This window comes from Schistocerca cancellata, chromosome 6 (assembly GCF_023864275.1).
Source record: "Schistocerca cancellata isolate TAMUIC-IGC-003103 chromosome 6, iqSchCanc2.1, whole genome shotgun sequence".
Lineage (NCBI taxonomy): Eukaryota > Metazoa > Arthropoda > Insecta > Orthoptera > Acrididae > Schistocerca > Schistocerca cancellata.
This window is the reverse complement of record NC_064631.1, coordinates 372,366,208-372,438,296: the sequence shown is the minus strand read 5'-3', so window position 1 is coordinate 372,438,296 and position 72,089 is coordinate 372,366,208. Positions and strand designations below refer to the sequence as shown.

The 72,089-nt window shown below is 40.1% G+C and overlaps 1 protein-coding gene across 1 annotated transcript; it reads left to right on the top strand.

Moving 5' to 3' along the window:
* Positions 1-16,976: 16,976 nt before the first annotated feature.
* LOC126088570 (ufm1-specific protease 1) lies at positions 16,977-65,259 on the top strand. The gene is made up of 4 exons (XM_049906759.1): positions 16,977-17,284; positions 17,963-18,142; positions 32,956-33,171; positions 64,913-65,259. Exons 1-4 carry the CDS (start codon positions 17,120-17,122, stop codon positions 65,060-65,062), a joined length of 711 nt encoding a protein of 236 aa, XP_049762716.1. The 5' UTR covers positions 16,977-17,119; the 3' UTR covers positions 65,063-65,259.
* The last annotated feature ends 6,830 nt before the right edge of the window (positions 65,260-72,089 follow it).

Genomic DNA, 72,089 nt, shown 5'->3' with positions numbered 1-72,089 from the left:
TATGTACCCATGAAAAGTTACTATCTGTCCTTTCACATGTTTTTCTTTCCATCTGTAGCAACAACAGTAATTCATCACCGCTATTACACTATCAACAAACGGTAAAACACAACAAAAACTCTTGATATTATAAACTTCAAATTCTGCAGAAAGCACACACACACAGCGAAGTCCCGAAAACATGTGACAATCCTGGTTTAATGTTGTCAACATGCGCAGAACGCAATGCTCACTCCAGAGATATTTACTCTATGGCAATACCAAAGAAGTCTCTTTGAATAGTTTTACATGTTCTCCACAAGGCTGCAGCACTCTCGAAGGGAATAAAAGCAAGTGGCTACTTTGCCCGCCCTGGCCACTATAGCCGCCCATACCCTACATATGTTTACTGCTAGAACAGTTTCCACACGTTACACTTTAGTAATTAGTTCTGCAGTGACCTATAAAGTTTAGTTCATTGCTTACAAATATCTTAGTTCTGTGTAACTCGGAGTAATCTGCTTCCTGCTGCTGGTGCTGCTGAAGTCGTCGTCCTGGTCTATTTCATCTCCCAACTGGATCTACTTACATGAATTCCATGAAATAATCCCGGTATCAAGTCGTTTTATAGTGGTTTATTAATGACAAGCTGCAAAACTTGTTCTTGGTGGGAGCCCACTCCACATAACAGGCTACAGAGTCACAAAATCGTAGTACAACAATTATATTATTACACTGATGTGCGACACAGTGGTCGCGTCTATGAACTGTCTCCTACTGACCCTTTTCTGGGCCTTCTGCTCCCCTTCTTTATATGTTCTTAACAGTGAAGTTAACAAAACTACAGTGCAAATTTATAAAATTAACAATTAAAAGTCCAAAGTTATTATAAATAACTATACACGAAACCTTTCATATTTTATGCCCAATCTGGCATATACAATATAACAGATTTGTACATAAGATATACATCACAATATACAAAGTGGTGGAAAACAACAATGCCAACCTAATTTTTCTTAATTATGGCTTAATTAGTGAATCCAAAATAATGCTAGCATATATTGGACGAACATAACATACAAGTAAGCAAATGAAATAATTCTAAGATAAGGAATGAGTATGTTCTCCAAGAATTGGCGAAGAAAAAAAGACATGGAAAACACTGTCAAGGAGAAGGGACAAGATGGTGGGACATCTGTTAAGATATCGGGGAATGACTTCCACGGTAGGAAGCTGAAGAGGTTAAGAACTATAGAGGAAGGCAGATTTTGGAATATCTCAAGCAAATAATTGAGGACGTAGGTTGCAAGTGTTACTCTGAGGTGGAAAGGTTGGCAAAGGAGAGCAATTCGTGGCAGGCCGCATCAAATCATCCAGAAGGCTGATGATTCGAAAAAAATCTTGGTGCAGAGCAAAGTGAATTCGCTAATGAAGAAATTGAAAATTCACGTATTTCAGACCCGATCTAGAATCATGCTCTGAAAGCGATACAGATACTGTAATTGGTGATTATTTATATGAAGTTGAATCAGCCCTTAATGTTTTATGTGAAGTAAATGTTCCAAATGATAATAATCCATGTGAAACGAATAAGCAAATAAATGGTCAGCACACCGATCCGATTATGGAACTGTTACGAAGTTTTCAGACAACTGAAGAAAGCACAAAAATCTTAAAACTGAACAACAATGAATTTTAAAGCCATGGAAAACAACATAGCGGCGCAACTGAAAAAACAGTGCAGTGATTTAACAAAGTTGGCTACTAGTTCTAACAATTTGTCACTGCAGGTTAATGCTGTAGCAGGTCAAGTTACATAACTAAAACGTTCTGTAATGATCTTTCGGAGCCCATATGTTCTGTTCCAAGGAAGAAAAACAATTAAAAGATACTGTACAAAAAGTAGAAAATAAAGTTGACCCTTTTGTGGAAGAGCGGGGACCTAAAGGTCATAGGCAATTTAATTATCAGTGCAAGCACATTGTTAATGACATTTCACAATGGCTTCCCTATAAGGATTTGGAAACTAATGACAAACTAAATTCAGAATCAGAACGTTTTGTATGTGAATCGGTCACAGCCACTACGTCCGAGCGAGACAATTCTGGCGAATCAGCAAACCCCAAATTAGCATAGATAGAAGTCACTTTAAACCAAGATTTGCCGCAATGACATGACCAAGCTAATTACGACAGTGCACAAGGAACTGTTTGCGGTCATATGCATAGTTCAAGGCACCCCGTCATCTGATAAGAAAGTACGTGATAGTTAACAGCAGTCCTGCTGAGTATAACATGACGCACAGTACAAAATGAATTCCCGAGATGTATTGCCAAACCATGTACCATACGATGTAGGAGTAGCGCCTTCACTATCTTTAATACCACGAGGTTTGTCCAGACAGTAATGCACCTCATTTGTTTTGCTTCAACAATTCTGAACATAATGAGAATTACACAAAGGAAAGAAGGGTGTTTTATCCATACACCCTGTTTTTCCACGTAGTCTCCACCCCGTTCTATGGCCTTCCTCCAGCGCTAAACGAGGGAGTGTATGCCCTGTGGGTATCAACGTTGTCCTGGTGGCGGAGCCAGTGCTCCACTTTGTGAATCACGTCCTCATCGTTCTCAAAATGCTGAATTGTAATGTGTCTGTCCTTACGAATGACAACATCAGCTCGCTGCAACATGTCAGGTTTGGCAGCCGTGGGTGGGTCTCCCTGAGCGCTGCAAATCGTGGAGATCCGCGGAACCGCCTTCTGATGACCTCGCCCTCTGTGTCCAGCGACTAACTGTACTTCTTTCGACAGCGTATGCTCCAAGATTTTGCACAAGCGTTTGTGAATATTCCCCACAGTTTCTTTCTCTGCAGTGAGAAATTCAATAATAGCATGTTGCTTGTTACGTACATCACCTACACAGGCCATTTTGAAACTGTCCTGCAGCTACGCTATCTTTCGTAAGTGACGGAAACGTGGCGCGCTCACTCAGAAGACTTCAGATAATAAATACGTAACGTTTCGTATTCTTGGAGTTGTTTTCGGAGAGGGAAAAAAATGCGGTGCATTACTTTCTGGGCAACCTTCGTAATTGAAGAAAGATTAATTAAACATAGACAATTCCAAATCCTTTTGCCAAATAAACTTGTACCACATCCCGCAGTATTCATACAGGTTTTCGAAGATGTGCTACTCTAATACTAAACTGAGCAACAAAAGATGCGCTTCACAACAGGATACATACAGGGTGATGGCACCATTTGGGCCACATAAGTGGCTGATCCCAAACATACAAGCAATTTGAAACAGCATTTCTACCTAAGAACGGTCAAGACGTCTGCAGGATATGCTTAGGAAACAAGTGCTCAATCATTAGCCCTTTCATGCTATGTAGAGTAGTCTAAGTGAATATTTTGAGAAATACTCCAATAAAATTCGTTTTAGGACAAATTGGTTTCTCATAAAAATGTGTTAAGAATTCTCAAAGCGAAGCTGCCTTTCTATTCACGAGAAATTAGTACACATACCAGATGATGACATAGAATATTTTATGTCACTTACTAGGCTCCATAGACTTGACATGAGAAGACATGAAGGTCAATAATAATAACAGTAATGGCTACAATAACACACAACCACCAAATCAGCACCACAGCTCAGCTTGGCCAAATGGCTGCCACACTGTCTACAAGACATCAACCCTGTCATCACCCAGCCATGACACACAGCATAATGATCGCCGCCTGCTGAATGTGAATAATAATAACAGGAGAAAGTACAATAATCGGTATCATCCTGGAAACCAAGGTAGCGGAGGCAGATAGTTTTATGGGAATAATGGTAATAGTCACTGGAATTCACGTAATGTGAATCAGAGTCAAGAAAGTGTGAATAATATTCATCTGTCAATTAATCCACTGTATAATGGTCCACATGATACTGGCAGAATCAGGATCCATTGATAAATATCACTGAAATGACCAATGAACCACAACTAACAACAAAGCTTTGTCAATCTGGTTCCGACCTCATTAACCCTCTGATGATGGTCGTTTCATGGGGTGAGGGCAGCAATCACAGTTACCTGTTAAGATATAAATAAGGTCTCGATATAAGTGATGAATTGAGTATGGATCACCGGCCGGAGTGACCGAGCTATTCTAGGCGCTACAGTCTGGAGCCGCGCGACTGCTACGGTCGCAGGTTCGAATCCTGCCTCCGGCATGGATGTTTGTGATGTCCTTAGGTTAGGTGGGGTTAAGTAGTTCTAAGTTCTAGGCGACTCATGGCCTCAAAAGTTAAGTCCTGTAGTGCTGAGAGCCATTTGAGTATGGATCAACGCACATGTTCTAATAACACACAGAAATTAGTTCAATCTTGAACTGATGCCATAGTTGTAAAAATTCTTACTTAAGTTGTTTTAGACACAGTTGCCTGCATTAAAATTGTTACACAAATTATTCCATAAGATTAAAGAGATAAGTAAAGTGCCAACTTACTCAGTGCAGAACTTTAGGTGGAAAGTCACAACCTGTCAAGTGGCAGACACAACAAGATGTCATAATAGGAAACGAAGTTATGTTATACCCATTCTTATACTTGAAGGTCCTCACAGTTGAATACTTATTTGGAACGACCTTTTTCAAAGTAAAGGATGCAAAAGTTTTCTTTAATAACTATTATTTTTGCACCAAATGCAAAGATATCATAGTTGATTTAATACAAACACCAGTAGTACATGACAAATATTAGTAGGGTATTAAAATAAAATTCCTGGAAACATAGAGCGCCCTTGTAAGTAATTCTTTAAGTTTCTCAGTAAGGATGAGGATTACCAACCTTATATCCAAGAAAAAGTAGTACTTATTTCATTCAAAAGAAATAAAATGACTGCTTTGTTGGAATGTCATTAAGCCACCTCACTCCCATCGCTCCAGTCCATTATTAGCAGTAAATAAACCTAACGACCAAATTCGTTTAGTCCATGATGCACATGTCATTAACAAAATAATTGTGTCAGTTTGCACACAGTTGAAACTTTGGGCAAGCTGTTGCAGATATTCCAGAGAGTGTACTTTTTAAATAGCATATGTCTGAGGCCTTATTACTGGCAGGTCTTGTTGTTCAAATAATCCATAAGGTATATGGCCTTTTTCCATGCTGGCAAAAGCTAACATTTTTGTGTATTATCATTTTCACTCAATGTAAGTTCTGGTGTGTTCTCTGTAACACTAAATACAGTTCTGGGATCGGACCTGATAGATAAAGGGACATTGTATGTAGACAAACACCTTAACTACTAACATTACGTGGGAAGAAAAGCTTGATTTACTTGATAGAACATTATGTAACTTCCAGAATAAGATTTTCACTCTGCAGCGGAGTGTGCGCTGATATGAAACTTCCTGGCAGATTAAAACTGCCAGGAAGTTTCATATCAGCGCACACTCCGCTGCAGAGTGAAAATCTCATTCTGGAAACATCCCCCAGGCTGTGGCTAAGCCATGTCTTCGCAATGTCCATTCTTTCAGGAGTGCTAGTTCTGCAAGGTACGCAGGAGAGCTTCTGTAAAGTTTGGAAGGTAGGAGACGAGGTACTGGCAGAAGTAAAGCTGTGAGGATGGGGCGTGTGTCGTGCTTGGGTAGCTCAGTTGGTAGAGCACTTGCCCGCGAAAGGCAAAGGTCCCGAGTTCGAGTCTCGGTCCGGCACACAGTTTTGATCTGCCAGGAAGTTTCATATCAGCACACACTCCACTGCAGAGTGAAAATCTCATTCTGGAAACATCCCCCAGGCTGTGGCTAAGCCATGTCTTCGCAATATCCTTTCTTTCAGGAGTACTAGTTCTGCAAGGTTCGCAGGAGAGCTTCTGTAAAGTTTGGAAGGTAGGAGACGAGGTACTGGCAGAAGTAAAGCTGTGAGGACGGAGCGTGAGTCGTGCTTGGATAGCTCAGTTGGTAGAGCACTTGCCTGCGAAAGGCAAAGGTCCCGATTTCGAGTCTCGATACGGCACAAAGTTTTAATCTGCCAGGAAGTTTCATATCAGCGCACACTCTGCTGCAGAGTGAAAAACTCATTCTGGAAACATCCTCCAGGCTGTGGCTAAGCCATGTCTTCGCAATGTCCTTTCTTTCAGGAGTGCTAGTTCTACAAGGTACGCAGGAGAGCTTCTGTAAAGTTTGGAAGGTAGGAGACGAGGTACTGGCAGAAGTAAAGCTGTGAGGATGGGGCGTGAGTCGTGCTTGGGTAGAGCAGTTGGTAGAGTACTTGCCTGCGAAAAGCAAAGGTCCCGAGTTCGAGTCTTGGTCCGACACACAGTTTTAATCTGCCAGGACGTTTAATTATGTAACTTTTTCACAGGCTGGAGTGACAGCCAACCTCTAAAAGGCACTAGTATGTTGTGTAACATATGACTGGCATATGTTGCATAGTGCAACCAGAGTTTCGCTGACACAGACGCTTCAAAGAGGTGAAAACTTCGCTTGCCTGTGTTCAGTCCTCTGAGTCACTAGTTTCTTGTGGTTCAGTGTGCAGAAGAAGGATGTCCTTGAGCTAATTCAAGAGGTATCCCATACAAAAACTCACACAATATGGTAGCCATGACACTGTATCGCTAACTTACTGTGAGCTCTAGCCACACATGCAGCGATTCCAGATTGAGTTTTCTAAATTTCCTCAGACAAATTTCCCCCAAAATGATACTATCTGGGCACTTTTCCCCAAAGATCTTAAATAATAGTTAATAGGTGTAGGTGTGTTTATCATCAGTATTGGCAACATGAAGAGGTAGAATTACATGTCCAGAACTATAAAATTACCATACATATAAAAAATATACATCAACTAAAGTTTTTAGTTTATAAATAAAAATAGATAGCCTGAGCAAAAAAATATAAAGCATGATTTATGGGCACCACAGTTGCTTTCTTCATGATTTTGTTGTTGTCTCATTGGTTTACCATTAGATGCTACAGAAACTTTAGAACCAGATAAAAGAACTATTCTGTGGCTTAGAGAGTGAAAAAGTACAAATATGGCTGCATATTTTAAAATTTTTTAATCTCTTATAAACAATGAAAGTTTTCTCTTCCATAAAAATTATCGTACATTGATGTATCATCGTAAAGGTGACATGTTACATGGTACATGCAATGAAATTATGTGACAAGTAGATCTACTATAATTGTTGTACAAATGTAAACACTGTTTATTATCATTTACTTTTTCAATAAAACAACATTAAAGCCAGTATGTTTAATCTTTTTGTGCCAGAGGTGACAAGACATCAACATCATTGTAAGTATTATATACATTCTCTGACTTAAATTTCCTAAGCATTTCATTACATGCCTGGAATTTATTACACCCTTCATTCTTCAAAATATTCATTATCAGCCTGGAACATGTGATTAACATCAGTTGTTGCTTTTAGTGAGTGTTTCAAAACTGTAAGATATAATTTATTGGGTTTTGATAATAGTGTAACATGTAATTGACCAGGAGCATAGCATCTTTCTTTATAATTGGCCAATTTAAAGTGAAGCTCTAAAGCATCCTATTGGTCTAAAAATTTAGTAATGGCTCGTGTGCAAGCCATCCAGTGCCTCCCTGACAACATGTCTATTTTGAATGGTTTCATTCTGGCCAGAGTTTCATGCAGCAGAGAATATTCAATTTGCCACTTGGTACTTCATGAAAAACAGTTGTGAACTTCTCCAACGATGTATTCTAAATTCGAAGGTAATACTTTACAAGCGATTTCTGTGGCTAGGTGCAGTGAGTGTGACACATATTTCACTTTAGTAAGATGGGGCAAAGATTCTTTCAAAATTGAAGACAATGAATGAAGCTCTCCTGCCATTACATCTCTGTCCACATGTATATCTATTAACTTACTTACATCAAGGCAGTCTGTAGATAGTTGGTTTTTAAACACATTAGCTAAAGAGTAAGCTGATCACCACCTTTTGTTTCCAACAGTCTGGAAAACGTTGTTATTTTCTTCAGGTTTTGACTAAAATAATGCACAATTATGCACAACATTTTCTGGGTGTCAATGGACATATTCTCATTTATTATAATAGAATAAGGACTACTGCGATTGCCCTCAAGAAGATCCTCAAGCAAACATGATGAAATTACTTTAGTAATCAGCCCTGCACATTGTAAAATTATGGGATAAGGATTTGGAAATGATAAAGGAAGTATTATTTAAAGGGTTAAATGATTTTTTTTAATTATTCTTGAATATATTATCGGATAATGGACGGGTGATGATTATCCAAGCAGTCACCATAGTTAATGAATAAAACACTGAACAGTAAGATTTCGTTTGAATACACAGATATAAAAATTAGAAATATTCTTATGTCCGTTAGTGAAATTACTTACTGTACCTCTTCAGTGCTGTGGTGACATGTTGGTGTTTCCCTCCATTTTTACTGGTGTCCTTGCAGGTTCACATGATCGTCCTCAAACGACTTTTTAAAACTGTACTGAATATATTTTCACACATAACCTACATGAAATACATTCACAAGGTTAAAATATATCGGTGTGCATACATTTTTATACATCACATGCATCTGGTCTCTTTAGATCTCAGTACAGACAGAGAGCTACTAAATAATTAGTGTATGCTGCATTGCCTATTAATAATCTTTTCTGGCCTCGCTATTTTCTATTGTTGTCACAGGTGTTATTACTAATTATTAGCCACAGAGCTTGTGCCTTGTTGTTGTTGTGGTCTTCAGTCCTGAGACTGGTTTGGTGCAGCTTTCCATGCTACTCTATCCTGTGCAAGCTTCTTCATCTCCCAGTACCTACCACAACCTACATCCTTCTGAATCTGCTTAGTGTATTCATCTCTTGGTCTCCCTCTACGATTTTACCCTCCACGCTGCCCTCCAATACTAAATTGGTGATCCCTTGATGCCTTAGAACATGCCCTACCAACCGATCCCTTCTTCTAGTCAAGTTGTGCCACAAACTCCTCCCCAATCCTATTCATTACCTCCTCATTAGTTATGTGATCTACCCACCTATCTTCAGCATTCTTCTGTAGCACCACATTTCGAAAGCTTCTATTCTCTTCTTGTCCAAACTAGTTATCGTCCATGTTTCACTTCCATACAAAGCTACACTCCATACTTTCAGAAACGACTTCTTGACACTTAAATCTATACTCGATGTTAACAAATTTCTCTTCTTCAGAAACGCTTTCCTTGCCATTGCCAGTCTACATTTTATATCCTCTCTACTTCGACCATCATCAGTTATTTTGCTCCCCAAATAGCAAAACTCCTTTACTACTTTAAGTGTCTCATTTCCTAATCTAACTCCCTCAGCATCACCTGTGTTAATTCGACTACATTCCATTATCCTCGTTTTGCTTTTGTTGATGTCCATCTTATATCCTCCTTTCAAGACACTGTCCATTCCGTTCAGCTGTTCTTCCAAGTCCTTTGCTGTCTCTGACAGAATTACAATGTCATCGGCGAACCTCAAAGTTTTTATTTCTTCTCCATGGATTTTAATACCTACTCCGAATTTTTCTTTTGTTTTCTTTACAGATTGAACAACATTGGGGAGAGGCTACAACCCTGTCTCACTCCCTTCCCAACCACTGCTTCCCTTTCATGTCCTTCGACTCTTATAACTGCCATCTGGTTTCTGTACAAATAGTAAATAGCCTTTCGCTCCCTGTATTTTACCCCTGCAACCTTCAGAATTTGAAAGAGAGTATTCCAGTCAACATTTTCAAAAGCTTCTCTAAGTCACCAAAAGCTATAAACGTAGGTTTGCCCTTCCTTAATCTTTCTTCTAAGATAAGTCGTAGGGTCTGTATTGCCTCACGATTTCTACGAAATCCAAACTGATCTTCCCTAGGTCTGCTTCTACTAGTTTTTCCATTCGTCTGTACAGAATTCGCGTTGTATTTTACAGCTGTGACTTATTAAACTGATAGTTCGGTAATTTTCACATCTGTCAACCCCTTTTTTCTTTGGGATTGGAATTATTATATTCTTCTTGAAGTCTGAGGGTATTTCGCCTGTTTCATACATCTTGCGCACCAGCCGGTAGAGTTTTCTCAGGACTGGCTCTCCCAAGGCCGTCAGTAGTTCTAATGGAATGTTGTCTACTCCGGGGGCCTTGTTTCGACTCAGGTCTTTCAGTGCTCTGACAAACTCTTCACACAGTATCGTATCTCCCATTTCATCTTCATCTACATCCTCTTCCATTTCCATAATATTGTCCCCAAGTAGATCGCCCTTGTATAGACCCTCTATATACTCCTTCCACCTTTCTGCTTTCCCTTCTTTGCTTAGAACTGGGTTTCCATCTGAGCTCTTGATGTTCATACATGTGGTTCTCTTATCTCCAAAGGTCTCTTTAATTTTCCTGTAGGCAGTATCTATCTTACCCCTAGTGAGATAAGCCTCTACATCCTTACATTTGTCCTCTAGCCATCCCTGCTTAGCCATTTTGAACTTCCTGTCGATCTCGTTTTTGAGACGTTTGTATTTCTTTTTACCTGCTTCATTTTCTGCATTTTATATTTTCTCCTTTCATCAATTAAATTACATATATCTACTGTTACCCAAGGATTTCTACTAGCCTTCATCTTTTTACCTACTTGATCCTCTGCTGCCTTCACTGCTTCATCCCTCAAAGCTATCCATTCATCTTCTACTGTATTTCTTTCCCCCGTTCCTGTCAATTGTTCCCTTATGCTCTCCCTGAAACTGTGTACAAGCTCTGGTTCTTTCAGTTTATCCAGGTCCCATCTCCTTAAATTCCCACCTTTTTGCAGTTTCTTCAGTTTTAATCTACAGGTCATAACCAATAGATTGTGGTCAGAGTCCACATCTGCCCTTGGAAATGTCTTACAATTTAAAACCTGGTTCCTAAATCTCTGTCTTACCATTATATTATCTATCTGAAACCTGTCAATATCTCCAGGCTTCTTCCATGTAAGCAGCCTTCTTTTATGATTCTTGAACCAAGAGCTAGCTATGATTAAGTTGTGCTCTGTGCAAAATTCTACCAGGCGGCTTCCTCTTTCATTTCTTAGCCCCAATTCATATTCTCCTACTAAGTTTCCTTCTCTCCCTTTGCCTTAATCAGCTTAAAAATTAGTGCCACATCTGCACCCTAATGTGTGATGTATAGAAAGATATTTAGCACACAGTACTTACAGATAGTTTATCATTGCCTTTACATAAAGATTTTGCTTATCACAGAAAATTTACATACACATATATAAAAGTGGAGGCATTGTGTCATTATTAGTTACGCCATATTGGCAAAGACCTAATTTTTCAGTCTTTTGCAATCTTACTCTTTTCTCTGGGAACATACAGTGATGTTCAATTAATTATCTACACCTACATCTACAACTACATGGATACTCTGCAAACCACATTCAAGTGCCTGGCAGAGGGTTCATCGAACCACCTTCACAATTCTCTATTATTCCAATCTCGTATTGCGTGCGGAAAGAATGAACACCTATATCTTTCCGTATGAGCTCTGAGTTCCCTTATTTTATCGTGGTGATCGTTCCTCCCTATGTAGCTCGGTGTCAACAAAATATTTTCGCATTCTGAGGCGAAAGTTGGTGAGTGGAATTTCGTGAGAAGATTCCGTCACAATGAAAAACGCCTTTCTTTTAATGATTTCCAGCCCAAAGCCTGTATAATTTCTGTGACACTCTCTCTCATATTTCGCTATAATACAAAATGTGCTGCCTTTCTTTGAACTTTTTCGATGTACTCCGTCAGTCCTATCTGGTAAGCGGAGTGTAGACAGTCTCCTTAGTAGGTCTGTTGCATTTTCTAAGTATCCTGCCAATAAAACGCAGTCTTTGCTTAGCCTTCCCCACGAGATTTTCTACGTGTTACTTCCGATTTAAGTTGTTTGTAATTGTAATACCTAGATATTTAGTTGAATTTATGGCTTTTAGATTAGACTGATTTATCGAGTAACCGAAGTTTAACGAGTTTGTTTTGGCACTCATGTGGATGACCTCCCACTTTGCGTTATTTAGGATCAACTGCCACTTTCCGCATCATTCAGATATCTTTTTAAAACGTTTCCAGTTTGTTTTGATCTTCTGATGACTTTATTAGTCGATAAACGACAGTGTCATCTCCAAACAACCGAAGACGGCTGCTCAGATTGTCTCTAAAATTTTTTATATAGATGAGGGTCCGCCCCCGGTAGCTGAGAGGTCAGTGCGACAGACTGTCAATCCTAAGGGCCCAGGTTCGATTCCCGGCTGGGTCGGAGATTTTCTCTGCTCAGGGACTGGGTGTTGTGTTATCCTAATCATCATCATTTCATCCTCATCGACGCGCAAGTCGCCGAAGTGGCGTCAAATCGAAAGACTTACACCAGGCGAGTGGTCTGCCCGACGGGAGGCCCTCGTCACATGACATTTCATTTATTTCATATAGATGAGTAACAGCAAAGGGCTGATAACACTACCTTTGGGAGCACCAGAAATCACTTCCGTTGTGCTCGATGACTTTCCGTCAAATACTGCAAACTGTGACCTCTCTGACAGGAAATCACAAATCCAGTCACATAACTGAGACAATATTCCATAAGCACGCAATTTCACTACGAGCCTCTTGTGTGGCACCGTGTCAAAAATTATGATGGGAACCTCTTTCATCATAACTTACACACTTGCGATCTCACACACGAACTACTCTTGTAACCCTGTCGAGTCACAGACCAGTTCTTCTTAAGTTTGTCTACGTGATACACAGACTCCAACAACATGGCTGTCCATCGCCTTAAGAACCCACTGGAACATCAATGCCTGACGAAATAATCTCAGTACACGAGGTGAGTATGGCATGCCTTCACCAACAATCCGTCATTTTTCCGCTCATAAGGTTTGGCTTTGTTATAAAATGGATTCCTTCTCCTGGTTTGTGCACTTAAAGACCATACTTTTAACAATGTGCAGCACATTAATTTTTCACTGGATAGATTGATTTGAGGTATGTAACACTTTCATTGCATTGCACTTTACCACTTTATTATAACATCTTTAGGACACTTAATTCACTACATCATGATTTTTTTCTGATTCACACGTTTTTGATCAGACATGTTTGCACTTCCACATATAAAATTTGCATACAAGCAGTAGGGCAAAGACAACACCATACCACTCTGTATTGTTGACAAATTTATTCAAGATGGCGGATCCAAGATGGCGGCCATAGATGTTGCAATGTCGCATCGCCTTAAAAGTGGGCCTTATCGTAAGCGAGTCGTGTTTGTGATAAATCTTCAATGCGCCTTTACCTTGAAAAGGTATGCTGCAAATCGTAATACAAAACATCGAAATATGTGTAAGTAAATATGGTGCTGCATCTAGTCACTACCATTTGGAACAAATACATGTTTTAGTTTTAACGTCTTTAGTATCCACTGCCTACTAAATAGCATAATTCGGCTTAAATTGCACATTTGTAAGTCTGGATTCACACTGAGGTACCTGGTATTAAGCTTTTCGTTGTGGTTTTCAGGCTGTCAATTTGCTTGAGAGTATTCTCACATACTTGGTTCTTTATCATGGCTTAATATGTGATCTATTAATGCTATAAGAACGAAGAAATGAAAATGTGCCCATGAAACTGAGCGAACAGTTAAAGCTTGCCAACAGTATGAAATGAAGTACGGTGTGTGTCAAATTAATTCATTGCCTCAGTGGGGAAGAATAGTTCATTCTAGTAAACTGACAAAAATAATTTCATTGTTCTGCAAGACGATTAATGCTGCTAATAACGTGGAAATAAATCAGAAAACTGAAACTAATAACATATTACTTTAGTCTTCTGCTATTACTTGAATGTATTTTAATTCATTTGATAGCTTCCAGCCATGGAAATCCGTTTTGCTTCAATTTAACGTGAGAGCTGCACTATAACACGACATTAATGAAAAGTAAACACAAGTCATGTGGAATGGAGTCTACCCCCACTCCAAGCCAGACGTCTCTAAATATGCATGAAACTGGCATCTTAGGCACGCCAGAAAAATTATTTCCGGATGGCATCTGTTTACTTGTTGCTCACTGCTCAAACAGTAAACAGCGATACTCGGAGTAGTCAGCAGTGGGAGAAGATGCTGCTCAAACGCTACTGCCGCATGCACTTAGTAAAACCAACTGATTTGTATATAAGTACAACATAACTTCTGCACAATTACAGTGCAGTAATGTGTTCACTGAAAATTTGTGTGTCTGTGTGTGTGTGTGTGTGTGTTTGTGGGTGTGTGTGTGTGTGTGTGTGTGTGTGTGTGTGTGTAAATATAATCTAACTTCTGCACCATTTCAGTGCAGTAATGTGTTCATTGTAAATAAGTATTACAGTAGTTGTATTACATGTTTATTACCTTATAAATAAATAAAAAACATTTTTATTTTAAATTCAGTGCATTAGTATTTGTAAAATGACTCTTAGCGTTCAGTAAAAAATGACGATCATTCCACTTGGGACCTGTGGAATGGTACATTAGCTTATTTGTTTTAGTTGTAAATATTTGTCATGTATTGTTGTTTTTCTCACATGTTCCACATCCTGGAGGACCTCCTCACTACGGATCAATTGGAATGAAAGTAAATCTAATCTAATCTAAACCCATTGGCATCTGCTCATCGTGACTTGATGTGATGGTTCTTTGACGGCCAGTTTGAGTTGGCTCTGTCCTTCATAAAAATTATATATTAATTTTAAAACTAATCACTAAAATTTTAGGTAAATGCAGCTGTACTCTGTAAAATTCCAAAACACTGAGACATGCCTGTTGGAATACAGAGTAAAAGTCGCCTTAAATAGACAACAATAATACCACAGTCTAACATAACAGTCGCGACACTTCGCCTCGATTTTGTTGCCTACCGCGCCACCAGCGCCCCAAGCGGCCAGTGGGTTAAACTGTGAGTTCGGCGCGATCGTGAAAGCGAATACTGGTTGTCTATTTTGATTTCTACAATGGTTTTTACAAGCGGGAACAACAGGAAGAAGACACCACAGCTTTCTTTTTTTAGGTTTCGTAAGGATCCTGAGAGGTATATACCATCGTTTTAATAAACTGTATCGTCAGGATTCGCTTACAAACTACATGTGTATTAATGATTAATGTTTCATTTTAGGAGCAGAAAATGGCTAGTTAATAGCAGCGAGAAGACCTTATGAAAAAGGACCCAGTTTGCTTGCACAGTAATATTAGGTTTTGTTCACTACATTTCGAACAAAACCAATTCATGAACGCAGACAATAATAAACTCGTGTGGAATGCAGTACCCATACTGTTTGACATCCCAAGTAAGCCACCTCAACTGTCGATGAAAAGGAAACTGCCACAAAGATTCGACAATCCATCAAAAGTTGTAAAACAATCCTATGACACAGAAGCAGCCAGTTCAACTCTCTGTGTGTCGGTGCCAGATTTGTGTGAATTGTCAACACAGCCCTGCTTTGACGATGAAGTGATTAGATTAAGTGCAGTTATTCGTGTCTTACAAAAGCGTGTGAACTGTCAGAATGTGCAGATCGCTAGACTTCGAGCAAAACTATTACGGGACAAGGAAAGTGCCTACAGACAACTACAGAAACTGTATCAGAAGGATCAAGTGAACAAGGACAAACGAATGCTGAAGACTGTAGGGTCCTGATATTTATTGGTATCAAGACATAGTTTCTAACAACAAGAAAACAAATAAGAAACTGAAGAAGTTGGCTCATTTGGGCTGCTGATTTCTTTGGCATGTATTTCATTCACTTCTGTTGTTAGTCACTTAATTTTCCTTGCTTCCTTCCTGCGATGACATTTTGTTAGCACCTCGTCACTGACAGATTGTTTGAAAATTATTCAAATATTTAGTTTTGCGGGAAATGTAATGTAATCAGCTCATTGTAATGTTTTCAACATATTTCTCCCCATATTTGGCAATTGCTTGTTCCACTTAGAATAATATAAAGATGAAGGACATACTTGTGGCAATAGGCGACAATGACAAACACAGTAGGCCTACAGAACCATAAATGAGCTGTCGATCGCTTTTGTATGTAGAGGTACAGGTCTGTGCTTCTTACGTGTGAATCTGTGTGTTTATATTCCTGTGATATCAACGTGGTAAGCTGCAATTCTATCCAACGTCACAAGTGTTTCTTCACTAATGTGTTGTAGCTCGCCACTCGATCCATGGTTTTTGTCCATACTTGCGCTTATTTTAAAATCATTTTTAGAAACGCATATGCCTCCTGATACTACACAAACCCTCGGAGCAAGAAAATAACTCAAATATTTCGTAAATTACGTAGGAAATGGATGCAAAATAAACATTATGCTTACGACGCGTCTGACGTTCACCTTCCTCGCCGCTTGGACCGCTAGTGTTGCTCCAGCTGTCAAATGGTAACAACTTTTACAGCCGTGAGTGTCGCGACTGTTATGATATGGAATCTACCCCCACTCAAAGCCAGACAACTCTACGCATGCTTGAAACTGGCATCTTGGACGCGCCAGAAAATTTTTTTCGGATGGCATCTGTTTGCTTGTTGCTCACTGCTCAAACAGTAAACAGTGATACTCGAAGTAGTCAGCAGTGGGAGAAGACGCTGCTCAAACGCGACTGACGCATGTACTTAAGCCTGTTGCCGCCTGCTCATCGTGACTTGACGTGATGGTACGCTAAAGGCCAGTGTATGAAATGCGTTGTGGAATGTTTTGACGTGACCTGACGGCCAGTTTGAGTTTGCTCTGTCCTTCATAAAAATTGTATATTAATTTTAAAACTAATCACTAAATTTTTAGGTAAATGCAGCTGTACTCTGTAAAATTCCAAAACACTGAGAGCCGCCTGATGGAATACAGAGTAAAAGTCGCCTTAAATAAACAACAATAATACTCTATGGCCAAATACATACGAAAAAACCTCCTTGGGAAGAACAAATGAAGGCTGGTTGTATAGAAATCACTGAGAAATACACTCTTAGAACATCTTTGATATACGAAAAACAGCAAGTAAACAAAGTACCACCGCTTACGATTTTATGTTCTGTGAACGCGAACATGAATCAATTTGAAGGACAGAATATAGTTAACGCCCATTAATGGATGTCAAGTGTCTTATCTAGGAAGATGCCTCCAAAAGACTATCGCGACCGTCTGCTTAGTGATGTACACGTGGGTTTGAAAAATGTTACAGATTGTGGGACCATCAGTTATGTTAAAGGAACATACGACTATTACCATTACGGATGTGATGGATTTTCAGATAAGGTACAATATTTATGCGTGGTGGCAGATAGTGCTTGTAATAGGCAAACGAAGCACAGTAAAAACACACACATACACACACAGCCCTGAAATGTGTGAAGTTCTGAACATTTTAAGAAAAAAAAATTAAGTATGGTTTACTAACGATAGCTGGGTCCTGCGCTTTCGTAGTAATATGTATTCTGGAAATCACATAAGCTGTAAATAGTGGGTCGAGTGTGGTAATGACCACTCCCCCGTCCTTGAAAATATATGTACTTTATATTCTCCATGAAAAACATTAGAAGCCACTTCGTACATAACTCTTGCTAAAACATATATGCATCTGTAGTTTATTAAGAAATTGTTACACCACCTTAAATGTTCAAAGCATTGTTCTTAGATGGTTTTTGTGATGGACTGCTTAAAATTGTTAAATAAAGAATTTCATGTGCCATGAACCATGCAGTAGTCCTATGTGCTGAGACGCACTTTTGGTTGCAAAATACAGAGGCGAAATGTCATGTTTATGGTCTCAGTAACGAAGTAGCTGACCAATATTTATCGAAGAATGAATTACATTTGTTGACAGGTTCAATGGATGTTGAAAATCAATTCTCACTGTAAACTTTCAAATCATGCTATAATTTATCTCTGCAAACTTACTGAGTGTTTATTATCTGTGTTTAATGGTTTTTGTAGGGTTGGGGCTGTGGATACAGAACTCTCCAGACATTATGCTCCTGGGTGAAGGAAAGTCTGAAAGGAAAGGGCTCACCACCACCAGTACCACATATTCGAGAAATACAGAGAGTCCTTGTTAGTATAGAGGACAAACCTACACATTTCATAGGATCGAGGGACTGGATTGGGTGCTTTGAAGTAAGTTGTTGTTTTTGACTGTAGGTAAGAAGTTGACGTTACATACATTTATATGAAGCCACAGGTGCAAAGTGAAAGAAAGCTTTTTTTTTAAACAAATCAGGGGTTTTCATCCTTTTTCACTGCCACCCTCATTTGTATCTCTGTTAGTAATAAAATTTTATACCCTACCACTGGTTCCACAGTAATGATGATTTAGGCAGTTAGGAAAGTGATTTTACTTTATAAACTGTAAAAAGCAGAGTTACAGAAAGTTAAAGCATGTAACAAAAGATACCTGCCAAATGCTGTACCAAAATTTTAAGAAAACCTAATGAAAAATTTATTAAAACCCACTACTGCTTACCGCCCACCAAGGAAACTGGAAGGCCAATAGTGGGCAGTAGAGACCAGATTGACTACCTATATTGCAAATTACACTTGTTGTGGTGTAGCCCAGGATCTATGTTAGATTGAGAGGCTTTAATCTGGTTGAGAATTGCTGAAGCCAATGTGTTTGTCCTGACACTAATCGGTTTTTGTTATACAGTGTCCATTCATAATTATATTTGTCTTTATTGGAGACATATTTTCAGATTGTGGTCTGATGTTTTCAAATATTTGGTATGTTTAGTTGCATTAATAACAGAAAAAAAACTAGAATCAAAATCCCCCACATTCCCGTGTGTTTTGAGATACTTTTGATTATTTGATGTTGTTGTCGGCATAATAGTTATGTAATGTTGACTAATAGTTGCCATGTAGATTGCATCACTGATAAAAGCAGTAGATTTCTTCATTGCATTGTGCAGTTATGTTCACTGCCTTACAAAATACAAACACCTAGCTATAATTTTTCTTTGTGCACCTAAAATATGGCTTTAAATTGTATTTACATGTGTTGTGAAGCTTGCTCAAGTTCCGGAATGGTAGGAGTCTTGTCATGCCCCACATTAGGACTGCCAAGAGAGAGGAGAGGTAAAATGAAGGCAATGCTGATTCCTTGCCACAGTGCCCTTGTGTTGTTCTAATACGAAAGCAGTCGTGACACTGCAGAAATATTGCAGCACTTGGATATGAATGAGTTTATTCCATCTAGTGCCAGTTTTCTCCGCTACTGGCAGCACCACTGAAATTCACCAGTTTGATGTGACCAAACAGTGTGTGACTATTGTACATCTAAATCTACACTCTACAAACTGCTGTGAAGTGCATGGTAGCTGGTACATCGTGTTGTACCAGTTATTTAAAGCTGTTTCCTGTTCCATTAATATATGGAGCGTGGAAAGAATGGTTGCTTAAATGCCTCAGTGCATGCTGTAATTGGTCTAATCTTGTCTTAGCGATTGCTTCAGGTGAATAATTAGGGGGTTGTAATATATTCCAAGAGTCATCACTTAAAGTTGGTGCCAGAAAGTTTCTAAGTAGCCCTTCATGGAATGGTTTGTGTCAGTCTTCCAAGTGCCTGGGTCCAGTTTCTTCAGCATCCTTTTGACACTCTCCTATGGCTGAAACGTCACCATTCATGCTCTTTCGTGGCATCTTTTCACTATCCCCTGTTACTCTTGTTTGGTACAGGTTCCACACTTCATCAATATCCTAGAATGCAGTCTTCTTTGTAGACAATGCATTTGTGTAGTATTCTACCAGTGAATCACTGTCTGCCATCTGCTTTACATACTACTGTCGATGTGATTGTTCCATTTCATATAATTATATAAATTGTTACGTCCAGGTTACTGGAATGAGTTGACTGATACCAACTGTGTAGGGGTTTGTTAGTTATTGGGAGCGCCAATGTTGGGCAGGTCATGGAGCCCCTCAGGAAAATAGCGGCTAGGATGGGGAAGAAGTCCAACGTTCACTCGGTGTGCTTGCCAGGGAGCCTTGTCTGGAATGTGGAAGAGGCTCTCCTGGCAGCTATCGAGCGTGCGGGGTGCAGCCAGTTGCAGATTGTTGCACATGGTGGCACCAACGATGTCTGTCATCGGGGTTCCAAGGAAATCCTTGGGTCCTTTCGACGGCTGGCTAAATTGGTGAAGGTGGCCTCCATCTCTCGAGGAGTGGAAGCCAAGCTGACGATCTGCACCATCGTACCCAGGGTGGACCAGGGTCCTCTGGTTTGGAGTCGAGTGGAGAATCTAAACCAGAGGTTACATCGACTCTGTGATGAAAATGGTTGTAGATTTCTTGACCTATGCTATGGGGTGGAAGGTTGTAGGACGCCCCTCGATAGATCAGGAGTGCACTGCATACAGGAAGCTGCTACATGGGTAGTACAGTACTTGTGGCATGCGCATGGGGCCTTTTTTAGATTAGGTTCCTCTCCACAGGAAACAAACTGTTGGCCTGAAAAATTACGAGTTATTGACACTGATGTGGGTGTGCCAACTGTAAAAATTGTTAATTCACCTAAACAGGTCATTCCAAAGGATTTGAATATGCTAAACCTCATGTTAGTAAATTGTCGAAGTGTCTTAGCAAGATCCCCGAGTTACTCTCCTAAATAAACAGTAGCAATGCCAACATTTTATTAGGTACCGAAAGCTGGTTGAAACCAGACATAAATAGCAGTGAAATTTTGAATTCGGATTGGACAATATTTAGGAAGGATAGTACTAATGGTATGGGAGGTGGTGTGTTCATTGCAGTTAAAAGCTGTTTAGACGCAGTTGAGATCGATACTGGGTCAGACTGTGAAATAGTCTGGATAAAGCTGTCAATCAGACAAAGATTGACCATTGTATTAAGATGTTTTTATAGACCACCAGCATCTGCAACAAACATCGCAGAACGTTTCAGGGAAAGTCTTGAGTACATTGGAAATAAATACGCAAATTATCTGTTAGTTATAGGTGGAGACTTTAATCTGGCATCCATTGACTGGGAAAATTACACATTTATCACGAGGGGGCAGAAGGTAAGACTCGTGTGAAGTTATTCTAGGAGTGTTCTCAACATACAACCTTGAGCAATTGTTTAGAAAATCAACTCCAGATGGGAACATATTAGATATCTTGGCGACAAACAAACCTGATCTTTTTGAGGAAGTTACTCTAGAAGAAGGTATTAGCAACCACAACATTGTTGTAGCTTCTATGTCAGTGGAAGTTGCAAAATAAACCAAAGAAACAGCATAGAGTCTTCTTGTTTGGTAAATCAAATAAAAGTGTCATTAATGAATATCTTCATAGTTAGCTCCAAGCATTCACTGCGGAACACAAAGATATTAAGTATCTTTGGTCGGAATTTGAAGGTATTGTCCACCACGTGCTAGAGAAGTATGTGCCTAGCAAAAATATAGGGGAGGGAAAGGATCCATTTTGGTACAACAAACATATTAGGAAGTTGCTGAGAAAGCAGAAAATTTTGCAGTCCTTTTAAATGCAGTCACTGCCCTGCTATCAAACAGAAATTATGCAGAATGAAAGCAACTGTCAAAAGGTCAGTGACAGATTCTTTTAACTAATTTGAAAGCAATATTTTATCTTTAGATTCTAAAAATAACCCCAAAAAATTTTGGTCGTACATAAAATCTATGAACGCAAAAAATAATTCAATACCTTCTCGTGCTGACAGTACAGGTAATGTAACGGATGATGATAAACAGAAGGCCGTAATTCTAAACCTAGTTTTCAAAAACTTGTTTACAGTAGAAGACTGCAGCACCATTCCCCCTTTCAATTATCGAACAAACACAAGGATGGCTGTCATAGTGTTTAGTGTATCTGGGATTGCAAAACAGTTAAGATCTTTAGACGCAAGGAAGGCACGTGGCCCAGACAGTATCCCCGTAAGATTATATGTTGACTATGCTACAAATATAGCACCATTCTTATCCATCATCTATTAGAGATCTGTGGAACAGTGGAAAATTCTACGGGACTGGAAGAAGGCCCAGGTCATAGCAATCTATAAAAAGGGTAGAAAATCGGATGCTCATAATTACCGGCCAATTTCACTGACATCAATTTGTTGTAGAATCATGGAACATATTTTGTGTTAAGACATAATGATCTTCCTAGACTCTGAGAAGCTCATCTGCAGAAACCAGCATGGTTTTAGGAAACAGCGGTCATGCGAGACACAGCTGGCCCTCTTTGTGCATGATATCCAACAGGCTCTAGATACCGGCTCCCAGGTTGATGCCATATTTCTCGACTTCCGAAAGGCGTTCGCCTAGTTCTGCATTGTTGCTTGCTCCAAAAAGTGCGCGCTTACGGTCTATCTGATGACGTATGTGGTTGGATAGAAAGTTTTTTGACAGACAGAGAGCAGTATGTCATCCTGAATGGGGTGACTTCAACAGAAACAAGCATAACTTCAAGTGTGCCCCAGAGCAGCATAATAGGTCCACTGCTTTTTACGATTTACATAAACGATCTGGTTTATGGTGTTGACAGCTGTTTGCCGATTAGACTGTTTGCCGATGATGCTGTAGTCTACAGGAATGGAGTATCACACGAAAGTTGTGAACAAATCAATGAGGATTTGCAAAAAATGAATGTGTGGTGTAATGACTGGCAGTTATCTCTCAATATTAATAAGTGTAACCTACTGCGTATAACAAGACGAAAATCCCCATTAATGTATTAGTACAAAATAAATGCCCAGTCTTTGGAAGCAGTAACATCCGTCAAGTATCTGGGTGTGACTATTCGAAATGACCTCAAATGGAATGATCAGATTATACAAGTAATGGGCAAGGCGAACTCTAGATTGCGGTTTATTGGTAAAATCCTGAAACGATGCAATTCTTCAACAAAGGAAATTGCTTACAATATGTTAGTTCGTCCAGTATTAGAGTACTGTTCATCTGTATGGGACCCTTACTAGTTGGGTCTGATTCAAGAGATTGAGAAGGTCCAAAGAACAGCGGCAAGATTCGTGACTGGTACATTTAGCCATCACGAGAGTGTTACAAACCTCATAGAAAGTTTGAAGTGGGACACACTTGCAGATAGGCGATGCACTAAATGGAAGGGGCTGCTCACTAAATTCTGAAATCTGATCTTCGCCGAGGATGTAGAGCGTATATTATTACCACCAACTTTCAAATAGTGCAATGATCACCATTCAAAGATAAGGGAATTAGAGCTTGTACTGAGGCGTTCAGACAATTGTTTTTCCCTCGCGCAATCTGCAAGTGGAACAGTGGGGGGGGGATATGACTTTGGCGCAAATTCTGCTCTCCGCCACACACCGCTTGGTGGCTGGTGGAGTATATGTGTAGATGTAGACTCAGTGATAATATAATCATAGAATACTACTTTTTTTTAATGAAATGTACAACTGTATGCTTATAAACATTTAAAGCAAGTTGCCATTCTTTGCATTTCTTTTAAATCTTATTGATACCTGACTGCAGTTTCTTTTGACAGTACTTCATTTTAGATAACTATATCCTTTGCGAAAAGCTTAAGATTACTGTGTCTGCAGAATCATTAATATACACCACGGATAGCAAGGGGCCAAACACACTTCCCTGAGGCACACCTGAAGTTGGTTCTACACTTTTGATGGCTCTCCATCAGAGATAACTTGCTGTGTTCTCCCTACCAAAAAATCCTCAAAGCGGTCACAAATTTGATTTGATATCTCATACAGTCATGCTTAGTTTTACACCTTTCATGCATTAGTCTATGTTTCTGTAGAATTTTTTTATAGTAACTATACACCTTCCAGGGTTCCTCCCATCATATTTGATATGTATGTGTGCAATGCTTGAGCTGCAGTTCCTCTACATGTTTATTTGCTGAGCTAAAAATTTAAAGTTCGTTGGCGAGATGTGACACTACTGCTTCTTTATGTAGTTTACTGAATACATAAATCTTTCTGTATGTTTTATGTCGTTTGTTCTTTGATAATCATTGTCTCTGCAGCTGCCTCATGTTCACTGATGATGATTTTGATGTGAATAGATAGAATAGCTAAGTCTCAGGATAAAATTAAAACCATATGGTCAGTCGTAAAGGAAGTGGCTGGTCTGCAGAGACAGGTCGAGGATATAGAATCAGTGCATAGTGGTAATGTCTGTGTTACTGATAAGTCGCATGTATGTACAGTATTTAATAATCACTTTCTGAATATAGCAGGTGAACTAAATAGAAACCTAGTCCCAACAGGGAATCATATAGCGCTCTTAGAAAAAAGTGTTCCAAGACTGTTACCTGAAATGCTCCTCCATGATACTGACAAGAGGGAGATTGAGTTAATAATTAAATCACTAAAGACCAAGAACTCTCATGGATATGACGGGGTATCTAGCAGAATACTGAAGTATTGTTCTATGTATGTTAGCCCAGTTCTCAGCTATATCTGTAACTTTTCCTTTAGGAGTGGTCGGTTTCCAGACCGATTAAAGTACTCGGTAGTGAAGTCACTTTATAAAAAGGGAGACATTGATAATGTTGACAATTTTAGACCTATTTCTATGCCATCGGTGTTTGCTAAAGTTATCGAGAAGGTTGTATATACAAGGTTACTGGAGCATTTAAATTCACATAATTTGCTGTCAAATGTTCAGTTTGGTTTTAGAAATGGTTTAACAACTGAAAATGCTATATTCTCTTTTCTCTGTGAGGTTTTGGACAGATTAAATAAAAGGTTGCGAACGCTAGGTGTTTTCTTTGATTTAACGAAGGCTTTTGACTGTGTTGACCACAAAATATTACTGCAGAAGTTGGACCATTATGGAGTAAGGGGAGTAGCTTACAATTGGTTCGCCTCTTACTTTAAGAACAGAAAGCAGAAGGTAATTCTCCGCAATATTGAGAGTGGTAGTGATGTTCAGTCCCAATGGGGCACTGTTAAGTGGGGCGTTCCCCAAGGGTCGGTGCTGGGGCCACTGCTGTTTCTTATTTATATAAATGATATGCCTTCTAGTATTACAGGTGATTCAAAAATATTTCTGTTTGTTGATGACACCAGCTTGATAGTGAAGGATCTTGTGTGTAATATTGAAACAGTAACAAATAATGTAGTTCATGAAATAAGTTCGTGGCTTGTGGAAAATAATTTGATGCTAAATCACAGTAAGACTCAGTTTTTACAGTTTCTAACTCACAATTCAACAAGAACCGATATTTTGATCAGACAGAATGGGCATATTATAAGCGAGGCGAAACAGTTCAAATTCCTAGGCGTTCGGATAGATAGTAAGCTGTTGTGGAAAGCCCATGTCCAGGGTCTTGTTCAGAAGCTAAATGCTGCTTTATTTACCATTAGAACAGTATCTAAAATAAGTGACACTTCAACACGAAAAGTAGTCTACTTCACATATTTTCATACGCTTATGTCATATGGTATTATTTTTTGGGGTAATTCTTCTGATTCAAAAAGGGTATTTTTGGCTCAAAAACGGGCTGTTCGAGCTATATGTGGTGTGAGTTCGAGAACCTCTTGTCGACCCCTATTCAAAAATCTGGGAATTCTGACATTGCCCTCACAGTATATATTTTCTTTAATGTCGTTTGTTGTTAGCAATATTAGCCTATTCCCAAGAGTTAGCAGCTTTCACTCAGTTAATACTAGGCAGAAATCAAATCTGCATGTAGAATGCACTTCCTTGACTCTTGTGCAGAAAGGAGTGCAGTATTCTGCTGCATCCATTTTCAATAAGCTACCACAAGAACTCAAAAATCTTAGCAGTAGCCCAAACTCTTTTAAGTCTAAACTGAAGAGTTTCCTTATGGCTCACTCCTTCTATTCTGACGAGGAGCTCCTGGAAGAGCTAAAAAATTAAGCAAATTCCAGTGTTACATTGTTGATTGCCTTCATTTAAACTTACGACTTGTCACCTGAATATGTTTTTTTTTATATTTCATTTTATCTGTTTCTAATATCGTGTTATAATTTCATGTATTGACTCGTTCCATGACCATGGAGACTTCTCCTTAATTTGGTCCCACGGAACAATAAATAAATAAATAAAAAATGTCATGAAAGCTAGGTCAGACATACTTGTTGCCATTGGATGTAATACGTTTCCATTGTGAGTGGGGTTCCGATCGATCTGTTATAGCTAGTTTTCAGAGAAGACATGTACTAATATATCAGAGGATGTCTTGTCACAGTTACCACTAACATAACTGTAATTACAACAATTGATTGTTGAATGATTAAAAGTCTCGTATTAGATAAACTGAACTCCACAATGTCCGCAGACAAACATAACGTCAGTGCCCGTGAAAGACAGTTTTGGATTCAAGTCTCAGCCTGGCAAACAGTGTTACTTTGCCAAGAAGTTTTATGGAGAAAGCAAAAAAGAAAAGCTCACACAACACACACAGAGAGGGAGATCTGAACATACAGATAGTATACTCTTAACTTCAGTTAACCTACATTCATCACAAAATCTCAAAGGCTGTCAATTAAACACATATCTTTCAGAAACACTAACATACAAAGAAGCCAAGGCTTGCACAAAATAAAAACAAATAACAAACTGTCATAGAATACGCAAACCAAACAACACAATTTGTGAATACAATAAAAGTAAATACATATTCTAAAGACACCTCATGACAGAATAAAAACTTCTACAACCACTTTCTCACTAATTTGTCTCATGTGGACAGACCCAAATAGGACAATGACAGGTTAACAGAACAACATTGTGGATGACAGCTCACATACTCTCCAAACTGACCCAAATAAATTGTCTTCCTAACAATGCCACATAAATCGTTTGCTGGTACAGATTGCAGAACTTTTTACCATTTTCATAGTTTCCCCCACATACGACATATTTAACATATAACATAATTGTCCAAGGCATCAAACTTTGGCAGAAATGACAAGGTGCACAACATTTCTCACAATCCCTCATTCAACATCCAGCTCTATTTCATTCCATGGCAGTTACACACCAGACACACACAATAACTCCTAGATACAATTTATAAATAGCATACCAAACAGTTTTTCAGACACAAAATTTACCACAATAGAATGTCACATAAAACTATGCCCTCTACTCACATGCCAACTCTCAAATGTACCACCATATAGGACATCGCACATCACATCATCATAAATCATGAGTCCAAGCCATGCCTGATAACAAACACTTTTATTGATCCAAACAGTGCATCACTGCCACAGAGTGACTTCAGATGAGAATAAACTAATAAAGCAATTTCAGGTTTTGAGTCCTAATAAAGCATTTTCAAATTTTGGGTCTTTCTTTAAAAAGCTTTGTGTTGTTTGAATAATGTAACGTTGTTACCTGTCTTACTGTGACATTCGCCTGCTTTATTTCTTCATTGATAGTACTCGGTGTCGACATATTGTGATGTTGTACTGGCTTAAAAATGGGGGGGGTTGGAAGTTCAACACTGACTACTGTAACTGATGTAGCTGACAGTTGCACAGTTAATTTTCACAGTTATTTACTTTCACAGTATTACACAGTTATATGGCTAGTTCACTATGGGTTAACTTTTGATAAGCCTCATTAATAGTTTGCAGGCAAACGTCAGCATACTGCTACAATAGTTTGCTGTTGAATATCTATGAGCAGTAAATACCTAACCACAGAGTATGTCCGATATCTCAAACAGATTGAACAGACACTGTCATTGTTCTAACAGATGGCCTATTTGTGTTACACTTATTTCATGGTTAAGTTGATGCATTGTTGTTGATCTAGCCAATATAGATTTCTCGTCTGAAAATTTATCGTGGAATGACTGTCTCGGGATCAAAAATCGGGCCTTTATATATCCTCACAATAATAGGTGGGTCATTCCATGTTAAAGAGACTTTGTGGCAAAAAAATTAAAATGACAATATTACAAATATAACCTTAAAAATGCCAAGTTAAAAGTACATTTGTTCATTGCAAAATAATCATGAATATGAAAAAAATAAATTTCTACCTTCACTAAGTGTTTAAAGTGCACTACTCTATGGCACCAAAGAGAGGTATGTTTTATGCTATTTCCAGATGAATATTAGTTGTGTTAGCTGTGGCTGATTGTTCTATTGTTGCAAAGAATATTGAAGTCAACATTGTTATAGCTCATAATAATTCATTTTGCTGAGGTAAGCTAATTGCATTTCTTTATTTTGTTAGTTTTATAATATATATGCAGCTTGTAACACCCGTAACAAAAAAGATACAAAAGTTTAATTTGTAATCTAGTAAATTTGTTCTGTACTATACCTTTCTGTAAAAGTGAGGTTATGCACATGTTTTACAATATCATACCATTACATGGCATTTTGAAATTTTATTTAACACTCTTAGAGCTGTTACGGGTGTTACTAATTTTTGTTTCGGGTGTTACTTAACACATGCGTAACACCTGTAACTTGAATTGGAAGGTTTAATGCCACCTTAATCTTTAGTAGGCCTAGGCCCTACATTTAAATTATAACCAAATGGTATTATTATTAATGAATAAAGTTTCTTAACTATGTTTATGATATATGAAAACAGTTTTGCCGGCCGGTGTGGCCGTGCGGTTCTAGGCGCTTCAGTCTGGAACCGCGTGACCGCTACAGTCGCAGGTTCGAATCCTGCCTCTGGCATGGATGTGTGTGATGTCCTTAGGTTAATTAGGTTTAAGTAGTTCTAAGTTCTAGGGGACTGATGACCACAGATGTTAAGTCCCATGGTACTCAGAGTCATTTTTGAAAACAGTTTTAAGCATGAAAACTAAAATTTTTATTCCACTGCATACATTTGTTTAAGCACTACATTATAAAAGTTAATTAGGGCATTAACCTGACTCAACTGACATCCTCCTAAAAAGTTAATTAAGCCCAAAATTAGATTACATATAGTTTATGTTTTCCATTCTAACTTTTCCAAGAACAAAAATATTGCTAACCTCAGTTTTAAATTTTATATAGGCCCAGTAAACTGCTCATTGAGGCAGATTCTAGTCATTCATAAGAGCCTATGCTTAACAATGTCTTTTACTTTTATCTCTCTGGACAGCGTTATGTTTATACATATATAGGCCTACATTATCATGATTTCTCTTCGGAGACCATGGCACCAGTACCAGCAAGGGAAAGAGTGAAGAAGTACCAAGAAAAGATGAAAGATAACCATGAAAACAGAGAAGCTTACTTGAAGAAAGAACGAGCCGAATTAAGAAGATTGCAGGTTAAAAAAAAATTGGAAAATAATCAACGTCTTAGAGATAAGAATCGAAGAAAAATAAGAGAGAGAGTGAGAGCATTCAGAGAAAAGAAAAAACTAGAACTCGCAAGATCAAAAGTTCCAAATGAATCTTCTCCTATTGGGACTTACAAGTGTAAACAGACATTTGGTAAAGCTGTGAAGAAAGTGTTGAAGGTACTTCCAAAAAGCCCCAGTAAAAAAATCTGGTGTTATTAAAAAGATAGGTTCCGATATAATTGGCTCTGAAACTTTGGATTGACAGTTGAATGGAATTTTTTTGCCAGTTCACATGGTAAAGGAGCCATAGATGGCATAGGAGGTGCACTGAAGAGGAGTGTGTGGACAGCTGTTAGATCTAGGAAAGTTATTATTAACAACGCAATTGACTTTTATGACTACACTCTGAAGAATTTTTCTAAAATTAAGGTATTATGGGTTGATGAGATAACAGTGGAGCATAACATTCCTATTTTGGATGAAAGGTGGAAAAATTTACAAGCAATTCCTCAAATCCAGGGCTGCCATCACTTTCGGGCTTATAACACAACTGATTTGCTGGTTTCAAAAACAGCAGAGTCAGTATTTATTACTGAGGATGCCAAAGTTAAAACATTACATGCAAAAAGATGCATAAACTTCTATGAAATGTGCAATTCTGATGATTCTGATCAGGAGACTGTTTCACCATCTGAATCACAAGACAATATTGGAAGTGCTTGTGAGTTAAGCCTAACTAATAAAATTGAAAAGTCTGATTTAAAATTTGGGTTATTTGTCTTGGTTGACATTTCAAGTGACAAAAAGAAGCCAACCCTATCCAAAATTCAACACCGTTACTTGGGAATCTGCCAGAGTGAGGTTGATGAAGAGGAGGATGTGAAAATAATGTTTCTGAAGTCAGTAGGAAAAAGTACAACACTTTTTAAACTAGATGAAACTGATGTTTGTTTTGTGAAATTCAGTCAAGTACTATCTAAGGCAACAACACCAGAAATCAAACAAGGTAACCGTTTGTACTATGAGTTCAATTTTGAATTGGATGTTGCTGGAGAAGTTTATTAAATGAAGTTTTTAAACCTATCAATAATAAGAAAACATTTTTGTCATAAATTTATTAGGCCTACAAAAAGAGGTAAATATTAAGTAACGAACGATATCTTGGCCTAGTTGTACTATAAAATTGTAACACAATTTTTTGTGTAATAAATAGCTTTATCCTTCAAATATGTTCTCTTAAGTACATACTTTTATTCCAAATAAACTGCAATACTTCTTTTCTTTTTATGCAATTGTAAGAGGTAGATTTATTCCTTCAAGAATCAAATCTGATGCATCTATGTAACACCCGTAACATTTAATGTAACGCCCGTAACAGCAAAATATATATATATATATATATATATATTTAAAAAGAAAGATGATGAGACTTACCAAACAAAAGCGCTGGCAGGTCGATAGACACACAAACAAACACAAACATACACACAAAATCTAGCTTTCGCAACCAACGGTTGCCTCGTCAGGAAAGAGGGAAGGAGAAGGAAAGACAAAAGGATATGGGTTTTAAGGGAGAGGGTAAGGAGTCATTCCAATCCCGGGAGCGGAAAGACTTACCTTAGGGGGAAAAAAGGACAGGTATACACTCGGACACACACACATATCCATCCATACATACAAGACAGACATGTCTGCTTGTGTCTTGTATGTATGGATGGATATGTGTGTGTGTGCGCGAGTGTATACCTGTCCTTTTTTCCCCCTAAGGTAAGTCTTTCCGCTCCCGGGATTGGAATGACTCCTTACCCTCTCCCTTAAAACCCATATCCTTTTGTCTTTCCTTCTCCTTCCCTCTTTCCTGACGAGGCAACCGTTGGTTGCGAAAGCTAGATTTTGTGTGTATGTTTGTGTTTGTTTGTGTGTCTATCGACCTGCCAGCGCTTTTGTTTGGTAAGTCTCATCATCTTTCTTTTTAAATATATATTTTTCCCACGTGGAATGTTTCCCTCTATTATATATATATATATATATATATATATATATATATATATATATATACTGAGTTATGATGATGTCCAAAAAAATAAAAATTTATATTTCAAAATAAAATTTGGGGCAATACCTCTTGACAGTTGTTTTACAAGAATAAAAGCTTCATCAAGTTTGCAGAAATTAGAGAATTCCCTAACTCATAACAGGGACCAGGTCTACTTTTGGTAACACTCGTAACACTACTTTTTTGATTAATAACCAGGAGAACAATAAAACAATTCCAGTATCAACATTTCTAACATGAAATATAATGTAAGCCTTAAAAGTTTTCAATATTAAATTCAATAAATATTTTTCTTTACACTATTTTTCCTGATTTTAAGGTGTGTACATGTAACACCCGTAACTATGGAATTGCCCAGGTACTGATACTATACATTGTTCGGTGTTTAAGTTACAGAAATTACAATTAAAACATAAGTTATTCAATTAACTGAATATACTGAAAAATTCCTCCTTTTCAACAGTACCTTCTACCATAAAGGTTAGGCTGGATTACTTGTTTAAATAATGAAATTAACAGATATAGTTATGCAAACAATGCTTTTGATGAACCTGGTAATTATTTTGGGGTTAATTAAGGGCTGGCTTTGCTAATATGTCTTCGATTAGAGCCAAATAAATACTTCAAGGATCCTAGTACTACTACTCCCTAATGTTTACAATTAGTACAGAATTTATGTTTGTTTATAAGTCAACAATAAAATCTAAGACTGAGGGCCAACCATTCCTTTTGATGAAAATGCAGATTATACTCATGTATGTTAATAGTAATTAGTCAAAAATGAATATGAGGAGGCAGATGGCAAAACAAAAGAGGAAGTAAAGAGATCCCAACTTACTTCGTCACAATATGTGCTTTCCGGGTCTTTTGACTTAAGTCATGACATCAGATCACTGTAATGACAAACGTTTGTTCCAACACAGTGAAACATTTTGTGTAGGCAAGAGAATTAAAACTTGAATATGTCAATTTTTTATGCTCACATGTTAAAAGCCATGCTCTTTCTTTACAAATATGCAGTTACTTTCTTTTCATTATTTAATTTTAATAAATGATAAGTGTTAGAAGCTGGAAAATTTTGAAGATTTATATAAAATAAGTAATATTCTAACCCTGATTCATTCTAACTTCTCTGGTGTGGCAGTCTGTCCATATTAATCTTCTTTATGTGTAATGTTTTCTTCCATTAAAGATCAAACACCAACTCAGATGAAGCAGTGGTTAAAGCACTAAACTTGCATTTGGAAGAATGGGACTGAAATCCCTATCTGGCCATTCAGAGTTAGGTCCTGTGGTCTCCCTAAATGGCTAATTTCCTACCCCATCCTTGTATAATCCAAGCTTGTATTCCAGCTATAACCTTGTTTTTGATGGAATTATATTCTTACTTCCTTCCCATTAAGGACGAAAATTAATAAGTGTAATTTAACAAAGTGCAAGCCAGTGTATGTCAGTGGAAGCGTGAAACCCTACAAATAGAACTTCTGTGTCCTGGCGTTCTGTATTTTCCATTACTTTAATAAAATTGTGATTATATTACATTGTACCAGTGGTTAAGATCTCTATTTTTACATGTTTGCTATGTATGTGAATCTGTTTAGAATTTCATGTGATTGTTAAGGATTTTGAATGATATTCATACAGGCCTGCCTTGTCCTAGATGTACTCTACAGTGTATCCTGCAAAGTGATACACATCCCAAGTGGTCAACAACTGTGCAAGCATATTCCTGAGCTAATGGAACACTTCTCTCAACTAGGGTCACCAGTGATGATGGGTGGTGACAAAGATTGCTCCGCAAAGTGTATTGTTGGAGTACACATGGATGTTGAAAGAAATGAAGCGTCGCTTCTAGTAGTGGTAAGATGAGTTTATTTTATAACAGTGAATGATTTCAAAACAGGTTTCTTGATATAACTTCACACTTCACAGTACTGACAATGTTCTTTGCTGTCAGTAGGCTAAAGTTATTAAAATTTAGTAACTTTGGCAATGGAGACAGGTGTTTGTTAGTGTGTCTGCTAGATATTAAACTGCTTTTAACAGTGGAAGGATAGAGGGGCAGTAGAAGTGGTTATACCATATATTAAAGTGTTTCAGACACAAGCTGAGCAAATACATCATTGACTTATTGTTGTTACACGTTATATCAACTTTTAATCTTCATTTGTTCATCTGCCTATATGCTGTAACCATCTGCATTTCAGTTTTCACTGTTTCTGTGATATTTCTTACTTAACCATTTACTTGTCATTGTCTCTTTTCTTATTAAGCTGCATGTGTAATGCACAGGAAATGTGTCTGGAATGTGTGTTTCCACAACATGTTTGCACTTTGTTTTGTCTTACGTTCAGCCGACATTTGTTCGATGATTTTTCTGACATTTTGCCAACATGAGTGGCTGGCATTGTCAAAGTTTCACGCTCCATTTGACAATGCAAGCCATTTGTGCTGGCGAAACATCAGAAAAATCATCAAACAAACATTGGCCAAAGAACCTGTAGTCTTACAATATGTTAGTCTTCTGCAGCAGATCCCATGGAGAGTGGTCTCTAAGATGTGGAAAGAAGCCAGTGATGTAAATTTAATTTAAGTGCAGTACAGTGAAATGACTTGACATGACAAAACACGGTAGTATTACAATTGTTCTTGTAGTTATAAAATAACCTAAAATGTTGAACTTCAGTTATTGTCAGTGTACACTTCAGTGGAGTAGCAGAAGTTGCTGAACAGCAAATTCTTTAATCTTGTCTTAAAACACCATCACATTATTTACCTGACATTTAATGTGCTCTGGCAGTGTGTTTAATAGATGAGTACCCATGTGTATTATATTCATGTCTCTAGTATGTTCTAGAATTCTAATTTGGGAATGATAAAAGATATATATCCTTCCTGGTGGTGTTTGTGTATGTGTGTAGCAACATCAGAAAGGATAACAAAGTTTTATGTGTTGACCATAAAGAGTGTAGTAGGAACAATAATGTTTAAATGTGTAGGTGACTTGTTACGATACAGGATATGAAATTTAGTAGAGATAGCTGCCACCTCTGACAGCAATACTGTCTCTGTCACAACTTGCCATAGTCAACTGAGTTTGCTTGACAGATATGGGTGCATCATTTATGGTGCTTTAACTGCCGTCTTAGTCGCTAGCAACTGAGGCATGCCAGTGTCTTGGCAACCCATGACTGAGATGTTTTCAGTGGGTGAGAGATCTGGAGAATATGCTGGCCAGGACTATAGTCAAACTCACTCTGTATCAATATATTTAAAAAGAAAGATGATGAGACTTACCAAACAAAAGCGCTGGCAGGTCGATAGACACACAAACAAACACAAACATACACACAAAATTCTAGCTTTCGCAACCAACGGTTGCCTCGTCAGGAAAGGAGAAGGAAAGACAAAAGGATATGGGTTTTAAGGGAGAGGGTAAGGAGTCATTCCAATCCCGGGAGCGGAAAGACTTACCTTAGGGGGAAAAAAAGACAGGTATACACTCGCGCACACACACACATATCCATCCGCATATACAAAACCCATATCCTTTTGTCTTTCCTTCTCCTTCCCTCTTTCCTGACGAGGCAACCGTTGGTTGCGAAAGCTAGAATTTTGTGTGTATGTTTGTGTTTGTTTGTGTGTCTATCGACCTGCCAGCGCTTTTGTTTGGTAAGTCTCATCATCTTTCTTTTTAAATATATTTTTCCCACGTGGAATGTTTCCCTCTATTATATTCACTCTGTATCAAGTTAGATTGGGACAGTACAGGTAACATGTAGTCTTGTACATATTAGCATGATAGTAGTGGAATCTTGACCAATGTGAGGAGCAGTACCCCAGAACAATAAACAGCAGCCTCAGTAGGCCACAATCATGCTGTAGTCATAGTTGGCATGTGCTGATGAACATCGTTCCTTCTTGTATGAGATACAGAATGCTCTTTTCACAAGCAACTGACATTCAGTTCAATTTCTGAGTGAGAATCATTCATATACATCTACATACATATGCCACAAACCACTATCCCGCATGTAGTGGAGAGTACCTTGTATCATTACTAATCATTTCCTTACCACATCCACTCTCAAATGGAGTGAGGGAAAATGTATGCCTCTGTTGTTGTTATTGTTGTTGTTGTAGTGGTGGTCTTCAGTCCTGAGACTGGTTTGATGCAGCTCTCCATGCTACTCTATCCTGTGCAAGCTTCTTCATCTCCCAGTACTTCCTGCAACCTACATCCTTCTGAATCTGCTTAGTGTATTCATCTCTTGGTCTCCCTCTACAACTTTTACCCTCCACACTGCCCTCCAATGCTAAATTTGTGATCCCTTGATGCCTCAGAATATGTCCTATCAACCGGTCCCTTCTTCTTGTCAAGTTGCGCCACAAACTTCTCTTCTCCCCAATTCTGTTCAGTACCTCCTCATTAGTTATGTGACCTACCCATCTAATCTTCTGCATTCTTCTGTAACACCACATTTCAAAAGCTTCTATTCTCTTCTTGTCAAAACTATTTATCGTCTATGTTTCACTTCCATACATGGCTACACTCCATACAAATACTTTCAGAAACGACTTCCTGACACTTAAACCTATATTCGATGTTAACAAATTTCTCTTCTTCAGAAACGCTTTCCTTGCCATCGTCAGTCTACATTTTGTATCCTCTCTACTTCGACCATCATCAGTTATTTTCCTCTCCAAATAGCAAAACTCCTTTACTACTTTAAGTGTCTCTTTTCCTAATCTAATTCCCTCAGCATCACCCGACTTAATTCGACTACATTCCATTATCGTTTTTTTTCTTTTGTTGATGTTCATCTTATATCCTCCTTTCAAGACACTGTCCATTCCGTTCAACAGCTCTTCCAAGACCTTTGCTGTATCTGACAGAATTACAATGTCATTTACTGCTTGCTCAATATACAGATTGAATAACACCGGGGAGAGTCTACAGCCCTGTCTCTCTCCCTTCCCAACCACTGCTTCCCTTTCATGTCCCTTGACTCTTATAACTGCCATCTGGTTTCTGTACAATTTGTAAATAGCCTTTCACTCCCTGTATTTTACCCCGCCACCTTTAGAATTTGAAAGAGAGTACTCCAGTCAACATTGTCAAAAGCTTTCTCTAAATTTACAGATGCTAGAAATGCAGGTTTGCCTTTCCTTAATCTTTGTTCTAAGATAAGTCGTAGGGTCAGTATTGCCTCACGTGTTCCAACATTTCTACAGAATCCAAACTGATCTTCCCCGAGGTCGGCTTTACCCGTTTCCCCATTCGTCTGTAAAGAATTCGCGTTAGTATTTTGCAGCTGTGACTTATTAAACTGATAGTTCGGTAATTTTCACATCTGTCAACACCTGCTTTCTTTAAGATTGGAATTATTATATTCTTCTTGAAGTCTGAGGGTATTTCGCCTGTCTCGTACATCTTGCTCACCAGATGGTAGAGTTTTGTCAGGACTGGCTCTCCCAAGGCCGTCAGTAGTTCTAATGGAATGTTGTCTACTCCCGGGGCCTTGTTTTGACTTATGTCTTTCAGTGCTCTTCAAACTCTTCACGCAGTATCGTATCTCCCATTTTATCTTCATCTACATCCTCTTCCGTTTCCATAATATTGTCCTCAAGTACATCGCCCTTTTATAGACCCTCTATATACTCCTTCCACCTTTCTGCTTTCCCTTCTTTGCTTAGAACTGGGTTTCCATCTGAGCTCTTTATATTCATACAAGTGGTTCTCTTTTCTCCAAAGGTCTCTTTAATTTTCCTGTAGGCAGTATCTATCTTACCTCTAGTGAGCTAAACCTCTATATCCTTAAATTTGTCCTCTAGCCATCCCTGCTTAGCCATTTTACACTTCCTGTCAATCTCATTTTTGAGACGTTTGTATTCCTTTTTGCCTGCTTCATTTACTACATTTTTATATTTTCTCTTTTCATCAGTTAAATTCACTATATCTTCTGTTACCCAAGGGTTTCTACCAGCTCTTGTCTTTTTACCTACTTGACCGTCTGCTGTCTTCACTATTTCATCCCTCAGAGCTACCCATTCTTCTTCTACTGTATTTCTTTCCCCCATTCCTGTCAATTGTTCCCTTATGCTCTCCGTGAAACTCTGTACAACTTCTGGTTTAGTCAGTTTATCCAGGTCCCATCTCCTTAAATTCCCATCTTTTTGCAGTTTATTCAGTCTGTACAGACCCTAATTTCCCTTACCCCATCTTCATGGTCCTCCATGAAATGTGTTTTGGCAGTAATAAAATCATTCTGCAGTCAGCTTCAAATGCCTATACCCTGAATTTTCTCAATAGTGTTTCATGCAAAGAATGTCATTTTCCCTTTGGGGAATCTCATCTGAGTTCATGTAGCATCTTCTTAACTTTCAGTTGTTGATTAACCTACTGGTAACAAGTCTAGCAGCATGTCCCTGAATTGTGTGTCAGTGTCTTCCTTCATTCTGAGCAGGTCGTGATCCCAAACACTTGAGCAGTATTGATCCCAAACGCTTGAGCATTAGTGATCTCAAACACTCAAGCAGTACTCAGGAATGCGATCACACAATTGTTCTATACATGGTCTCCTTGTGGATGAGCTACAGTTCACTATAACTCTCCCAATAAACCAAAAACAAATATATGCTTTCCCTACTATTGTCCTTATGTGCTTGTTCCATTTTATATTTCTTTGCGATGTTATGTTGAGATATTTAATTGATGTCATTACATTAAGTGGCATGTCACTAATACCATATTAGAACGTCATAATTTTTTTTTCCTACTCATCTGTATTAATAAATGCTTTTCTACATGTAGACAAGCTGCCATTCACCAATAGACTTTCTAAGTCATCCTGTGTCATTTTACACTCACTCAACAATAATACTATACTATACTACAGCATCATCAGCAAACAGTTGCAGGTTGTTGCTCACTGTATCTATCAGATCATTTATTTATATGATTATAATAGAAGGAAACATTCCACGTAGGAAAAATATACCTAAAAACAAAGATGATGTGACTTACCAAATGAAGGTGCTGGCGATGATACCCTTGTCTCAGATGAATACTTGCTGTCAGGGACAGCATGCTAGGTCCTAATGCATAAGAAGTCTGCGAGCCACTTGCATATCTGGGAACCCATTTTTGTATGCTTGAGCATTTGTTTAAGTATGCAGTGGGGCTTACATTAATCTACAGGGTGTATATGACCCGGGACAACCAGGAAAAATCTGGGAATTTTTCATCCGGGAGAAAAACGGGAAAAACCTGGGATATTTTTATAATTCCGGGAATTTTTTTGTTTTAGTTTTCAGTTAAATTTTTGTAATTTTGACTCTAACAAAGGATATTACTGTATCCCGCTACTGCAGAATAATACTTCAACAATAAAACATAAACGAGAGAAAAAAACTAAAATAACTTAAATTGCGAAGAAAATGCGCCCAACGACACACAGTGCTCATGCAAGTGTCTGCCAATTGAAAATGTGTCAAAGGCTTTAGGAAGACTATGCAGTGCTTCATAACAACAAATTGCCTCCATTGAGCGAGAAGTAGCAACTGTTTACAGTTGATTTGTTTTAGCAGTTATGCGCGGGCTTATGCGCATGCGCATTTGCGTCACGTTTGAGTAGTAGATTCTCTCACTTCTGGCAACAGGAATGTGGCTGTTGGCTGTGCAAGCAGTCGCAGCAAGCAGCTCGATGCTACCGGGAAAAAGAGGGTGCCAAATTCATATTCTTGAGGGGAAAAAACTTGTTTCACAAAGCACCTAGCATCCACCGCACGTTTGCCTATCGATTATTCATATGATTTTGAAATGGTTCCCTGTTGGTTTTTGAACATTTTTGAACACATTTTAAGTTGATTTCTGAATGAATCGTGAGTTGACTTTTGAATGCATGCATAGTGTACGTGATGTGTCTGTCAGGAGAATCCTCGTTGCATCTAGAAATAAACTTTCCACAGACAAAAGGGGATGAGGCTATACGAGCTTAGGGAGTAAAGCCGAACGGATGAATGCCAATCGCTGCCTGATTATGTGGTTGATTTGGTTTGCGAATGATCAGCATTGTTATAATTACTAGCGAAATCTATAGCTTCAGACCAACAGAATGGAAATAAACAACTGACAGAAATAACACATGAGAAAGATTACATATTATCTTCTCAGTGTATCCAAGAAAACGAAATTTGACAGAAAATTTTTGGCCAGATCGCTACACTAGTAAGGACCAGTAGTACAGTCCCCGGCTAGCAGCCACGTAAGTTCTATTCTGGAAGTAATGTGGAAAACGTGTTGTTCGAACATGTAATAACGCCTAACCGGAAAATAATCGCGGGACAAATAAACCTGTGATTCTGGCAGGCTTAGTGAAGTTAATCGGCGAACTAATTTTGACAGTGGCAGCAGTAGCTACAGAATTGGTGATGACAAGATTGTTTGTTAGAACGAGGAAGAAGAAGAAGAAACGGGGACATCACACAAATTATGGAAGAATAAGACGATCCCAAATTTATATAAAAATTTCGTAATACTACTTTTCGATCTCATGCTTAAGAAGATGGTGCGTATGAATGAAATGTGAAACTATTTCCTAACATAAAGCCTTTTGCTTGCAGTGGGCCTAATAGGCATTTGATATTGGTACTTATTGGATTATATTCTGTTGTGTTATAAAAATGGCCGTTTGTTCCAAAACAGTCTCGTTTATTTGGTGTGTTACAAAATTGCTGCCATATTAGAATGGCCTATTTTGTTTTATCTAACAGACAGTGACAAAATAGACGTAATCAGATCGAGAAACCACACCGGTCTTGGGTATTATTTGTATTAACAGCTTTTTCAGTATTAGATAACGACGTTTCAATTTTTCATGTAGCAAAACGTTTGACGAACTTTGATGAGGTAATAGATTCTTTCGCAGAAAGGAAAGAATGCCGTGTAAAGCTGTAGCAATATTAGAAAGAAAAAAAATGCTAGGAGCTAACGTTTGAAGAAATGTGTAATTTCTTGCTTATCTCTTGTCAGTATTGGTTTTGTATATCCTATATTTAATTTTGTGTCACACAAAACAGCAAGTTATTAACTAATAGGCAATAAAGAGTTCAGATTTTCTGAAGAGTTCTTGTTCTCTCACTTACAAATAATCCCATCCGCTATTAATTGCGAGATTTTTTAAAAGAGGGGCAGGCTGTCAAACCGGCCAAGTGGGAGCAGGAGAGGCATCACATGACATTTCAATTTCCACTCTCCTGAATATAGTTTGGACGTGCGGTAGAAAAATGGGTTATGAAGAGGCGTGGCACTGCACTTTGGCGTACTTAAGATGGCACTGCACTTTGGCATACTTAAGACCAAATAATGTGTCTTACATTTCCTTGAATACATATGTTTTATGTTTCAGACTTTTCAGAATCATGTGCGCTACAAGATGAACATATTTTGAAAATTCAATTTTTTTTTTTAGTATTGACCCAGTTCGCAAACATTGTATATTCGGGACTGATGCGCAGAGCAGTCTGAGTTATAGTGGGTAGTCTCCACGTGACCCGTGTTTACAATTAGTGATTTTGCTGTTTCCCTTTCGTTTACTCTCACGTCAAATGAAAACAAAACAGATATCTGTGGCCAGGAGCTATCAAGTGAATTAAAGCAAATCAAATAATTACAGAAGGCTGAAATACGTCGTTAGTTTCAGATTTTATTTTATTTCCACCTTTCTGACAATCGAGCATTAATTGCCTTGCAGAACAATGAAGTTATTTTTGTCTGCTAAAGAAATTTGAGTTTTGTTAACCTTTTTCGCAGAGGCAGTCAATGTATTTGAAACGAAATGTTTAATTCTACAGTACTGGCTAGTTTCAACTGTTCGCTTCTTTTCAAGTGCACATTTTCATTTTCTAGCACGTATGGCATTATGCCATAATAAAGAACCAAACATGATATAATACAGTACTGGTGGTCCAAGAAAATTTACATCCAGAAAACCACACTGAAAAGCTTAATATCAGGTTGAGGTCTACTTCATTGAGAATCTGGACATAGAATGTACTCTTTAAGTATGCACTTTAAATGTGCACATTTTAATATGGTTCACAAAATTCCGATGCTCTTGCAGTATCCTCTGATGTCTTTTTTTCTTTTATGACATAATTTATGATCTTTCAATGTTTTAGATGTACGTACATACGGGCTTCCTACGTTAAGAACCAAGCGCGGTGTCGCCTGTTATCTGTGCTCTCTGGCAACTGCTGAAATGAACCTATTTCTAACAGGTTGTGGGAAAATATTGCGAATGGTGGTTTGAAAAGCATTACTTTCAAAGTAAATATCCTTTTACGTTAAGTAGAGCTATGTGCAAGAATGTACCATGAATTTATTAAATCACAGAGCGTTTGACTCTCATTTAAAAATCAACTCTTTGATGATGAGCCATTTAGGAGGATTTCGAACCCTGAAGATCAGACATTTATGACATCATTAAAAAATTTACTGGCACATTTGTGTGATATATCTTAAAGTGTAACATGCGCAAAAAAGATCAACAGTGTATGCGAAAGCTTAGCTTCTCTTGCAGCTTGAGACCAATATCATATGTGAAAGCTTTGCTTTTCTTGTAGCAACACTATGTATATTAATTTAAACTATTAACTTTCCCTGTTTGTGTGTTCGTGCTACTTAACAGTGATGTTGCTGTTGGCTGACTACATCATGTGTCCTGTGCTCTGAACATCCGCTGTCATCGGCTGGCGAGATCACGTGACATGAGCTACGAACGGCTTACAAAAGCGCATCGAAATCTCGATTTCAATTATTCGGAAATTAACATGTGGTGTGTGGCGGAATTCCAATGTATGCTTTCGTAATACGAAAATACGCAGCGTACATGTTGCTGCACATCAAAGACATTTCCAAAACGTGTCTTTTTCCCTGAGTTTCATTTTCTAAAGTGCCGGGAAAGTGTACGCCTGTGTATAAAACCATAACCATTCAAAGGATTAATAAGGGAAAATATACTGTCACCCGGGAGAAAGTGTATTTTTAACCGGGAAATCCGGGAATTTTTTTTCCTTGTCCACATATACATCCTGATCTAGGAATATTGAATTTGCCTGTTGCCCTTCATCCATGATTTGCAGGGTACCATGTGAGGAAAGGGTAAGCTGAGTTTCACACAAGACTGAACAGAATGCAGATGGCATTGTTCTTATCCTTGTGCTGTCATGCTCAATTGCTGATCAGTTACATATCTATATAGTCCACGCCATGCCAACTTGAAGTTTCTAGCATATTGTCTTCATAGTGCTGCAATTTTTGTGGCCACCAGTGTATACATTGTGGAGTATTTGTCAAAATACCAAGTTTTTGAGGTTTCTGCAGGCTGTTCAGGATTAAGACCAGATAAGTTTTTCTAATTAACTTCTGTATTCTGAAAATACTCTCAATGTAAATTAAGTTTCCCTAAAATTTCATAAGGTATTAGTGAAAGGAAATGTGCAGAACATATTAGTACATTCATTTTCAAGTAAACAATGTCAGTAATAATGCATACTGCAATGTAGCTGAACCAAGTCATTTCAAGAATTCTTGGCAGGGGGTTCTCAGGTTAAGATTGTGACTTGTAGTTCCAAAAAACTTACTTTCTGCTTCTTGTATTTCATTGTTTCACAAACCTATTTTATAGTTTTGAGACCAGTGGGAACCATTGAACCATTTGTACTGAGCAATGTCAAAATTCAGTGATAATAGTTTTGCCTTGAACCATCTAGTGATACTTTCAGATATTTTGTTAGTTGCCTTTTTAAAAGAGGACTGTCCACATTTTCTGTCCATACTTATGTCATCTGTGGAAAGAACAAAATTTGCACCTTCTGAAACTGCAAGTTGAAGATCATACATGTATATCAGAGACAACAGAAGAGCCGAATTAGAACTTTGTGGTGTACCATTTCTGATTCTGAGTGCTTATTTTTTATGTGACAGATGTGTGATCAATACACTTCATTTTCTGTCATTTAGATAACCTACAGTTCATGAACCTGCTCTGTTCATTGTTTCTTAATATTTTGACTTTTAAATCAAGTCTAAAATATTCCTATTGTTGTAACTGACCAGTTACTATAGCTACTGACTACAGCAGATGTAAGTCCACCACTACAACAAGCGTAGTGCACACTGACACTCAAACGGTTCACCTGCAACTACTGAAGGTGGGAGCCAGGGGCAATCTTGTCACCAACTGCTGTCACCAGGTCTGCCATGCGTACGCAGCACTACACTAGCAGCACCTGACGTCGATGGTATCTTCATAGGGGCATGCATGGCCCTCCGTGGCCTCAGTTCTTAAATGTGTCCAAGATGTGTAAACTACTTTCATTGCATTCTTGTTGATGTCACTCTGTGACCCAGTAAATTATCTCTCTTTTACGGTTGTGTGTTTCCTTGTTTTCCTAGTTAGAACACAAGTGGTAACATTGAGAGTTGAATTTTTGACATGTTTTGGATTCTTAGGTTTTTCTGTCATTTGCTTCTTCCATGGAGTCTTTACTCCAGTCACTTGTGTAACAAAAGCAGGCACATACAGCTGTGTTTGGATGGTTGTTCGCTTCTTTCACCCAAGCTCAGCTGCCTGTTGTTAAGCACTGCCATACTGGCACGCATACGAGAAGTGGCTTCCGCAATGTTTCATAGTGTTCTGGGTGGTTGACATGGAGATATGAGAGAGACTTTTCTTAGCATGGACAGCCCCTCATATGTATCGCCTACTGTGCCAGTTAGCTCCTCTGCAAGAACCAGCACTGCTTTCTTTTGACAGTATTTGTAGTTTGCTGTCCTGCTATCACAAGCATACACATGTAGTCACTGTAGATGTTGAATTCTACCAATAACACAAACAGTCACAGCACTCATATAGAGCTTGGGTGACTGAGCTTTACAGCCACATTCGTGTCAGTTTGCCACGGCTTAGTCTCAGGAATGGTCAGAGATGCACTCATTTGTTGGACGCCAGATAAGGAGGCGCATCAATGTGCCCTTCCCTTTGAAGACCTTATGTTAGGGGAGGTTTTGAATTCTGCACAATCATTCGAAGTCACCTGCACTGTGGACCAGCAATTAGAGGCTTAGAGTGATGTCACTGTTGTTGACAGCATGGAACATAGCATGCTAGAGAAAGAGGAGGTAGCCACAGTACAAACAAGCCAACTGGACTGATTCAGATGAACACATCGTCGGCAGCTGGAACAATGAACACTGCTTCCTTCATGCGCCTTTATTTTTGTACAGCATGAGCTGATGCCCTGCTGCAAGTAGTGGGCCTCATGCCTTAAAAAAAAAGAGGGAAGTCATGTACCAGCATGATTTCAGTCTCCATCCACACATTAGTTATTGTAAGAATCAGTGGCTGTTGAGAGATTTAATGTTTTGTCATAATGTTTGATGATGTCTGCAGACCAGAACAAACTTTACATTGAAGTGCAGGTGAGGGATAACCCTTTAATCCTACAATTCGATACAAGGGCCACTGTGTCCCTAGTCAGCTCACAACATACTCCAAGCTAGGCTCCCCACTGTTTGCGCATGTCAAGTGTTGGTTGGTAATCTATAGCAGATAACAGATTCTTATTCTTGGCCAATTCAAGGCCAACACAGTTTATGTGTCAGTCATCAATTTTGTTATGTGTTTGGTGGTTAATGAAGCGAGTACTGAAAATTTGTTTGGGTTAAATGTCTTTGCTAGTTTTCATGTTTCTACTACAGAAGCAATGCATCTGTTGCCAGACCAAGTGCTGCAAATTGGATTCCTTGTTTTCTGAGTTTTTGGATCTATTTGTCTCAGCGTTAAGTTGCACAAACAATTTCACTGCTCACATCACCCTCCAAATCCTCTGCCGACCCTCACTTTTTTGGGTGCGACCAGTGCCGGTTAGCATTGCATGACCATTAAGATGACACTGGGTCACTGAATGTCATTTTGGTGATCAGACTGATTTCCTCAAGTGAATGGTTACTGTAAAGAACTCGTCTGTTCAGCTTTGGCTGTGTGGCAACTTAAAGGTCACTATTAATGCACAGACAGTCGTAGACACTTACTCCCTGCCTCATCAGGAGGAGTTGCTCACAAACTTGGCTGGGGGGGGGGTGTCAATTCTTTCCAAAAATCAACTTGGCCAAAGCCTACCTTCAGATTCCGATTGACAAGGCACCAAAACAGTTTGTTGTGGTTAATATGCATTTCAGCCTCTATCAACATCAACAGCTAATTGTTGGTGGTCACTGGAACATCTTTCCAGCCTTCCATTGCTTATTAGAGTAATGAAATTTCCCGACAGGGTATGTTCCCCATGGAACAACATGTCACTGTCATTGTGGCTGTGCCCCGCCTATCTAATCAACAAGAACTTCAGGCATTGTTCAGTGAAGTCGTGTACTATCTCAAGCTTATTCCCAGAGCAGCTACTATTGCTCACCCTCTTGTATCTGTTGCTTCAAAAAAGTACTGCTTTTGTTTTTGTCTGCAACCTGTGAGTGTGTTTTTGTGTAGTTTAAGGATAGACTTCGCTCCGCACCAAGTATTGCAACATTTCAATCCAGCAAGAATTTGATCCTTACCATGGACACATCCCAGTTTGGGGTGGGAGCGACCGTGGTCCATCACCATTCAGATTGCTATTAACAGCCTGCTGCCTTTGCATCAAAAACACTCAACTTGACTCAGCAAGATTATTCTCAGGTGAAAAAGAAGCTCTTGCCGTTGTTTATTACTTTAAAAAATTTCATGTGTACATCTGTGGTGCAAAATTTCATTTAATTAAGTGGCCATAAGCCCTCCTTTTCACATCTCTATTATCTTGTAGGTACCCTTAATGGACAAAGCCATTCATCATCTTCAGAGTTGGGCTCTGTTCTTGTACTGGTACAATTAGAAGATCCATTTGCGTCCCATGTCGCAACATAAAAATGTGGATGCCATGCCTCCTTTGGCCAGAAGAAACTGCTTTGTTTTCAATGGGATACAGAGGAGAGGCACATGATAGATGACTTCCCCATCACCAGTTCTCATATTGCCTCTGCCATGGTGGCGGATCTGGTTCTCCAGCAGGCAGCAAGTGTGATATGCATTGTTTTTCCGGCACCTCTGCAGTGGGAGGTCCTCTGCATATTACATCAGTGTCACTGGGGGATCTCTTGTGCTAAACTGTTGGTGTGCTGCTGTTTCCTTCGGCCTAGCATCAGTCGGGAGGTGCAGTACCTTGTCACGGCCTGCTGCAAGTGTTTGCTCAGCAGGTGTCACTGCACACTGTTTTTTCACTGCACTACCTGGGGAAAGAGTCCACATTGATTTCAGTGGCACTTTTTAGATACTTTTTAGATACTTCCGGGTTATTGGCAGTTGGTGCTTTTTCTCATTTTCCTTAGGTTGTTCATCATCTGCCTGTGACAGCAGATTCGTTTACAAGGCCCTGTCAAAGGTATCCTGCACAGAATGTATGCCTTGCCCACAGGTGTTCAGCAATGGTCCTCAGTTCGTGACTCAATATTTCAAGGACTTCTGTATTCACAGTGGCATTTGCCAAATCATAACACCTCCCTTCCATCTGCAGTTGAATGATAAAGTGGAACATATTGTCCAAACAGTTAAAACACAGATGCTCAGATATGTAGAAGATTCCCTGGCTGAGAAGGCTCAGATTTTCTCCTGCTCTTTGAGAATGACACCAATTAGGGCAATTAAATGACCCTTGGATTGTCTCCCACGGAGAGTGAAATGAGACGTCAGAATGACAGTAGATTTGTTCTGTTAATTTCTTTATTTTGGCCCTCAGCTGTAGTACACCACGAACAGCTTGGTGGATGCATCCAGTTGCCTTTCATGCGAAATAATAGATGTCCGGCATTGCTGACAGCCCAAATAGCGGGACTGTGTGTGGTGTCACTTGATGTCGCTGTCATCTGTAGCTGTGGCTGTGATGACAGATGACAGTATGGTGATGCAGCTGACGATGATCGTGAACTCCCTCCAGCAAGAGGGCAGCTCCTGTGTGACTCAGGGCAGGCTGCCCTGTCTTGTGGTCGAACAGCAGACTCTGTACTGCATTCCAGGATGCCTCACCTGGTCTCACAGACTAGGGGTGTAGGCTGTCATACTGAGATGAGAATCATTTAGTACCCCAATGGCTGAGTATTTTTTTCACTCCAAACAATGGTAGTTTAGAGTTTAAGGCAAGTTCTCTAAACACTTCCATGGTAGAAAGTGAGGAAAGTCCTCCCACCAGTGTATTGCAGTGTTGGCTGTTGCTATACCGCACCCAGCTGGCTATGCTTCGCAATGCCAGTCAGCTGTGTTTTGCTTTGCAACGCAACTCACTTCTGGCTTGGCTTATGTTTTCACCAAACACTGTTGATACACTACGTTTCCTTCCTTTTTATTAAGACCTGGTCCCTTGGGTTAACCGAACTAGATTATCCTTTACACTAGAGTTCCTGGCAGCTAGCCCCTCTGGCCCTGTTTCGCCTCTTAAGAATTATTCTACAGCTGGTTTCCTTAGCTCTGCTCCCCTCAGGGGGCTCAGCATTTAGTTGCTCGGTACGGGCTTGGCGACCCCATTGTCCCCGAGCTGGGGACTGGGAAGCGCCACCAGTCCTCAATACCGTAAGCTCTGAGTGTGCTTCAGCACCCACCGTAAGGCGCGGCGGTGGAATGTTGTACGGTACAGAGCCCGGGGATCTTGGCTTAACTGCCTGGGTCGCGAGGATGGTATAAACCTCTATAAAAAAAAAACCTCAATCTCAAGGTGTGCTGCGCGCCGAGGAGACGAATGGCTGTTGAGGTAGAACAATTGCTAGCGAGTGACCTCTGGGGAACCTGCCGCCCCCGGTTGTATTAGGCTTACCCAGTCAAGCGGGGCTCTGTCTGGCTGGACATTCCTTCCCCTAGCTGCTTGTGGGACCACCATGAAACAAAATACGAATAGTGCACACCAGGGGAGTAACGGCGGTCTAAATTACCTGGTCCGACATATTCTCCTCGATTTCTGGTTTGCCGCCGAACAGATGGGGACTCATTTCTGACCACAAAGCCTCAGTTTTTTGTGGAAAATTTAGAGTAAAAGTTTGGAGAAGTTGAGGGCCTGTCTAAAATGAGGTCTGGAGCAGTCCTCATACAGACAACATCCGCAGCACAGTCACGAGCATTGCTTGCTTGTGACAAGCTCGGTGATGTTGCAGTCTCCATTACACCTCATAAGAGCCTCAATATGTTCAGGGATTTATTTTTCATCGTGACCTGTTGTTGCAGTCTGACGATGAACTCCATGCAAATCTGGAATGCCGCGGTGTCCACTTTGTACGGCGTGTCTTCAGGGGACCTTGTAATGGATCTGGGAGATGTAATTTTTTTTACCGTATTTGTCTATACCGAATTGTAAATGTTTTCTTATATTTTTTTTGTCAGGATTTATTATAATTTGTCTTATTATATGTTAATTTACTTCTGTTTTTGAGAGTAAAAGCATATTGATTACTATTAGAAAATGTATCGAAGAATAGCAAAGAGACTGATTACAACTGGAAGATTGTGTGTGGTGTAAAACATCTTTGACGTTGGAGTCGTCTTTGACTGTACTTAGTCGGCAGCTAACTCTTGGTGTGTGTTGACCATGGTGTTGACGGAAGAACAATGTGAAGGTCGCCATCATAAATAATTTTGAAGTATGTTACTATTATTTTTGTACTAACTAAAAAAGAAGAAACTACATTTGAAGAAACTGTATTTGAAACACCAAAATGAGAGAAACACGTTGAACCACGTCAATTCTGCAACCAACAAAGATGCATTGTGGAATCATACTTAGACAACTGAAGCCAAGACTATATCGCCGTGAAAACGTCTAATGGGAAAGGTACTGTCACGAAATATGGCAAATTTAAGTAAATAAAAAATAGTGAGCATATTTTCAACTTGTGTCTTTGCCGCATTTCAACCTAAAGATAGTAGGGTCGCCACTGGCGCCTTCATCTTGGCTTTTGAGGGAGACACCCTGCCTGAGAAGGTCAAGGTGATGATATATTGATGTGATGTTAAGCCTTACGTCCCTCCTCCCATGCTCTGCTTTAAGTGCTGGAGGTTTGGGCATATGTCATCGAGATGTGATGCCGACCCTACCTGTCGGGATTGTGGACGTGCCTCCCACCCTAACGTCCTGTGTTCGCCACCCCCTGTTTGTGTCAACTGTGGACAGAAACATTCACCTTGCTCGTCAGACTGTGCGGTTTATCAAAAAGAACGGAAGATTATGGAGTATAAGGCCTTGGACAGGCTCACTTACACAGAGGCTAAACGCAAGTACGACCAATTTCACCCCGTGCGCATTTCATCGATGTTTGCTGCAGCAGCTTCGATGTCGCCATCCCTGGCGATGAGCCCACAAGCTCAGCCACTTTTTGTGGGCCCTCCAGCCCAGGCGTCTATTCCTGCCCCCCAGGTAGTTGGGGGAACACCCTCTTCCGTTGCTCCCCTGTTATCGACATCGGGAGTAACAACCCCTCCTTCTTTGGGGACTTCAGTCCCCACCTTTGAGCTGGAGAAGTGCCTGCCTCCTCCGGCTCCCTTAGCGCAGAAGGGATCACTTTGTGCCCTCCCTTCCACGGTTACTACCCCTCCAGATGTCAGCCAGTGGCTGAAAAAGCCACCACCTGAGAGCCGTAGGGCTTCCAGGTCTTCCTCAGTCCATGAGCCTGGGTCGGAAAAGCCCACCCAGCCTGATAAACCGAGGGACAAATGGGACCCTACCAAAAAGAAGAAAAAGCAAAAGGAGAAGGACATAGACAGAAAAGGAGTTCACCACTGCATCTGAAGATGATGTGGAGCATCTAGCGTCCCCTCAGGAGTTAGACGTTGCTTGACCTGCAGTTCCTATGGAAGTTGATCAGGCTACTTTGCAATTGGTGGCGGCGAGTGCTTCTAAGGCGTAACCTATTCCCCCCCCCCCCCCCCCCCCCCCCCCCCCCCCCCATGTTCTCTCATGTCTTCACAGTCGGATACCATTATCCTTCAAATGAATTGCCGTGGTTTTTTCCACCACCTTGCTGAGTTGAAACAGCTTTTGTGCCACTTCCCTGCCACTTGTCTGGCTCTACAGGAAACCTGGTTTCCTGTTCAGCGGAGCCCCTCCGTCTGTGGCTACCGGGGTTACTATAAGAACCGCGTAGAATATGACAGGGTGTCTGGCGGTGTCTGTGTTTATGTTCTTGCCACTGTTCCTAGTGACCCACTGCCACTTAACACTACTCTCGAGGCTGTGGCTCTTAAAGAGTCCGGGCAGGAATGGAGTTACCCTCTGTTCCCTCTACCTTCCACCGGATGAGGTTGTCCCTCTTGCCAACCTAGCTGCCTTGTTCGCCCAGCTCCCCCTGCCATTCCTCCTTTTGTGGGATTTTAATGCCCACCACCCTTTATGGGGTGGGGCCCAGATTCGGGCCAGGGTAGGAACGTTGAGGCTCTCTTGGCACAGCAGGACATTTGCCTCCTTAACACTGGTGCTCCCCATATTTTAGCTTGACTCATGGCACATACTCAGCCATTGACCTCTCTCTTGGTAGCCCAGGTCTTCTTCCATATCTCAGTTGGAGGTTCCACGACGACCTCTGTGGTAGTGACCACTTTCCTATCCTGGTTTGTCTTCTTCAGTCCCAACCCCCTGACCAGCTGCCACGATGGTCTCTTCATGGAGCTGATTGGGCAGCCTACACCTCAGCTACTATGGCCATTGCTCCGCTTCCTGGTGACATTGATTTGGCAGTGGACGAGGTCACTATGGCCATTGTTTCTGCTGCCGAGGCAACTGTCCCCTGCTCTTCAAGTACCCTAAGGCGGAAGTCAGTCCCTTGGTGGATACCAGAGATTGCAGAAGCTATCCGGGACTGCCGGCGAGCCCTGCAACGACACCGGCATCATCCTTCCCTAGAGACTCTGGTTGCCTTTAAACAGCTGCGGGCCCAGGCTCAGGGGTTAATCCGGCGGAGCAAACAGGACTGCTGGGAACGATATGTTGCCACCATAGGTTCTCGCACCTCCCCATCTCAGGTGTGGTCGCGGGTTCGGCGCATTTTTGACTTTTGCCCTCTTGCGTCTGTCCCCTGCCCTTCTCTGACCCAATCGCCATCGCCGACCATCTGGCAGAGTACTTCGCTCGTATTTCCGTGACAGCAGGCTACAGTGCCGAATTCCGCGCCATTAAAGAGCAGGCTGAGCGTACACAGTTGTCATTTCGCACACACCGTTGGGAACGATACAACGCCCAGTTTAGTGAATGGGAGTCACAAAGTGCCCTTACAGCTTGCCCCGATACCTCTCCAGGTCCAGGCCGAATTCACAACCAGTTTCTTCGCCATCTCTTGGCGCACTCTCAGGGTGAATTACTCGCCCTGTTTAACTGCATCTGGAAGGAGGGCGTTTTCCCAACTCGTTGGCAGGATAGCGTTACCATCCCAGTGCTGAAACTTGGAGCAGATCCACTGGTGGTTGATAGCTATCGCCCTATCAGCATTACCAACATTGTGTGCAAACTCCTGGAATGGATGGTGAGTCGTTGGCTCATGTGGATCCTAGAAGCTCGGGGCCTCCTAGCCCAGCAACAGGGAGGCTTCCATCAGGGCCGCTCAGCGATTGACAATTTAGTCTCGCTAGAGTCGGCTATTTGTACAGCTTTTATTCAGCGAGAACATCTAGTTGTTGTTTTCTTTGATCTTCGGAAGACGTACGATACCACCTGGCACCATCATATCCTAGCTACGCTGTACGAATGGGGCTTACGGAGTCCACTTCCGATTTTTCTACAGAATTTTCTCTCCAGTCGCTCCTTTCGGGTTAGAGTTAGCACATATTTTAGCTCTGCTCATATTCAGGAGAACGGTGTTCTGCAGGGCTCGGTTTTCAGTGTTCCCCTCTTTTTGGTAGCGATTAATGGTCTTGCGGCTGCGGTGGGCTCATTGGTCTGTTCCTCTCTATATGCCGATGACTTTTGTCTTTATTACAGTTCCCCAAGCATCAGTGTCGCTGAACGGCAGCTGAAGAGAGCTATCCATGAGTCACGTTTTTGGGCATCCAACCATGGTTTTCAGTTCTCAGCCTCTAAGACCTGAGTGATGCATTTCTGTCATCGTCAAACGGTCCACCTCCATCCAGAGCTCTACCTTGCCAATGAACTCCTTCGTATTGAGGAGACACATCGCTTCCTTGGCATGCTGTTTGATGCTCAGCTCACTTGGACACCTCATCTTCGCAAGCTTAAACAACGGTGCTGGCGGCACCCTCAACATCCTTCGCTGCCTCAGCCACACCGTTTGGGGGGCTGCACGAACAACCCTTTTACAGCTCTATAAGGCCTTAGTCCAGTCCCGTCTCGACTACGGGAGCGTGGTATACGACTCAGCACCACCTTCAACGTTGCAGATCCTCGACCTGATTCTCCATTGTGGCGTCAGACTGGTGACAGGTGCCTTCCGCACTAGTCCGGTGACTAGCCTTCTTGTAGAAGCTGGAATCCCTCCCCTACGATTCCGCCGCCAACAGTTGCTTGCGTCATACATCGCCCGTGTCCATGCCTTGCCCGACCACCCAAACTGCAAGCTCCTTTTTCCATCTTCTGCACTCCCCTCCCCACGACGGCGGCCGAGGTCGGGTCTCCCGATTGCGGTCCGCGTTCATTCCCTTCTCTCGTCACTCGAGTCCTTTCACCTTCCTCCATCCTTCTGGCCCTATTCTTCTACCCCTCCTTGGTCCCTGTCTCACTTGCTGCTTTGCTTGGATTTGTCCTGCGACTCCAAGTCCTCCATTCCAACTGCCGTCTTCGTCAACAATTCCTGGCTCTTCTTGCCTCGTTTCGCGATGCAGATGTAGTCTACACTGATGGTTCTGTGGTCGATGGATGCACTGGGTTTGCTTTCATCCATGGTGACTATGTTGAGCAGCATTCCCTGCCTTGTGGGAGCAGTGTTTTCACTGCAGAGCTGGTTCTTTATCGTGCACTCACTCACCTTTCCTCCTGCCCTGGGGAGTCATTTGTCATGTGCAGTGACTTCCTGAGTAGATTGCAAGCACTTGACCAGTGTTTTTCTCAGGACGCTTTGGTGCATGGTATTCAAAATGCTGTTTTTGCTCTCGCCGAGTGTGGTCGTTCAGTGATGTTTGTGTGGACCCCGTGCCACATCGGCATTCCAGGAAACGAACATGTTGATCGGTTGGCCAAGCAGGCCACCACTTCACCACCCCTGGAGCTTGGTCTCGTGGAAAGAGACCTCCGGTCAGCGCTACATCGCAAGGTCTGCGATGTCTGGAGCTCTGAATGGTCTGTCTTGAACACGCCAAATAAGCTCCGCATGGTAAAGTCGTCCATGGCTGTATGGAACTCATCCTTGAGGAGCACGCGTAGTGACTCAGTTGTTCTCTGCCGCCTTCAAATTGGACATATGCGGTTGACCCACAGCTATCTCCTTCGCCGTGAGAACCCGCCCAAGTGTCGCTGTGATGCAGGGCTGACAGTGGTTCATCTTCTGATGGACTGCCCCCTTTTAGCCCCCTTGTCGCAGTCCTTTAATTTACCAGCTGCACTTCCTTTAATTCTATGTGGCGATGCCTCTATAGTTGGCTCAGTTTTACGTTTTATCCGTGCAGTTGGGTTTTATCACTCACTCTAGTGTGGGCGCTCTCGCATGATTTCTCAGGCTACACCCACTCCAGCGACTTTTAATTGTGACATGGGTACAAATTGTGTTGGTATCTCTATCAACACTTTCCAGCTGGAGGTTCTTTGTTTGCCATTGAGTGGTTGACCTTTTACCTGATCCATCAACCATTGTAGTCTGTTTTACTCTAGTCAACTATTTGCTCTGCTCCTTTTAAGTGTCCTCTATTTTGTGTTACTGCGGTGTTCATTTTAGCTCTGTACCCCTTGGTGTTCCCTCCGGGTGCAGAGGTTACGCTTTTAATGTATTGGCCTTTTACAAGTATGTGTGTTTGGGACTGGGGACTGGTGACCTCGATGTTTAGCCCCCATCAAACACCAAAACCAACCAACCAACCTTAGCCCTGCTACTCAATCTTTCACATTTCCACAGGCCCGCTTCCTGTGCTGTTTAACTCAAATACCATAAAACTAATTTCATTACTAGGCCTCTTTCACAATAACTTCTAACTCTCTATTCCCGACTTACAAACTAAAATGAACTAACTATTCTTAATACAACCCCCTTATGCGTTCAGCCTCCTTCCAGTCCACTGGAATATGAATGATGGCTGGATCCTAGCTCAGTCTTGTGATTAGTCTTCTATGTACAAAAAAAAAAAAAAAAAAAAGGGACTACGCTCAGCAGAACAAGTGTTGCTGCGGAGGTTGGTATTACAATAGTCAATGTAGTCTCTTTCTGGTACTGAATTTCCTGATGTGGATTTACATGCTGCAATAAGGTTTGCGGGGAGACTTGTCCCTTCTGCTGGTCCAGAAGTGTGTTTATAGACTGCATTAATTCTGGCTTGATGACTTCTTTATTGCATTATCTTACCTCCTTTGTCCCATTAGCAATTTCGCTCTGCAGGAATTATGCCCCTCTTGTTACCATATTCAGACAGTCTGTGATTTCCCCTCGCTAGCATTTTTGTAACTTTGCTTCCTCTATTCCTACATATTTTCCTTTGTCTTTTGCAGTTAATAGCAGTTGCTGCATTTTTACTCTTACAAATTTCTTCAGCACCCCCCACTTGACAGGATATGTGTGAACTATACCCCAACAAAGAACAATAATCTAGCTGTGAACTGTGTTATCTTGCCTTCTCTGCATTCAACTGTCAGGCAAGAATACCTGTTACTTTAATCCCCCTTAAATTCATTACTGCTCTACAGCTGCTTCTACTAATTACACTGAATCTATACGTAACCTCAAACAATACATATATTAAATGACTGTCTCCTAGGTCTAACTCCATACAGGTTCCTCATTACCATTGCATTCACAACCTCTTGTTTATCTTCCAATATCTTCCTCCTCACTCTCCCTTTCTGGTCGCATCTGCTGCCCTGGAATATCTTCCACACTCACTGGAAAAGGTGTCAACCACCCTACATGCACAATTTTTGTTCTTGTCGGCAGTTTAATCTTGACATTTACTGTTGACATAGTGTCTGGCAATTGGTATGGCCCCTGATGATTTCTTTGTTTTTTCCTTCACCATATACAAAGTTGATAATATCACCCAGTAACCACCTTTACTGTGGGATTCTTCCTGTTTCTCCAGTGCTCATGTGTTTGCCCTCTGTACTCTCTTCCAAATGTCCCTAATCACTCTGGCAAATTCCTTAATAGAATCTCCAGTCTTCCCTTTCCTCGCTTTTAAAATGTCGAACAGTGATGGAATTTTATGACCGTATACTACTGCATATACAAATAATCCTGTATTCGTATGCTGATTTGAGTTGTAGGCAGAGACAGCATACTTCAAATAGACATCCCAGTAGGTGTCATGTGAGTCAGTGTAGTATCCAAGCATCTTCCCAATTGACCTATGCACTCTTTCAGTTCTTTCATTGGCTTATGGATGGAGAGGACTTCTTTACATTCAATAACTTTCACAATTCCTTGACTAGATCTGATATGAAGTTTGTTCCTTGGTCTGTTGTTATTGTTTCAGGCACTCAAAACTTCAGTATCTGATTATTCACAAGTGCTTGTGGCACTGTTGCTGCCTGCTGGTTTGACATTACGACCATTTCTGTGTGTCTTGAAAAATGATCTATGATTGTGAGTACGTGCTTATTACCTGCAAGTGTTTTATTGAATGAACCTAAAACATCAATCCCTCAAAATTCAAATGGTGCTAATGCTTCAGGTAATCTCTGCAATAGTACTCTTCTTTGACACAAACCTGATCTCTGTGCGCACTGTATGCAATTCCGCATATACTGGTTTATGACCATCTGCCTATTTCTCCACCAGTACCTTTCTGCTAGTATTCTGTTGATAGATCTGCAACCTTCATGACCTGGCTAATGTGATCATGAGCACTCAGCTCCTTAGCTTTGTTGGTACCACTATCCGCAGACCTAAATTGGTTTCTCTGCATAGCAATCCATCCTACATACAAAACGTGGGCTGCTTAAAATACTACATACATTCATCATCCACTTTCTATGCAATTTGCCATTCCTTATGCTCATTACTCTCAATATGTAATAATGTTACTTCTCTACTTAAGCCATCTGTATTTCTGTGCTTCTCCCAGATTTGTATGTGACTTCAAAATCAAATTCACTTAGTCTTATCATCCATTGTTAGAATTCTTACTAGAAGGATCCTTTAAACCCAACAACCATTTTTTTTGCTGCATGATCTGTTTTTACATTAAACATTTTACCACACAGAAAACATTTGAAATAAGTCATTCCATAAATAAGGCTTGACATCTCTTTCTTCACTGTGTAACAATTTCTTTATGCAGAATTTAGTTGCCTTGATGCGTAAGCTATTGGATGCTCTATGCCTTCTACCTCTTGTGACAACACACAGCCAAGTGCGTGATTTGATGCATCACGTGATAAAACAAATTCTGTATCAAAGTCTGGAAATACCAATATCGGACTCAACAGTAAAGCTTCTTTTAGCTCCTCAAAAGCATGCTGCCACTCTTCTGGCCACATAAATTTAGTACTTTTTTTAACAATTGTGTCAACCATCTAGCAATATCTGCAAATCCTTTTACTAACAGGTGGTAAAAATTCATGACTCCTACGAATGAGTGAAACTCCTTTACAGGAGATTCATGTACAACTCTCATTAATCTTGGATCTGTCTTAACCCCATCTTTACTTATGATGTGATATAGGTATGCTATCTCTTCCATCACAGAATTACACTCTTCTGTATTCAGTGTTATCCCTCCTATGGACAATTGTGTCATAGAGATACATTAAGTATTGCCGTGAGCCATCCAACAGTATCTGGAATGTCTCAGGTGCATTGTTTAATCTGAATGGCATTCTTCTGAATTGGTAGTGTCCTCAGGGTGCCGAAAGTGCTATTTTGTGTCAACCCTGTGGTGCAACCCCTATCTGCTGATAATCACTCTTCAAATCCATTGCTAAAAAATACTTTCATTGCCCTAAATGATCGATGTTTGGCAAAGGGTAGGTGTCTGTTATGTTTTTGCATTTAGGTGTCTGTAATCACAACAAAACCTACATTTTAGAGTTCCATCCATTGATTTTTTTTCTGGCATGATGAGCATTCCTGCCCCCAATGAAGTATTATTTTCTTCAATTATTCCATCTTTCTGCTGTTGATTGATAGATTCCTCCAAAATTTGCTGCAAGTACCTAGGTATTCTGTATGGTTTGCAGTAGACTGGTACTTTAATTCCCGTTGGTATGAGATGGGTTGTAATGTGTGTAGCTGGCTATGGCCATTTTGGAAAAAATAAATCCTCTCTAGCCACCTTGCGTTTTCTTGTAACACAGTTTCAGTGGTGTCTGGTGATTGTCCATGGCTGGCACCCGTCATGTCCCATTCCTCTTCCTCCAGGATATTCATATTAGTGATTAACAACCCCTTTGTTAATCCCGTGTCCTCTGTGCTAAAATTATCTGTAGAAACAGGTACCTTCTTTTCACCCTTTATTTCTTGTATGTGTACAATACCTCTTTTGACTAAGCAACCTGCCTGATCTAATACTTCACTCTCTTCTAACGGTTCCACCACACACTAAATTTCTGCCGGCAGCCTAGACTCGAAACTGACCCAAATTGATTTCCCCGTACCCTTGGGTACACCATCGTGCAAATCAAGTCTTAGCGGGATTGTTCGCAGTTTAATTGGTTCATCTTTCAGAACAGGCCCCACTCGTGACATCGCTACATTGGCAATGGTTTCACCTAACGGAAACATTTTTCCATCAAGTTCCACCCTATGTTGCTGAAGATCGATTATGGTACAATGATAATACAAGAAATCTAATCCTAGAATCATGCCATAGCCCTCACTTATGTGTGGCACAATCTCTAGCCAATGTTTAAATTTAACCATATCCAGACAAAAGTCTATATCCACTGATCCTAATGGTGTGTCATTTTATCCCCCACCCCACGTGATCTGTACTGTGGTGGGGTCCTGATGCTTACATTTCACCAGATCACTAGTGCCGACTGACAAGTTGGCTCTGTATCCAATAATATCTGCAACCCGTTTTTCTTACTATCACACACTCCACCTCTGCATATGATTTCATAGCATCCAATGTTACTGGGAAAGACTATAAGTGAACCTTGGGTTCCCATTGGTGTTTAACACCTTATTCCTCACTGGTCCTCTAGTACTAAAACTATTACTTCCACTTACTTTATTCACACAGCCTCCTTATATTCCCCATTTTTCCACACTTGAAACATTTTATATTAGCTGCAAACACTATCAGTTTACCCTGCATTCCAGTCAATAAATCGATCTCCTCACACTCTCTAGCTAACCGCACTGCTGTGCGCAAATCTGTTGGACCCCAAGCCTGCACAAGTCTTCGTATTTCTGCATGCAGCCCTCTTAAAAAAGCACCCTCTGCTCAGCTTCTTGCAAAATAATTTCATAGGCTGCAGCATCCTGTCCTAAATCATAGGTACATCCATTAATTTTCCTTATACAATCTGCAAATTGTTTTACAGTTTCTGTATTTTTCTTAGTTATTATTCCTAATTATTCCCTGTAGTTTCTGGCACTATTTTGTTTTGAATATCTCTGAATTACTCCTTCTTTAAGTTCTTCGAATGTTGTGACTCCCTTAAGAGGTTCTGTACATCCATGTAAGTTTTCACTTCACCTGTCAGTCTAAATTTTGCAACACTCAATAATTCCTTATCAGACCATCCTTCCATCTGCACCAGATTTCCAAGGTCTCCCACAAAGGTCTTCACATCCTCTGTTGCTTTACCAGAAAAAGGAGCAATTAAACTTGCGACTAACAAATCTACACTTCATTATGATGATCGCAATTGTACCCACCCAAGCTGTTACCTTTTCCGATGATATACATACTGCTTCCATTTCTGACACACCTTGTGCGTCTGGTTCTGTTGAAGCCTTGTCCACGACAACACTCATTTTGAGAACTAACATTAACAAGACAAGAAAGCAAAATACATTAACTTAATTCTTACATCTAATCATGGGCCATCTCGACTCCTGACATTGCCTAGCCATATGCTCCCAATGATTATTTGTGTAACATTTTACTGGAACTAATTTCGTACATGGTGCTGAGGGTTACAGTGAGCACATCTAGCAGGCAGTAGCTTATTGTGACTTCAATTACCTCTAAAACTAGACAAATCCACTGGTTCTCTTCTTGAAGTAAAATTTATTTTACAAAATGCATGACCATCAAGCCTCTTCTCCATGACCAAAATACAATTCTTTCTTTCTTTTTTTCCCCCTCTCTCTCTGGCAGTAGATTGGTTCAGTTAATTTCTTCATTCCAGCCCTTGGCCATAGTACACCAGGAATAGCTTGGTGGAGGCTACTAGTTCCCTCTCATGCGAAACAATAGACATCTGGCATTGCCGACAGTAAAAAGAGTGAGGCCAGCGTGGCGTCACTCGAATCCCGCTGTCAGCTGCGTCTCCTACTGTGGCTGTGATGACAGTGCAGTGGCACAGCTGTCAATGGCAGTGAACTCCCTTCAGCAAGTGGGCAGCTCCCACGTGACTCAGGGCAGGCTGCCCTGTCTCATGATCAAACAGTGGACCCTGTTCTGCATCCTGGAATGTTGCTTGGGGTAACACAGGCTTGTAGTGTAAGCTGCGATACTGAGACGAGAAGCATTTAGTACACAAATGGCTGAGATACATTCCAGACTGTGTTCATTTAGGGCATAAGGTACATACTCTAAACACTTCCATGGTGGCAAGTGAGGAAAGGCTTTTGTTCTGCCGCTGGCGTTTTGCAGTGCTAACTGTTGCTGTACCACACCCAGCTGGCTCCACTTTGCAGTGCCAATTGGCCATGTTTTGCTTTGCAATGCGTAACACTCTCACCTGCCTGCTCTGACACACATTTTTTTTGATCGAACACGGTCGGTACAGTACAGGGACAAGAGCCCCACTGAACAGCTGCATGGCTGACAGCTGCATACATTGCCCAGCCTCTTATTGTTGGGCAGGCATCCTCCAGTGGCTGCTGGGCAGGCATACTGCAGTGGCACCGGTTTTGTCAACATTCATACCTGGCGCACCACTCTACCCCAGAGCTGGACAACACCCTCACTGGTTTCCGGCCATTGTCCACAGCCAGTGCAGTAATTGCATTTTTGTGGTTCACACTGAAGATCAACTTACAGCATGCCACCTGAATCAGTGGCATCAGGATGGGCGGAGGCCCCTCTCCGGGGGCTGATGGCCCAATGCCTCATTCTTCAGTTGAGCAGACGTGTCCTGCCCCACATACTCTCGGCTATTGTGGCTTCATCAGCACCGGTGGAGAGTTTGCTTCCTGGGAGCAGTACTGCATCTCACACTGCGCTGAGCAGACACCACTGTCAGTGGGGATGGAAGCGTGGTCTCTGTTTCCAAAGTCTTTCCTCTCCAGTCCACCATTGTTGCTGCTCGTACTAGCACCCCTCGACATGGAATCCGATGCCCAGATGGCTCCCGTCCGATCGCTGGTCGTGTCCAACGGTCACCTAGGGATTCGCAGGTAACAAGGGTGCCCTTGTTCCACTCACTTTCGTCTGTAAGTTCCGGTCAGAGTGGATGGGAAACTTCTCATTGTCTTTGGCTGCCACCCCCAGCACTGCTATTGATGCTGTTCAGTCACAGCTCTGTGGACAGCGACGCCTGTTCTTCCTGTCGCCCCCCCTCCTGCCCCCCCCCCCCCCCCCCTGCTCTCCATCAAGGGAAAAGAAGTGTAGTAACACACCAGTTACCAACTGCCCACAGCAGATGTGAGTTGAGCCACTACAGCAAGGATACTACGTGCCAAAATTCAAATGGTGCGTCCACTGGGCATCGTTTATAAGGGGATGCATCTGCCTCTGGGTCCTCAGTCATTAAATGCATTCAAGAAGTGTGAATTACTTTCGTTGTATTCTTGTTGATCACTCTGTGACCCAGTGAATTGTATTTCTTTTATGGCCATGTGTTTTCCTGTTAGAACACCCGGTTGTACTAATTTTTAGTTTACTGCTTCTAGTACGTCATCATTAAAGAAAAATGTAACATGTTCAGGTGAGTTTCTGTCTTGAAGTCCAAACTGTTTGCTACTGACTATGCTTTACTAACTGTTTACAATGCCTACTCGTATATCATCTGTTACAGTTGTTGATATAAGGGAGCACTTGATCTCAAAAAGATGTTCATACATATGATCTGATGTTACATGAACTCAATCTTTTAGTGCCAATGACAGTTCTGTATGAATCTGACAGTTCAGTTGATGTCAGGACCATTGCCAAAGAAGCCCCTTCATTTGATGGCATGCCCTGCTTCTCCGAACTGGGACATCCTAACACAGAATAACTGCCAAACCACCAGATGCTTCAACATGTATTGAAACTGTAATCATCGTCATGCTTTGGAGGTATGCTGTGACCATTTGCTCCATTGTACATGCATAAACAAAAACACTTCCAAACAGTTTGTGATGCTAAACCAATCAACTAATGAAAAAATACCTTCACTGTGGTAATCATTATTCATCAGCTAGGTAGATGCTGGGTAACACATTGCTTTAACAAAAATATATTACAGCACACCGCTTGAACATTTAATCTTTGGAGTGTTGATAACATTGAAAACTTCTTTTGGAAATGTAGGATGAAGTTGAATTTTATCAAATTCTGTCAATCAAGTTTATTCACATTGACTACATCATGGTTTCTGTGCTATATTACATATAGTGATGTAGTTGATGTATTGCTACGTGGTGCTGCACTATTAATACTTACAAACAATGAGAAGGGTTTTATCATTGCTGGCAAATGAAAGCATACTATAGAAGAAGTGGTGAGGGCAACCTGCTGTGGGAGTTAAATATAGAAGGTAGTAGAGGTTTTCATAACTTCACTAGGTGCCAGTCTCCAATTTTGAAATTGAAGAAAAAAAAAGACAAATTTCAGGAAAGCAACTCCATCAAATCTAAGACTCCCCACGCCCTACCCCCCTCTATCCTTTTCTTCCAGTGATAGATTCAGTTCAGTCTAGTATGTTTATTTCACATTTTGAAGGAAGCAGTATCTTAGACAGTACCTCAAGTCTGTAGAGCTCTTGTGAAAGGCTGGAAGGATAATGTTAGTAACAGTTTCATCACAGACTATGTTTCTCATTGTGGATGTAACGGGAATAACAGCTGCTTTATACTGCTGCCATATCCACACATACTGAAAGACTCCAAATATTTACAAAATTTCATTTCTTCCTCATATAGCACCGTGTTTAATTTATGCTCCGTTATTGTCCACTATGGTGATGACTGTTGTCACAGTTTGTGTCTCGCATATTTTCTGAATGCACCACATTCATCTTATTATTTGTTCTGCTGCTATAGCACCTTTCTTGTAAGTTGAGAAACTTAATTGAAGCTGTTTTTCTCCCCAATTGCATTTTAGTTTGTTTTTAGTGTTATTTTTATAGTCTTTACTTCTTACATTCCATTGGCACTCCTCTGGCTTGTATAGTATTGTGAATTCCACAGTTTGCTACCTCATTTAATTTATTATCATGCTATTTGCAAAACAGTCACAATATTTCAGACAGAATAAAAAGAAATAACCTACCGACATGCAGCAGTGATGAGCTGGGCAGATAGCTGTATCTATATTTTTCAAACATGTTTTCGTTATATTTGCCATGTAGTTCTTTAATAGAGGATTCAATGAAAATTCATCACTTGAACTGTATGAAGGGTACAGAAAACTGTGGAAGGAAGTGAATCAAAACATGTACAAGGTCAAAATCAGGAAAGGCCAATCTGCGAGGGTGGGTCAGCAAAGGAAAGACAATGTATGATACTGTTTTTCAAATGTCTGCAGATGAATTAAATGACTTTTGCTCAACACCAGTCAGCTCTATAGTTGTGATGAATTTTCAGTCAAAAGAATCTATCTATCTATATCCGAATCCCGCTCCCGCTCCAGCTACTGCCGGGTCTGGGTGCTGACAAGTCCTCTCCATTTGGCTCGGTCCTCCCACCACTTTTCTTCCTCCACTTGCTGCCAGGTCACACCTCTCCTTTAAACAGATATTCTCACTCCCATTTTCTACCGTATTCTTGGGCGCCCTCTAGGTCTTTTCCCATCCATATTTAGTTCTTCCATAATTTTGGGGAGTCTCTGCCCATGCATCCTCTTAACATGCCCATACCATCTTAATCTCTTTCTTTCAATTTCTTCTCTCATACTTTTTTGTTTGAGGTCCTTTCTAATCTCTACATTCCTTACTCTGTCCATTCTTGTTTTTCCCTTAACTGCTCTGAGAAATTTCATTTCTCCTGTTTGCAGTCTGCTCCAGTCCCTTTCTGTCATTGTCCATGTTTCTCCACCATTGGTGACAATAGGGATGTAATAATTCTTATACATAAGGAGTTTTGCTCTTTCTGAAACTTCATTGTTCCAAATCAGATGTTTTATTGTTTGGTAGAAATTGCCTCCCTTCTGTAACCTCCTATTAATTTCGTTAGTTATTCTTCCATCCCTAGATATTTCACTCCCTAAATAAGTGAAACTTTCTACCACCAGTCAAAAGAATGTCCTTCCAAAATAGATGTTTTTCTTCAAAAATGTTTCTACTAGCACAGTATGGAAATCAATCTTGAGAATCTCTTCTGAGGCAGTAGGTAATGATGGACTGAGCATAAGTATACTGTCACCAAGAATGTAATTCTGGTTTTAAAAGACTTCAGTTTCTCTTCAGGTTATAATACATATTACACTGACTGGGAACAAAGCTTCATTCAACTGATTACCTTAAAAACTTAAAACATTCATGATAAATATTAATCAGGCTTCCAAAAACACCATAGCACTGAAATTGCGTTAATCAAATTGACTGACAATGTCAAACATGCCATGAGCAGAAGCGTAGCAACCATTTTAGCATAGCTTGATTTCTGCAAGGTTTTTAATACTGCTGATTTTGATATATTACTTCTGAATCTTGTTTGTTAATTTTATGGAAAGACAAGAATTTTGAAGTATTTTATGAGATGTTAAGAAAAATGGGAAGAACTGTTAAAATGGCATGATTTTGAACATCCATCCTAAGCCTAGACTTGACTTAGTGATTTCCACCTCTTCATACCCTAGAAAAAGTGGCAACATGTGGCAGAATTTTATACAAAGGAGATTTTTGAGTTGATTATGAGATTTGATAAATGCTTGAATCTTAATGGTAGTTATGTAGAGAAATAATATAAAAGTGTAATTTTAAGTACTTTCTAATAAATTTACTTTAACTATTTCAGTATTATATTTGTAGTGCTTGTGACAATTTTTAAATAGACACATTCTCAACACTTTGCATAGTGAGATACTTTTGCAATTCATTAAGGCTCTCTGTATAATTCATTCAGGACCCACACTTTTGGGGCGTTGCTGCAGATCGTTACCAACTACAGAGAGAAGGCTGGGTGTGTTGGAAACAGCTTTCAGAGTTCCTGGATAGCTCCTTCTACAACCTGTGCCTGCCACAGCTTTCTTCAGAATTGGAGCCTTCAGTTTGATCCATAACTGCAGTCAGAACAGCATCTCACATTCAGTAGCCATAATTTTATCATCATCTTTGTTTTCAATGTGTCATTAGGGTTGCACTTCATGTCTTTGGTATAGTGCAAACATGACATTATCTTGAAGTAGCATTAATAGTATTCGTTTTATGAATGTGTTATGGTATTGATTAAATGTGAACATTACAAAAGTTTGTATTGATTTTTATTTAAAATTTGATAGTATTTCCTTATCTGCTAATCAGGAAGTTATTGTGAATTGCCTTTTTTCCCCTACATATCAGGAGTGGGACCTGACTAGATTCTGTCGAAAATCCAAAATTATGTGCACCTCATTATAAGCTCTTCCTTTGGTTAATTTTTAAAAGTCTGACTATAGCACAAGTATATTCCTTTTTATGTTTTCTCCAATGTTTATCATTAAAAAGCTATAGGAACTTATTTGTTTCATGAGAGGTGTCAACCATATTAGGAAAAGGATCAATTGCTCATGTAAAGATGACCTGTTGAGTTGCAGACAGGTACAATGAAAAGACTCAAGCATTATAACTTCTTTACTAAAGAAAACAAACATGCACATTGACACAAGAAAGCACACCTTATGCACACATGACATGAGATGTGCTTTCTTGCTTGCTGGTGAGTAGCAATCTGTCCTTTTCCTAATGTTGTTGATATTCCAACCTGGAGTTTCTATTGTTTGGTTTCGTTAAATATAATTGCACTAATACCTCATAAGCACTGATCCTATGACTAATAGAAAACAGGTGGGTGGTGAGAACAGAGGACATGTAATGCTAGTTCCCACCTGCAGAGTTTTTAGAAACTGTGTCTGGGGGAAGAATCCAGATGGCACATGTGGCACGTGTGGTGAAACATGCACCAAGGTCACAATTGTCAAGTTATAGAGCATGTTCTGCAACAGGGTATTGTATGTTGCCAGTATACACCCCCTGTGTATGCCCATTCATCCTAACTGATAATTTGGTGTAGTCATGCCAATGTAAAAGGTCAAGTAGTGTTTACATAACAGTTGATATATGATGTCTCATTTAACAGATTGTTGTGGGAAGTTCCTATGGGACCAAACTGAGGTCCCTGTCTCACAGGTTTCCCTTTGATAGTGTATGTTTTGCCAATTACTGGACTGGTATAGGTGGTGGTAGGAGAGGGTGCATAGGACAAGTCTTACAGGGAGGACTGTCACAGGGTAGGAGCCATAAGGTAGGGAGATGGGGGATTTCCTTGTCCTCAGTGAATGACAGCTACACACTTCGGTCACAAAAAATCTATTAACAAACAACAGTACTTACATTTTGACAGTTACCACCCTTTCCATGTCAACATTCCCTCATTTACAGCCTTGTCATGCGAGGCAAATGTATTTATTCGGATACAGACTCATAACAGTAGTGCACCACCATTCTCACTTCAGCCTCCACTGGATGTAGTTACCTCACCAGCCTAGTTCAAAAGCAGATTTCCTGGGTCATCACATCAAATCCTGATGCTTCTGATCCCTCCAAACAACAGCTTCGGAGCACACCACTGGTCACTCAGTATTATCCTGCTCTGGAATTCATTAATCAGCTACTTCGATAAGGCCATGACTTCCTAAAATCATGCCCTGAAATGAGATCCATTCTGTCTGAGATTTTGCCCTCCACACAGAGTAGCTTTTCATAGCCCTCCCAATCTCGGCAGTATTCTTGTCAGACCCTGTGCTCCTGCACCCATCTCCCTACCCTATGGCTCCTACCCTTGTGACATCCCTGCTGCAAGTCTTGCCCTATGTACCCTCCTTCCACCAACTATACCAGGCCTGTAACTGGCAAAACACACTATCAAATCAGAGCCACCTGTGAAACGAGATGCCATATACCAACTGTTATGTAAACAACTGTTCGGCCTTTTACATTTTCATGAGTACCACCAAATTATCAGTTAGGATCAATGGGCATAGGCAGGGGGTGTACACTGGCATCATGCAATACCCTGTTGCACAGCATGCTCTATAAGATGACAATTGTCACCTCAGTGCATGCTTCACCACAGGCACCACATGTGCCATCTGGATTCTTGCCCCAGACACAGTTTCTAAGAACTCTGCAGGTGGGAACTAGCATTGTATGTGGATTGTTCTCACCACCCACCTGGCTTTAATTTACATTAATTTTTTCCACCTCAGCATTTCTGCAAGATAACTACTCCTTTCTTCACTCTGTTTTAGTTTTATACATCTTTCATTATCTTATCTGTCTATTTTTCACTGTCCCCCTCACTCCTCTGTTACATACAATGCACTTAGCTTTCCTCTCTCATTACCTCATGCATGATGTTTAAGCAGTAATCTCTGTCTTGCGTATTACGCTTGTTTTCCACCTGTAAGCTCTCAGGTTTTCAAATCTCATCTGGTGTAGTTCCCAACAATCAGTCTTTCCTTCTCATCCTATCCGGTAAGTCTCCCTTGACCTGCAGTTCTGGGTGACTTTACCAAAATCTACCCCTTTTCCTAGATCTCTGCAGTCCATTTCCTTCACCCCTCTTCCTTCCCCTTCAACCCTTCTGGCTGAAGGAGGAGCCACTGGCTGCGAAAGCTTACCTAATTATAATCTTTTATGTGTGTGTTTTGATGCCACTTGGTGAGTAGATTTTTTTTTATCTACCCAGTTACCTTATTTCTTTGTGAAGTGTTTGTTGTCCTTGTTTCACTTCTGTGCAAGTCTACACTTGAAGGCAAATACATTTGGAAAGATACTTCCTATCCAAATTTCTGCTCTGTTCCCTTCGCAGCTTGCACAGTGTATAGACTGAAAAACATCAAGACTCATTCCAAGTATTGACCAATTTCTCCTTCCATTGTTCCTTTCTTTGCCTCTGAGCTCTTAATATTCATATTGTGCTTCTATTTTGTCCAAAAGTCTTTTTAATTTTTGAATAGGCAGCGTCCATCTTTCCTCTGGTCCTACTTGCTTTTAGAGCCTCGCCCTTGTGCTCTAGCCATACCTGCTTAGCGGTTTTCCACTTTGTCATTCTCAGCTTAAGATGCCTATATCCGTTTTGCCTGCTTGACTTTTATATTTTCTCCTTTTATCAATTAAATTAAATCTTTCATGTGTTACCTAAGGATTTCTACTGATTGTTGTCTTTGTCTATGTAATCATTGTGCTACCTTCACTATTTCATCTCTCAAAGCTACCCTTTTGCCTTGTATCATATTGGATTGGTGCCATTTTTACAGTGACAAGATTTTATTTTATTAGCACAAAATACACAGCACTGCATTACATTACAATACGATACACGATAACAAGACTGGTACACTATTCAGTGATGTAATCCCGATCTTTGGTGGTGACTGCCTGCCAAAGTTCAGGTAAGAGTTCACGTCTCTCTCATAGAACTGTTGTGCTTTTGAGTTAAAGAAATCTCTTAGCAAGCTGCTAAGAGAAACTTCGTTGTGGTACTCCTGAATTTTGTTAGAGTGAGACCATAAAAGATGATAATCAGAAAGGGTGAAGTCTGATGATTATGGAGAGTGAGGAAATGGTTCCCAATCAAGTTCAGCAATCCCATAGGTGGGTGTGCGTTATTGTGAAGTAACAACACAGGTTTACCAGTTGTTTTGTTTTCAGTAGCAACAGCTTTTATCGTTTCGTTTCATGGTAGCAGTTCATGCTGATGAATGACCGTTTGGTTCCTTCAAATTCACAGCATGATTTTTTGAGGGTGTGCACCATCCTTCGCATTGGGTCTTTTTTTAAATTAGTGGAACTATTTCTTCTTACCTGTAACAATGTTCCCAAGGAACGCCTTGTGCCTGTGATAGGCCAAACAGTACATAGTTTCTCATTGAGTTTTGTTGAAGCAAATTCTCACCCTGTGAATGCAAATAGCACACAATAGTTGTGTGGTTGCATTCCATAATTTGTGCCATTTCCCACATGTGGTGAGGATTGTTGTGAACCTACTAATTCAGGTAATTTTCATGAAAAAAGAGGTCTTCCACAATGGGATACATCACAAAAGTTGAATTTGCCTTCTCGGAAATGAGAAAACCATATCTGTGCCATTCTCTCAGCAAATAATTCCCTTCCATGTGCACTACAAATTCTTCTTGTGGCTTCTACAACACTAGATCCTCAATTAAGTTTTAAGGGTAAAATGTGTTGGAAGTGTTCATCTTGCTCTACTTGAAACTCCATTCTGATTAGCCTTGAAAATAACCAAAACAATCTGTTAACAACACGCAAGCCCTATTTGTGATAGTCAAACTCTAAATTGGTGAAAAAGATTGAATAATGAAAACCAAAGCTTCACAATGCAGTGATGCCAACCTAATGAGGAACTGCAGAGACCTGTACAACTTCCCAATATTTCTTTCCCCATTTCTGTCAACAATAGCCTAAAGCTCCCTTTGTAACTCCCAACAACCTCTGGTTCAGTTCAATTTAACATGCAATTTCTTCAAGATCTAATTAGCAATTTGTAACCAGTAAATGTTAATCAGAGTCTACTCCTGTGGAAATTTTACGCAGTTTACAATTTCCTTTCAGAATCTTTGTTTTACCACTATATAATGTACCTAAAACTTTCCCATTTCACCAGATCTCTGTAATCTTTAAATGATTATAATATTTGTTTCTACTTTCACAGATGGACTTTCAGATGTGCACATTGCTCCAACACTTCTTAATAAAATGCAGTAGAGAAATTCTAGAAACAAATTCTTGTATTGGAAATTTTCAGTAACTAGCAGGCTTTCCCAGTGATAGTGTACATCACGTCTTAAGACACAGAAAAACTAGCTCCACAAAATAATAGTACTGGATCTTCATATGGTTTACCTATACATTTTGAACAGTTCTGTTTCTTTTGACAGCATTTTTGAATAGTTGTATTTCCCAAACTTCATAATTTTGAAAGAAGACAAAATATAGAGATTCTAATTTCATTTTTAATGAACAGCTTGAACTGAAAACAAAATATGTATTGAAAATTTTAGTGAAATATTGTTACAAAGATAATACAGTCATCATGGCAAATCTTTGCATGTTTATTCTATATATTCTTTGTATGATTACAGTAATGCTGAAAAGTATTTTGACAGCATAAAATTCATTATTATTTCTCTTAGAATAAAACACTATCGGTCAGTGTCTTGAGTATAGTGGAGAGCAGTATAACTGCGATTATTTGAAGGTTGCGACTTGTTGTTTATACTTTGTGCTGCTGGATGAATGCGACTTTTAGCGAATTCAAAGTATTTTGACACATAGTTTGCTCCATGAATTTGTGGATGTTACTTGCTTCCTAGTTCTGATTTCTACTGATATTTACTTACAGTGATTATTTCAATACATCAAAACTAAAGGAATATTCCAGTGACTTTAGAAATGCCATTATAATGTACTAAAGTAAGGATGTCCAAAAAATGTCTCCTAAAGTCAATCATATCATAAAAAAGTTATCAACAAGTGATGTTCGCAAGCTGGCTGTAATGATACAAAGAGAACTGAAAGAAAAATATAACATTGACATTCATGTTTCCACTGTCAAATGACACTTGAAACTCTTTGGAGTACATGGACGAAGACACAAAAAAGCCTTTAGTATCTATGAAAACCAGGAAGGCCGATTTGCATTTGCAAAATGGCACAGATCATGATCAAGTTCAGACTGGTCTAAAGTCCTGTGGAGTGATGAGAGCAAATTTAATTTAATGGTATGTGATGGTATCAAGTATGTTCCTGTAAATAAAAGATATGAGCTTCAGTACCACATTCCTACGGCCATATATGGACATGGCAGTGTGGTAGTTTGGGGATGTTTTTCATGCTCTGGAGCTGGCCTGTTAGTTCGAATTAAAGGTTATATGGATTGGTTCATTTATAAAAAGTATTGAAGACTCAAAGGCAACCACACACTAAACACCACATGCCAGCTGGCTGGTATTTTCCACAAGATAACGATCCCAAGCACAAGTCCAAGTACATTAGTGATTTTTTTAAAACACAAAAAAGTCAACGTTTTGGAGTGGCCAAATCAAAGTCCAGATTTGAATCCTATAGAATATCTGTGGGAGGAGTTGGATTGCAGAATAAGAATAAAAAATTATTTGAACAAAGACGTTTTTCTTGGATATCTCAAAACTGAGTGGGATAAAATTCTGATGGATTAATTTCCAAAAGTAGGCCAACTCAATGCCAGCATGGTGTGCGGCTGCATAAAAGCCAAGGGATATCTCACCAAATACTGATTTTCTTACTGTGGTAGATGCTAATTATGTGTTTAAAAAAAATTTTTTTTATGATGTCAAAATACTTTTGTTCCACCAATGCACTCATTAAAAAAAAATTACTCTATTATATTGCGAACAAGGGCTGCTTGGTCAATATTCTGTAGAACATTGAATATCCGCTAATGAAATAAATTACTGATTTTCAGGTTTCATATTTATTTTTAATTAATCCAATTAATATGTTTGTCACAATACTTTCGAGCAGTACTGGATGTGTTTGACATTCCATGCATCTGCCTCACACAACAAAAATATTGTTTATAAATATTTCATAATGTTAAATATGTATGGGAACTGGCTTATCTCTTAATTCCTTCTCACCTCTCTCTCTCTCCCCCTCTCTCCCTCTCTCTCTCTCTCTCCAGCTCTTCCTCCCCCCCTCTCTTTGTTCATCTCCCCCGTCCCCTCACTTCTCTGTCCATCTCCTGTCCCATCTTCTATGTCCATCTCCCCCCCCCCTCTGTCCATCTCCTGCCCACTCTTCTCTGTCCATCTCCTCCCCCTCCCCTCTGACCATCTCCTGCCCCCCCCCCCCCCCCCCCCCCCGGCCGTCTCTTCATCCCTTCATCCCTTTTGCTGACCTTGAGCCTTGTTTTTCGGTATTAAAAATGAAACCTTGATTGAAATTGAATGGGCAAATCAACTGGGGGTGTGAGAGGCCTCTCCTACTGCTGAATCAGTGGGGATAGCAGTTTCAATGACAGTATTTCGCATATTTTTAAT

Excerpts from the sequence above, each read along its gene's own strand:
- LOC126088570 (XM_049906759.1), top strand. The coding sequence starts at position 17,120 with ATGTCAAGTGTCTTATCTAGGAAGATGCCTCCAAAAGACTATCGCGAC. Across the intron at positions 18,143-32,955 it reads ACTGGATTGGGTGCTTTGAA|GCCTGCCTTGTCCTAGATGT; the intron begins GTAAGTTGTTGT and ends ATATTCATACAG. Across the intron at positions 33,172-64,912 it reads AAGCGTCGCTTCTAGTAGTG|GACCCACACTTTTGGGGCGT; the intron begins GTAAGATGAGTT and ends TAATTCATTCAG.